Here is a 72089-nt window from a genome sequence, read left to right as displayed (position 1 = left end):
GGAGGCCCACGATAATGACATTCTATGTCATTGCAAAACCAACTGCTACAACCGGCAGTAACAACTTAATGAACATTTGCCAGTTTTTGTGGGGGCTACTGTTTTATACTTAACGACTAAAAAAAAAAACAATAAAAAAAGTTTGCAAAAACAGAAATTAAAAAAAAAAAAAAACAATAAAAACGGATGCAACAAATTTGGTCATATGAATGAATAAAATTAGTGGCGTGTTGACTCATGTAATAACTATTTGATGGTGATGGCGATGATACGAGATAGTTGTTTGAGGAGGGTATAAATATGGTGGTATTGTAGAAGAAATGGCCGGTAGGGAGAAAAGACTCAATCTTTTTGGAAAAAGATAGGAATTCTTAGACAAAAAAAAAAAAAACTTGTTACTGATAATCTTATAAAAGAAGACCCACTGATCTTTTATAAACGAAGACCCATTGATCTTCCATGAAAGAAGCCGAACTTTCCTCCTAAGGAAGCAGATCAACTGGTCTTCATATTAAAAAATACCAACTCATCTTCTATTAAAGAAGTCCAAGTGGTCTTTTGTAAAAGAACACTCACTTATCTTCTGGGAACGAAGATCGGCTTGGGAAAAAAACCTTGAGGTCGTCTATGGGGAAGGTAACCTGATATTATTTTAAAGAAGACCTTGCGGTTTTCTTTTAAAGAAGATTTTTGATCTTCTTTTAAAGAAAATTTTCGATCTTCTTTTAAAGAAGATTTTCGATCTTCTTTTAAAGAAGATTTTCGATCTTCTACAGAAGCATACCTTATTTTAATTCAGGGAAAAAGATACGTTGGTCTTCCATAATAGAAGGCACACTGGACTTCCGTGAAAGAACGCCCATATTAAGCATACGTTTTGGTCTTCTAGGAAAAAACCTTGTAGTCTTCTAAGGAAGAAAACGTACGTATCTTCTATGAGAGAAGACCAAATGGTCTTCTATAAAAGAAGACCCTATAATAGAAGATCTTTTTTTAAAAAGGACCTGCTGGTCTTCTTTAGCAGAAGCCTTAATCGTCTTCTAAGGAAGAAGACGTACGTATCTTCTATGAGAGAAGACCAAATGATCTTCGATAAAAGAAGACCCTGGGGTTTTCTATAATAGAAGATCTTTTTTAAATAGGACCTGTTGGTCTTCTTTAGCAGAAGCCTTTATCGTCTTCTATGGAAGAAAATCTTATGGTCTTCTAGGGAGTAACAACTCGTGGCTTTATTTTGGAAGAAGATACACTGGTCCTCTTTGGAAAAAACCCACTGTTCATCTTTGGAAGAAGATCCAGAGGTTCTGTTTGGAAGGAGACGCACTGGTCGTCTTTGGAAGAAAACCCACTGGTCTACTATGGGAGAATAAATTAGGTTTTCTGTGGAAGAGAACCCACTAGTCTTCAAGGGAAGAATAATCATTGTCTTCTATGAAAGAAGATCTTGTGGTCTTCTAGAGTGAAACACCTCGTGGCTTTATTTTGAAAGAAGACACACCCGTCCTCTTTGGAAACACCACTGTTCATCTTCGGAAGAAGATACAGAGGTCCTCTTTGGAAGGAGACGCACTGGTCGTCTTTGGAAGAAGACCCACTGATCTTCTATGGGAGAATAACTTGAGTTGTCTATGAAAGAAAATCCACTGGTCTTCAAAGGAAGAATACCTTGGGACTTCTACCAAATAAGACTTTTGGTCTTCTATAGGAAATTACCTTATGGTCTTCTGCCAACAAACAGCTCGAGGTCGACTTTTGGAAGCAAAAAACACACTGCTACTCTTTGAAACAAGACCCACTTGTCCTCTTTAGAATAATACCTTAGGTATTCTATGGAAGAAGATCCACCACTAGCTTTCTAGAGAAGAATACCTTGGGTCTTCTATGAATATAGAACTTGTGGCCTTCTAGGAAGATATACCTCGTGGTCTGATCTTGTGGTCTCCTCGGAAAAAGACTTGGTGTTCATATATTGAAGAAGACTCTCTTGCCATCTTTGGAAGAATATCTTCTATAGAAGAAGACCTTGTGGATTTCCAGGAAGAAAGGCCTCGTGTCTACTTCTTGAAGAAGACACACTGGTTCTCTTTGCAAGAAGAGTCATTGGTCCTCCTTAGAAAAAGATCCACTGGTCCTCTTTGGAAAAATACCTCAGGTCTTCTATGAAAGCAGACCCAATAGTCTTCTATCTCGTGGTTTTCTAGGGAAAATCCCTTGTGGCCTTCTAGAAAGAAAGACCTCGTGGTCATCTACGGAAGAATATCCACCGGTCTTATTTGAAGAAAGGCGCATTGGTTTTCTATGGGGGAATATCTTATGGTCTTTTGGGAAGAAAATCTTGGGTCTTTCTATGAAAGAAGGAGTTAAGGTCGTATAGGAAAGAAGACCCTGTGGTCTTCTAGAGAAGAATACCTTGGGTTTTTTTTTTTTTTTGGAAGATGAAATTGTGATCTTCTAGGAGAGAAGACTTTGTGATCTTCTAGAAAAAAAAACATAGTGGTCTAAGGAAAAATTTCTTCTTTGAAGAAAGGCGCATTGGTTTTCTGTGGGGGAATATCTTATGGTATTTTGGGAAGAAAATCTTGGGTCTTTCTATGGAAGAAGACGTTAAGGTCGTATAGGAAAGAATACCCTGCGGTCTTCTAGAGAAGAATACCTTGGATTTTCTTTGGAAGATGAACTTGTGGTCTTCTAGGGGAGAAGACTTTGTGGTCTTCTAGAAAAAAAAAAAAAACATTGTGGAAGAGGAAGAATACCTTCTGAGAGGAAAAATACCTTTCGTTCTTTTAAGATCGAAATGTTCTGTGTGTGTGTTTTTTACAACTTTTTTCAAACAAACCCCACATCTAATTGTACCCCGATTACTAACGCTCTTACTCACAACATCCGTTGGCTGGGCTATGCTTTTTATATTCTCACGTGCTTGTGTGGTAATATTTATTATTGTTGGGGCTTAATTGTTAGTCACTTTTGGTGAGCGACAGCAGTGAGTTCACACCACAAACAAGCATTGTTGCCCCGGTGCAGTTTCATTGTGTAATTTTATGAATGAATTCTTTTTTTACTCACCCAACAAAATTTCGACGTTGTTGTTTGTTATAGTACGTTTGTAATATAGACATAAATACACTTGTGACCTGTGTAGTCAAACCTGTACGTCTTGCCTCCGCTCTCTGTCATATTTTGCAGTTGACAATGAATCGTTGATTTTTGCCCCAGCTTCCAAGGTTGGAACAATTTTATAAGACAATGTATTGTTGTGTACATACGTACAAATGTAGATAAGTTTTGTTTTATGTGAAAAAATGCATGATAAAATTATATGTTGACTTAATTATATTGTGTGTAGGTTGGTTAGGTTGTAGTGCTTGGCATAAATTAAAAGAAAGACAATTTTCTTTAAATTTAAACCCGAACTTGATATATAATGGGGAAGTAGTGATTATGGGGTGGGGGATTGAAGTCTTAACTCAGGATTTAAATTTAGAAAATATATTCCTGTTAAATGTTGGAGGAGAGGTAGTTATACCCTACATTGGTAAGGGTAAGGTAAGGTAAGGGGTATTACGTCTTTGTGCATTTGTTTGTAACATGAAGAAGGAATCGATATAGACCCATAATTAAAGGGTGATTTTTTTGAGGTTAGGATTTTCATGCATTAGTATTTGACAGATCACGTGGGATTTCAGACATGGTGTCAAAGAGAAAGATGCTCAGTATGCTTTGACATTTCATCATGAATAGACTTACTAACGAGCAACGCTTGCAAATCATTGAATTTTATTACCAAAATCAGTGTTCGGTTCGAAATGTGTTTCGCGCTTTACGTCCGATTTATGGTCTACATAATCGACCAAGTGAGCAAACAATTAAAGCGATTGTGACCAAGTTTCGCACTCAGTTTATTTTATTGGACATTAAACCAACCACACGAATGCGTACAGTGCGTACAGAAGAGAATATTGCGTCTGTTTCTGAGAGTGTTGCTGAAGACCGTGAAATGTCGATTCGTCGACGTTCAACGGCAATTGGGTTTGTGTTATTCGACCACATGGAAGATTTTACGCAAAGATCTTGGTGTAAAACCGTATAAAATACAGCTCGTGCAAGAACTGAAGCCGAACGATCTGCCACAACGTCGAATTTTCAGTGAATGGGCCCTAGAAAAGTTGGCGGAAAATCCGCTTTTTTATCGACAAATTTTGTTCAGCGATGAGGCTCATTTCTGGTTGAATGGCTACGTAAATAAGCAAAATTGCCGCAATTGGAGTGAAGAGCCACCAGAAGTCGTTCAAGAACTGCCCATGCATCCCGAAAAATGCACTGTTTGGTGTGGTTTGTACGCTGGTGGAATCATTGGACCGTATTTTTTCAAAGATGCTGTTGGACGCAACGTTACGGTGAATGGCGATCGCTATCGTTTGATGCTAACAAACTTTTTGTTGCCAAAAATGGAAGAACTGAACTTGGTTGACATGTGGTTTCAACAAGATGTCGCTACATGCCACACAGCTCGCGATTCTTTGGCCATTTTGAGGGAAAACTTCGGAGAACAATTCATCTCAAGAAATGGACCGGTAAGTTGGCCACCAAGATCATGCGATTTGACGCCTTTAGACTATTTTTTGTGGGGCTACGTCAAGTCTAAAGTCTACAGAAATAAGCCAGCAACTCTTCCAGCTTTGGAAGACAACATTTCCGAAGAAATTCGGGCTATTCCGGCCGAAATGCTCGAAAAATTTGCCCAAAATTGGACTTTCCGAATGGACCACCTAAGACGCAGCCGCGGTCAACATTTAAATGAAATTATCTTCAAAAAGTAAATGTCATGGACCAATCTAACGTTTCAAATAAAGAACCGATGAGATTTTGCAAATTTTATGCGTTTTTTTTTTAAAAAGTTATCAAGCTCTTAACAAATCACTCTTTACTTTTGACGAATCATTTTCTGCATCGATTTATGCATGCCAGTCCGTCCATGTATTCTTGTGGACAAATTGCAGGTCGCATTTATTATTCGAATGAGATGTAATTTTGAAATTTGTGATAATCGGATTAGCCCTCATAGATCCCACAAAGTATATATATTTTTAATCAGCATAAAATTCTATGTCGATTTAGCGGTGTCCGTCCGCCCATCCGTCTGTGGAAATCACTCTAGCTTCCGAACGAAATGAAGTAGATTGATAAAATTTTACTCAAATGTATATTATTTCTGCCGGACTTTTGGTATTGAAAATGGGCTAAGTAGGTCCACGTTTTGGTATAGCCCCCATATAACGATATTCGATATTCGGTATTTTGATGATTTTAACGACATTATTCACCGGAATTGGTTCAAATTTGGTATTTGAAGTTCGAAATAGATACTACAGCCTAAGACAGAAAATTGTCTGTGCGGGTCCACGTCTTCGTATAGCCCCCATATAACAGTACCACCCGATATTCGGTACTTTGTTGATTTTAGCGACACTATTCACCGGAATTGTTTTAAATTTGGTATTTGATGTTCGTAACGGATGCTAAAGCCTCAGACAAAAAATTGTCTGCTCAGGTCCACGCCTTCGTATAGCCCCCATATAACAGTACCTCCCGATATTCGGTACTTTTTTTGATTTTAGCGACACTATTCGCCGGAATTGTTTTAAATTTGGCATTTGATATTCGTAACGGATGCTACAGCCTAAGACAAAAAATTGTCTGTTCAGGTCCACGTCTTCGTATAGCCCCCATATAACAGTACCTCCCGATATTCGGTACTTTTTTGATTTTAGCGACACTATTCATCGGAATTGTTTCAAATTTGGTATTTGATGTTCATAACGGATGCTACAGCCTAAGACAGAAAATTGCCTGTGCGGGTCGACGTCTTCGTATAGCCCCCATATAACGGTACCTCCCGATATTCGGTATTTTGATGATTTTAGCTATATTATTCACCGATTTTGTTAAGTTTCGCATTTTAAAATTGTATTGGCTTATGACAAAAATTACCTATGCAGGCTTTTTTCCTTACTGGTTTTTCTAATAGTATCATGACTTTGAGAATTAATTAATATAATACGTGTCTATGTAGCTTAAATAAACATGTACAAAATATTATAGTGGATCCATTTTGAAAAGCCAGTAAAAAAGTGGTTTGATTTTCAGAGGTATATTCTCATACTACTTAGTTTTTTATCTGTGCAAATGCAAGCAGGAATCCTGTTAGAACCCATTGAACGACTAATTTTTATACACATTCCCAAACCACTCATAACATTTACAATTATATTGACAATTGGCTTCGTCTCTGGCTGCGAGCTTCTCAAACAAAACGTGTGTAGATATGTTCATTTTATGTGGTGTTGTTCAAGCATTTAGTGTGTCAATGTCAATTGGCAAGGGAAAAACAAAACACTACAAAAATAACAACACACAGAAAAAAACTTAATTCACAACAATAATAACAAACAGAAAAAAAATAATAAATAATTTTCAACATAACAACTCAAGTGATCTCCAGTCTAAGCCAAAATCGGTTAGATCCAGTAAAATCTAATTTCTCAACTGATATTACTGGTTAAATTAGATAAACTGGATAAACCAGATCGTGGCGCACAAAAAATAGCATGTATGTATAGTTCTTCAAGAAGGGTGTCAATCGGATTCCGCACTTTAAAAAAGCCGAAAACCCATACCCTGTAGAAAAATGATAACCTTATACCATTAGCATTAGTTATAATGATAACTACATACTCTCTGCATTACCAGTAGGCCAAAAGTAATGACAAACTAACATTGTCTATCGTTATTTATTTTTCCAAGCAATTTATAAATGCGACACATAGAATGTACGCCCGACTACAAAACATAAGGTTGCCGGTCCAAATCTCCGCGTCGACAAAAATTCAGAAAATATGAAAAATTTTTCAGATGCGGACCTGCATACGCAACTTTTGTCAAAAGCCTACACATAAGCCTATTTACTGGCATAGGCTGTAGTATCCATTATGAACTTCAAATACAAAATTCGAAATAATTCCGGTAAATAATGTCGCTATAATCATCAAAATACCGTATATCCGAGGTACCGTTATATGGGGGCTATACGAAAACGTGGACCTGCACAGACAATTTTCTGTTACAGGCTGTAGTATTCATTACGATATTCAAATACTAAATTCGAAGTAATTCCGGTAAATAATGTCGCTAAAATCATCAAAGTACCGAATATCAGGGGGTACCGTTATATGAGGGCTATACCAAAACGTGGACCTGTACGGACAATTTTCTGTTACAGGCTGTAGTATTCATTACGCACTTCAAATGCAAAATTTGAAGAAATTCCGGTAAATAATGTCGCTAAAATCATCAAAGTACCGAATATCAGGGGGTACCGTTATATGGGGGCTATATGAAGACGTGGACCTGCACAGACAATTTTCTGTCATAGGCTGTAGTATTCATTACGAACTTCAAATACTAAATTTAAAATAGTTCCGGTAAAAATTGTCGCTAAAATCATCAAAATACCGCATATCGGGAGCTACCGTTATATGGGGGCTATACGAAGATGTGGACCTACATGGCCCATTTTCAATACCAAAAGACAAAATAAACATTTGGGTAAATTTTTATCAATCTACTTCATTTCGTTCGGAAGCTAAAGTGATTTCCACAGACGGAAGGACATTGTTAAATCGACATAGAATTTTATGCTGATCAAGAATATATATATTTTGTGGGGTCTAAATGTATATTTCGAGGTGTTACAACGGAATGATAAACTTAATATGAATTGGCTGAAGCGACAGATTTGGAATCCTGGAATTTGAAGAAAAGACTTCTGTCGGAGTGTAGAATTGGGATATTAAGATAGTTTTCGAAATTTGTACTAATCTACCTGGAAAATTCTGAATGGTACCAAAATTTGGTATGGCGTTAATCATGCTTCAAATCAGAAATTTGTCACTAGGGTGTAGGATTGAGATTTGGGGTTGATTTTAGAAATACGTACTAATAAGTATTAAATGGTACTAAATTTGATATATGGAAAAGGAACTGAGTTGGAAGTCTAAACTTTGGCACTAGGATCAGCTCTTGGCTGATTTGGTAGATACTTGGCGGCCGATTTGGAAATACGTTCCAAAAAGTACCAAATAGTATCCACTTTAGTATTTGGGGAAAGAATATAGCTGGAAATCTAAAGTTTGGAGTGAGCTGCTTTGATGTTGAGTAGGATAGATAAACTTAATGGTTTTCGAAATTTTAACAATACGTGTAGCATGGAAATAGTGGTATTTTATTTTATACGAAGGAGCGGGCATTAGCTAGTAAAGCGGGCCTTAGTCCAAACGAAACGGCGGAAACAAGAATCTTGTAATTTTGCACTTGAGCCAGTCATATTGCGCAGGCTTGTGATAAGACTGGGATTATTGAAATTCGTACTAAATGGGTGCAAAAAGTACTAAAATCTTTGTATTGGACAAACGGAACGAGCCAGAATTCTAAAATCGTGAAGGAGAGTCACTGATGCAGTGTAGGATGGGTATTTTAAAAGGGTTTTTGGAAATATGAACTTTTAGGTTACGAAAAGTTCTAAAATGGTACTAAACTTCAAAAATGTAAATAAGGGAAGTAAGTTCAATATATAAAGGTGGTTTTGGAAATGTATACTAAGTGTGCGAAATGTACTAGATGGTACTAAATTTGGGGACAGTTTGGATTAGGATGAACGGATGAAGCTGGAATTTGGAAATTTTGTATTGTGATCCCTGTTGGTGGTAAGTTTGTGTTTGGTTTGTAAAAATGCATAAAAAATACTAAATAGTACTATATTTGATATTGGGTGAGCAATAAGTTTTTAAAATGTGAAATTTTGTATTAGGATCGCTGTTCATAAAATAAATATGTACTTTAATTGAGGTCCGTTACGATAAATTCCGAATTTAACTAGAGCCATGTTAGCTTAACAGAGCTACATAAAAATTGTTTTTTCCTTAATATTTTTGATTTTTAATTACTTATCGTATAAAAACGCTAACAAAACGCATTATATAATCATAATTAAATTATATTCCACAGATTGTAAGGCAACATACACCCATTAACTCGTAGCACAATACTATGTGCCAGGACAAGTTGACACCAAACTGTGCCTTCCAGGACAATTCTGCCGGTACAATATGGGTATCTACGGAAAGCTTATGAAGTCTACTATCCATTGGCATTAACAAAATTATAGGCAGGTCCGGCCAGTTCCGAGGTATATGGTCATTTCTGGAGGTATCCTTGGAACAGGATAACTTCATTGGTCAATATGCCTTCCAGGACAATTCTGCCGGCACAATATGGGTACCTACGGAAAGCTTATGAAGTCTACTATCCATTGGCATTAAGAAAATTATAGGAAGGTCCGGCCAGTTCCAGTCATTTCTGGAGGTACCCTTGGGACAGGATAACTCCGTTGGCCAATATGCCTTCCAGGACAATTCTACCGGCACAATATGGGTACCTACGGAAAGCTTATGAAGTATACTATCCATTGGTATTGACAAAATTATAGGAAGGTCCGGCCAGTTCCGAGGTATATGGTCATTTCTGGAAGTATCCTTGGAACAGGATATCTCCATTGGTCAATATGCCTTCCAGGACAATTCTACCGGCACAATATGGGTACCTACGGAAAGCTTATGAAGTCTACTATCCATTGGTATTAACAAAATTATAGGAAGGTCCGCCCAGTTCTTATTGAGAAACACATGGTCTTCTACAAGATCAACAAATGGTATTCCCTAAAAAATACCGATTTTTTTTATGGAAGACGAAATGTTTTCCCTTTGGGGAAGAACATAACATAGTCATTTATACGAAGACAATATGGTCTTCTATATAACTGAAAAGGCCGAAACTTCTTCTTGCTGATCAAATGCCCCTTTAAACGAAGACCAACTAGTCTTCATAGGAAAGACAGTGATATGAGAATATCAATTGGCTTTTAACACAAATAAATTTTTCTCCCATAACGTATTTATAAAATTTGTGATTAATTAAGCGGAAAGTAGAGCAAATGCTTAAAAGCTTCAGCGAACAATTAGCTGCCACCTACGTAGAAAACGCAAATATTAAAGTAGAAAAAAAAATCAATTGTCTCGTTTTGTACCCTACATCTCTATGAAAACGTATTAATTGTGAAATTAAGTTAATTACATATAAAAAATAAAAATAATATTTTTTGGGTTTTTACGTAAGAGGAAATCTTTCTAATTGTTTATAGGATGCGATGCTGCCTGTCTTGGAAATTTTGAACGTTATATTCCCGAATTAAATATAGTTTCAAATTTTGGCTGCACTTGGGGCTAGAAAGATTTCGCAAGCACAAATGTCAGCATACGTCGGTCCTGATTTCTCTCTTGTGCCTCCAAAATTTAGCTACTCTAAATGTTTTCCGTGTAGTAATTGTTATATACATACATATGCATGTTAAAATTTAGCAAGGAAATTCGAATTTTAGAAGCCCTCATTAATTTGAATATAATGAGTCTTAATCTCCTCCTCTGATTTCGATACATGCCCAAAATGTCCAAGACTTCCTCTCCCATGAAGTAGGGTATCAAAAATGCCGTTGCTTCCAACTTAATGCGGCGTTTCCTCTCTTTGTTTTGTTAGATTCATACATGTATTCGGACTATTAATTTGTTAATGACAATATAACAAGAATGGCGTTATAAAACAACACAACAATGCAAAGCTAACTAACCAGAAACAGACAGACAGTCAGACAGACGGCCAACCAAACAATTTGCGGAAACGTAACGCTTTATGAAAGTGCCATAATTTAGTTGTACATCTTTTTGTTCAGCAGCAGATTTAACAAAGCATAACAAAATCGATTAAATTTTAACAATTTGTTGGCTGATGAATTGCGGATGGGTTTCGGCTATTCATAGACGAGACGAAAAATTAAGCAAAAATTAATTGAATTAAGTATGTGACAATGTTGTTGTGCGAACAGTCGTTCAAACTACCAGCCAGCCAGCCAGCCAGCCAGCCAGCCAACCATCAAACCTCATCCCACTATCATCTTCATCATCTAAATTGTAATGTGAGCAAACACACGTTCAACATCAATTTTCAAACTTTGTTTACCGTTACCACTGATTGTTGTTGTCGTTGTTGCTGTTTTTGGTTGTCTCAAACGCCCCACATATGGGGTATGGGTGTCACTGTATTCCAAAAAAAAAAAAAAAAAAAAAAAAAAAAAACAATTAAATGAAATCATTTCAATTAATTTGTTCTGCATTGAATTTAACAGTTCGTCAGCTGTTAATATTGTTAATAGAGAACGACAAGATGAAGAAGAAGAACAACAATGTCATAGGAAGAGACACGTTCTGGAAATGTGAATATACGGTTAGTAGAGTGGGCCAATATGTAAGGAAGACCAATATTTTTATAAACTATTCAATTAAAATATTTTTAAACTATTTAAATTGAATACGTTTTAGATAGGAAAAACTAAAAAATGCTCGTGGGTTTTTAAAAATATTTTTGATTATTTTGTCAGCTCGTGGATTTTTAAAAATCTTTTTAAAATGCTATAAATACCCGTGGATTTTTTAAAAATAATTTTAAAAAACTATAAATACGTCGATTTTTTAAAAATATTTTTAAAGGGCTATAAACGCTCGTCGTTATTTTAAAAATATTTTTAAAATATGCTCGTGAATTTTTGAAATATATTTTTAAAGGCTATGCATACTCGTCGATTTTATAAAAATATTTTGGCATGACTGTAAACACTCTTGGGTTTATTAAAAATATTTTTAAAGCTTATATATGCTCGTGGATTTTAAATAAATATTTTGGCTTGACTGTAAACTCTGGGGGATTAAAAAAATACCTTTGAAAAATTATAAACACTCGTGGATTAAAAAAAAAAAAAAAAAACTTTTGAAAAATTATAACCACTCGTGGACTTTAAAAAATACTTTTGAAAAATTATAAACACTCGTGGACATTAAACCAAATATTTGTTGAAGACTATAAATACTCATTGATTTTTTTAAATTTCTTTAAAGACTATAAATACTCGTGGATTTTAAGATGGATGTTTAGATATTTGTAAAAGACTATAGATACTTTTGTTTCTTTTTAATATTTTTTAAAAGCTATAACCATCGTTGATTTTAAAAAAAAAAAACATTTTTGAAAGATTATCAAAGCTCGTTGATTTTTTAAAAATATTTTAAGAAGACTACAAAATCTCGAATTTTTTTAAATATTTTGAGAAACAATCCACACTCTTGATTCTTTTAAAATATATTTTGAGAAGACTATAAATGGTCGAGTATTTTTAAAAATATTTTTGAAAGAAAATCCACACTCGTGGACTTTAAAAAATATTTTAAGAAGACTATAACTTTCCGAATTAAAAAAAATATTTTTGAGAGACAATCCACACTCTGCGATTTTTGAAAAATATTTTGAGAAAACTAAAAATACTCGTGGATTATTTTAAAATATTTTGAGAAGACTTTCAGCACTCGTAGATTTTTTAAAAATACTTTGAGAAGACTTTTAACACCGGTGGATTTTTTAAAAATATTTTTAGAAAACTATAAATGGTCATAGATTATGTTAAAATTGTTTTGAAAAGACTTTCAACACTGGTGGATTTTTTAAAAATATTTTGAGAAGACTATAAATTGTAAAAAGCTATAGATAATTTTGTTTCTTTTTAATATTTTTTAAAAGCTATAACCAATCGTTGATTTTTTAAAAGAACATTTTTGAAAGATTATCAAATCTCGTTGATTTTTTAAAAATATTTTAAGAAGACTACAAAATCTCGAATTTTTTTTAAATATTTTGAGAAGACAATCCACACTCTTGATTTTTTAATTTATTTTGAGAACATTATAAATGGTCGTGATTTTTTTAAAAATATTTTGAGAAGACTACAAATTCTCGATTTTTTTAAAAATATTATTTAAAGAAAATCCACACTCGTGGACTTTTTAAAAATATTTTAAGAAGACTATAACTTCTCGAATTTAAGAAAATATATATTTTTGAGAGACAATCTACACTCGGCGATTTTTGAAAAGTATTTTGCGAAGACTAAAAATACTCGTGGATTATTTTAGAATATTTTGAGAAGACTTTCAGCACTCGTGGATTTTTTAAAAATATTTTGAGAAGACTTTTAGCACTCGTGGATTTTTTAAAAATATTTTGAGAAGACTTTTAGCACTCGTGGATTTTTTAAAAATATTTTGAGAAGACTATAAATGGTCATAGAGTTTTTTTAAAATATTTTGAGAAGACTTTTAGCACTCGTGGATTTTTTAAAAATATTTTGAGAAGACTATAAATGGTCATAGAGTTTTTTTTAAAATATTTTGAGAAGACTATAAATAGTCATGGATTTTTTTAAAAATATTTTGAGAAGACTTTCAACACTCGTGGATTTTTTATAAATATTTTGAGAAGACTATAAATGGTTATGGATTTTTTTAAAAATATTTTGAGAAGACTATCAACACTCGTGGATTTTTTTAAGAATATTTTGAGAAGGCAACAAATGTCCGTGGATTTTTTAAAAATATTTTGAGAAGACTATAAATGGTCATGGATTTTTTTTAAATATTTTGGGACGGCTATAAATGGTCCTGTATTTAAAAAAAAAATATTTTGAAAGGACCATAAATGGTAATGGATTTTTTTTTAAATAATCTGAGACGGCTATAAATGGTCCTGTATTTTTAAAAAATATTTTGAGACGACTACATATGTTCGTGGAGTTTTATAAAATATTTCTGAATGCCTATAAAATTCGTGAATATTTTAAAAATATTTTAAGGAGACTATTAATTTTCGGAGATCTTTTAAAAATATATTTTGAGAAGGCTATAAATGCTGGTGGATTTTTAAAAAATATTGTGAAAGGCTCGTGGATTTTCTTTAAAAATACTTTTGAATGAATAAAAATGCCCCTGAATTAAAACAAAATGAAAGACTATAAAAATTGTGTTTTTTTAATATTCTTTTAAAGACTATAAATGTTCGTAGAATTATTAGAAATATTTTAAAGTAAATAAACATTCGTTTATTTTTCTCTATACCCTCCACCATATACAGTATGGATGGTATATTAAGTTCGACAATCCGTTTGTAACTCATAGAAAAAAATAATAATTTTAGACCCTACAAAGTATATATATTCTTGATCAGCGTAAAATTCTAAGACGACTTAGCAATGTCGGAGCGTCCGTCCGTCTTAGTCAAAACAAATTAAGGTATGAAGTTTAAAATTTGCACAGATCAGTCTTTTGTCTGCAGGCAGGTCAATTTTAGAGATGGGCTACATCGGTCCACGATATTCGGTAGCTTCATGATTCTAGCCACATATTCCAATGAAATTGTTCGAAAATTCATACAAGAAGTTCCTTGTAAGTATTTTATCCCTTAGAAGAGAATTGTCTATATATGTGCACGATATCGTATAGCCCCCATATAAAGGCACACCCCGATATACGGTATTTTCCACATATTTAACTTACCCGAGAAATTGCAGATTTTGGTGTTAATCTGAAACAAACAAAAAATGCATAAATTAAATTTGTAGTATACATAAAGGAACAACAATGACATTAAAACAAGTTAAAAAAACAGTAAGTTCGGCCGGGCCGAACTTTGAATACCCTCCACCAAATGGAACGAATTTGCAAATCTTTAAAAAATAAAATCCTTAAAACATTCTGTTGAAATTTTAAAAATACCAAATAAAGCCTTTATATTGGGATCTATACGACGTGGGCCTACATAGGCATTGTTTGTCATAAGCCATTACCATATTCAAATTCGAAACTTGAAATAAACGGTAGCTAAAAACATCAAAATATCGTATATAGGGAGGTACCATTATATCGGAGCTGAGCGAAGACATGGACCTGCATAGACAATTTTCTGTCACAGGCTGTAGCATTCATTACGAACTTCAAATACCACATCTCAAACAATTTCGGTGGGTATTGTACCTAAAATCGTTAAAATACCGCATATGGGGAGGTACTGATATATGGGGACTATAGGAAGACCTGGACCTGCATAGACAATTTTCTCTCACAGACTGTAGTTTCCATAACGAACTCCAAACACGTAATTGCAAACAATTCTGGAGAATAATGACGCTAAAATCATCAAAATATCGTACATTGGGAGGGACTGTTATATGGGGGCTATACGAAGACGTGGACCTGCACAGAAAATATCCTGTCATATGCTGTAGTATTCATTACAAACTGCAAATACCAAATTTTAAACAATTCCGGTTACTAATCTCGCTAAAATCATGAAAATACCGAATATCGGGAGGTACCGTTATATGGGGGCTATACGAAGACGCGGACTTGCACAGACAAGTTCCTGTCTTAGGATGTAGTATCTGTTACGAACTTCAAATACCAAATTTGAAACAATTCCGGTGAATGATGTCGCTAAAATCATGAAAATACCGAATATCGGGAGGTACCGTTATATGGGGGCTATACGAAGACGCGGACTTGCACAGACAAGTTTCTGTCTTAGGATGTAGTAGCTATTTCGAATTTCAAATACCAAATTTGAAACAATTCCGGTGAATGATGTCGCTAAAATCATGAAAATACCGAATATCGGGAGGTACCGTTATATGGGGGCTATACGAAGACGTGGACTTGCACAGACAAGTTTCTGTCTTAGGATGTAGTAGCTATTTCGAACTTCAAATGCCAAATTTGAAACAATTCCGGTTAATAATATCGCTAAAATCATGAAAATACCGAATATCGGGAGGTACCGTTATATGGGTGCTATACGAAGACGTGGACCTGCACAGACAATTTTCTGTCTTAGGCTGTAATATTCATTACGAACTGCAAATACCAAATTTTAAACAATTCCGGTTAATAATCTCGCTAAAATCATCAAAATACCGTATATCGGGAGGTACCGTTATATGGAGGCTATACGAAGACGTGGACTTGCACAGACAATTTTCTGTCTTAGGATGTAGTATCTATTTCGAACATCAAATATCAAATTTGAAATAATTCCGGTGGATAATGTCGCTAAAATCATCAAAATACCGAAAAGCGGAAGGTTATATGGGTTCTATACGAAGACGTGGACCTGCACACACAATTTTCTGTCTTAGGATGTAGTATCTATTTCGAACTTCAAATACCAAATTTGAAACAATTCCGGTGAATAATATCGCTAAAATCATCAAAATACCGAATATCGGGAGGTACCGTTATATGGGGGCTATATGAAAACGTGGACCTACATGGCCCATTTACCAACTTAACCTGCCTACAGGAAAAATAAGCATGTGTACAACATTTTAGCCATCTATCTCAATTCATTCGAAAGATAGCGTGATTACAACAGACAGACGGACAGACAGACAGACAGACAGGGCTAAATCGACTTAGAATTTTACGCTGATCAAGAATATAATTTGTTGGGTCTGACATGAGTATTTCGAGGAGTTACATAAACGGAATGACAAAGTTAATATACCCTCCATAGTATGGTGGAGGGTATAAACATTTTAAGGAAACGTCATAAACTCTTCCATTTGCCCCGAATAAAAAAAATCCCTCTTCCACGATCATTATTTCCAATCACAAGATTCCCCTATCAAATTACATATTGATGTGATCACGGGAAAAGCTTCTTCTTCTAATACCTATTTTTATTGTTGTTATTGTTGGTTGCTTTTCATCGTAAACAAAACTATGAACAATTAGCGTCATTGCCATAAAACGCACACGCGCCACTTATAAACCCACCAAACATAGTAAACAAAATGTTTTCAATTTTAAGGCCATTATTTGTATCACTGGCCCCCATTCTTTGCATTACGATTGTGTGAATAATACGCAAGATATTGCAAAAAATCAATTGGAACCCCTCTTTCAAACAATTACCCCCCCCCTTACCATGTGGCCTATGCGCCACAAGCAATTGGAATTCCATACATTTTCCATTTCCTCGAACTCTACACGTCTCTTCTACCTTGCTTTCACCAAACTGATTGTTTTGATAAAAAAAAAAAAAAAAAAAAAAAAAACAATAATAGGTGGATACAAAGTATGCGAAATCTCCAGAAAATATTTGTTTTATTCTATTGGCCGTGGAGGCACGTGTGTTCAAAGAAACCCCCCCCCAACACTTTGTGAGACGCAGTGGAGGTAAACTAGAAAACTAGCAGAGATTTGTTATTGTCTGATTATTCGATGATAATGACACACACATACTCACATGTGAAAGCGCAACAAATATGTTTGTTGTGTGTCGTAATGTTTGTGGAACTCAAAAACAAAATAAATAATTTTCTGGAAAAGTGGGTCAAATCTATCTTCGTTGTGGCTGTCATATGGGCCAATTGTTGCTAACGAAAAGTGGAGGCAAAATTTAATTGATATAAGATATTGACATTTGGTTTTTAAGTTCGACTGAACTATTTTTTAAAGTGTTGAAGGTATTATAAGTTAGAACACCTTCAATCGGTTGAAGATCTTTTTATAACCTCCACCGTAAAAAGGTAAATTACATTTTGCTATACCCTTTGCAAAACTTTCTTCGAATAATGTCATACAGTCCGCAAAAATGTAAACATTGGTCTGATGCTGATGGCTTTAAAAAACACAACACAAAAGTGTTGGTCCATTTTACCGGCTATATATTATCCGACGGCCATCCTTTTTTCTAATATCATGCGAAATACCGTTTCGATAGATCTTTAATTATGACCTTTATAGCGACTACAAAATCAGGAAAAATTTCAAATCTTGTTGCATTTTAACCCCTAAATATTTTTGCGAACATTTTGAAAAACAATAGGTTTATATTCGGATCCTAACCCTACCACCATATGAAAAATTTCGTGAAGTTCGGACGATTTGATTTCGTCCTGATTATAATAAACCCAAGTCAAAAGTCAGGCGGAGCCGACTATATGATACCCTACACCACTATGCGTATTTAGAACAGCTCCCGTAACAAAAAAGTTTATATAATTTTTACATTTTTTTTAAACTTTTTGTTGTAGCAAAAATTTTGTTGTTGCAAAAAAAAAAATTTTAACTTTATTGTAAGAAAACAAAAAATGTCGGATATAGCATCAAATTTTAGAAAAAGTTTTGATTTGTTCGCATCTGTCACCTTTTGAATGAATTATGGCCTTCAAACGGCCATTGAAACCGTCACATGCTGCCCGAATGTTGCTCTGCGGTATTTTTGTCCATTTGCGCCGAATCGCTTGCTTGAGGTGATCGACACTTTGGTATTTTTTAGTGCCAACCTTGCTTTCCAAAATACACCAGACACGATAGTCCGGATTAGTATCCGGAGATTTTGGTGGCCATTGTGCGCTGGAAATAAAGCGAGGAACCTCATTTTGCAACCATTCCTGGGTGGCGCGTTCTGAATGCGATGGTGCTGAGTTCTGTTGGAATGTCCAAGGTATGCCGCCAAAATGTTTGCGTGCCCAAGGCTTTCATACACCCTCAAGAATATTTTCGCGATAATATTCGTCATTTATTCTGATGCCATGGTAGATTAATACGAGAGACAGAGTGACCATACGCTGTTATGGCGACCCACACCATCAACATGGCTGGCGCTTGAGTTCTGGTGTCCAACCGAAGGTGCACATTTTCAGCTGACCCCTTTGGCAAGTAAACAAGATAATTTTGTTCGTACACAAACTGCTGGACGACGAATGTTTTCTCATCGGAGAAAACCAAATTCGGTAGTTCAACCCTCTCGGCCAAGCGAAGCAACTCTTTAGCTCTTTTGAGTCAATTTTCTTTCTGTTGCGGTGTAAGTTCTTGCACTTTTTGGAATTTCAATGTCTTTATCCCGAGCTCATTTTTCAATATTTGCCGAATGGAATATTGCGATATGTTCAGCTAACGAGCCATTTTTCGGCCACTGCGACCCGGGTTTCGATCAAGTCGCTTCTGTACTTTTCGAACCATTTCTGCTGATGTTGATGTTTTCTTCCTTGACGTCGGGCTACACTACCAGTATTACGGTAACGAGCGATGGTACGAGACACAAAAGATTTATTCACATTTAAATGCTGGAGTGCTCTAACGATAGCCACTTGTGGTTTTCCAGTCAAATATAAAGAAATCACACTATCACGCTTGAATTCCATCACGAATAACTTTTTTCCCGGAAAATTCTCACCAAAATGCTTTTGTACGCTTGTAAACAATGTAATGAGCTGACACTGCAATAATTGTAACAGCTGTCGGACGAGTGGCTAGAAATGACAGCAGTCTGAATTTGTTTGCCGTTTTTTCATCTCACCCTGTATTTGGGGGCTATACGATATCAATTCTCTTCTAGGGGACAAAGTACTCATAAGGAATTTCTTGTGAGAATTTTCAGACAGTTCCATTGAAAAATGTGGCTAAAATCATCAAAATACGGAATATCGGGGGGTACCGTTATATGGGACTATACGATATCGTGGACCTATAAAGATTATTCTCTTTCAGGTGGCAAAGTACTCATAAGGAACTCTTTGTGTAGAATTTTAGACAATTCCATTGACAAATGTGACTATAATCATCAAAATACCGAATATCGGGGGGTACCGTTAATTGGTGGCTATACGATATCGTGGACATCCCCATCTTTGAACTTGACCTGTCTGCGGACAAAAGACAGATTTGTGCAAAATTTTAGATTCCTATCTTAATTCGTTTTGACTGTAGCGTGATTACAACAGACGGATGATTTTATCCACATTTTTCAATGGAATTGTCTGGAATTCCACAAAGGGAGTCCCTTGTGGGCATTTTACCCCCTCAAAAAGAATTGTCTATATAGGTCCACGATATCGTATATCCCCCATATAACTGTTAACTGTACTATTGGTATTTTGATGATTTTATCCACATTTTTCAACGGAATTGTCTGAAATTCTACACAAGGGGTTCTTTTGTAAGCACTTTATAGTTCTAGGGAGTTCTCTATATAGGTCCAAAATATCGTATAAACCCCATATAACGGTATCCCCCGATATTCTGTATTTTGATGATTTTAGCCACATTTTCCAATGGAATGTTCTGAAAATCCGTACTAGGAGTTCCTTGTGAGTACATAATTCATTGAAAGAGAATTATCTATATAGGTCTACGATATCATATAGTCCACATATAACAGAAACCCCCGATATTCGGTATTTTGATGATTTTAGCCACTTTTTCCAATGGAATTATCTGAAAATCCATACAAGGAGTTCCTTGTGAGTACTTTATCCCTGGACATAGATTTGTCTATATAGGTCCACGATATCGTTTATCCCCCCATATATCGGCACCTTCCGAGATTTTAACAGAATGTTTAATAGATTTTATTTTTATTTTTTGAAAATGTCCTAAATCGTTCCAAATGGTGGAGGGTATTCAAAGTTCGGCCCGGCCAAACTTACTGCTTTTTTACTTGTTTTTTTTTTTTGTTTTTAATGTTTTTTTTTTTAATTTTTAATATTTTATAATGCATATCAAAAAATGCACGTGACATCCAAAGGTCTTTGGTACTTTGATTTAGTCATTAATTAATTATTGCTTGGTATTATTTAGGCAGATCGATAAAGAACACTGTTTTTGTAAACTTCAAAAAAAAAAAAAAAAAACAAAAAGTTGCTGTCGCATTTCGAGCAATTTGCGTAAATAAAATTCTTTTACCTATATCTTATCGGTTGCAGTTGGCATGGCATGGAGGTGGTTGAGCGTTTGAGGGTCCGAAATAGCAGAACAGTTGGTTGTTGTTCTATTTTTGGTGGCACGTGTATGCCGTAGATGTGTGACGTATTTATGTCAATTTTGAGAATTTGTTATTGATATCGTAAAAACAGTGTGAGGGGAAATTTCTATTCCCCCTTTCCCCCAAAAAACAAAAAAAAAACGAAAACATATTCCATACATGGAAGATAAATAAAACAACATACCATAAAGTAGGAAGTTCTTGTATGAGATGAAAACAATCACAAAAACAAAAAAAAAAAAAAAAAAAAACACAACAATATAAAACAAGCGTTAAGTGATCAACAGTTCCAGGAATCCATAAAACAGATCACATTGTACAAATATGCGATAAAAACAAAGAATTGTACAAGAAGTGATCAACATTCTGCTACATGAATGCAATAAATGTTAAGTATTTGTTATCACAAATGAATGGAAGAAAAAAAAATAGGAAATGTATATACAAACATATTTCAAAACACTGCAAATTCATTACGGAATTTAACCATGGAAAATTTAACATAATGGGGAAAAGATACAAAATATTTGACGTTCTTCAAGAGAATAAGACGTTTTTCCAAGGGCTATCCGAGTTACAATAATAGATTTTTTAAAGAATTTTTTTCATGGACCAATGTTGTAATAATCCCAACATTTTTGTTAAGGGCTAGCTATAATTGTGGATTTTTAAGAATATTTGTAGAAGGACTATTACTCTTAGGGTAATATTTTTTCAAGTGCCAACCAAGCCATACTCCTGTGTGTTTAGCGAGGATTTCGGGGACCAACGGAGGTATAACCGTGATTTAAAACAAGATATGATTATTCAATTACAATTTTGAGGATTATGACCTTCTTTCGGTAATAACCCCCATAATCCCCAGAAAGTAGCGGACATAATCCCCATTATATTGGGGAAGATACCAGAAGGAGTGGGGGAGATACCAGAAGGAGTGGACCGATATATTCCATCTTCACACCAGACAATGGGTTAGTAAAAATATTGTGATTTGTATAATTTTTACATCACATTTTATAAGAGCTATAATTATTTGAAATGTTGACCCTTTCTAGGGAAGGTATTTGATGGAGTGGACCGATATTGTACATCTCCGAACTCGATCTTAGTTTGACAATGATATTACGATGTACCAAGTTCGGATTAAATCGGATACTCCCTTCTAGAGTTATAGTGCGCACCAACCAGACAGACAGACAGACGGGCGGACCGACATCGCTAGATCGACGCTAAATGTCCTGAAACGGATTTGGTCCAAAGAGTACTAGGGTCTGAAACCTTTATTTCGATCAGGCCCGTTTGGTATCAAATTATATAACCCTCTGAATCCATATAGCTAAGGATATTAAAAAAAGAACTTTAAAAAATGCCGCTGCCATTTTAAAATTTTAGAAATCAGGTGTTACAGTCACATAGGGCTAAACGAAAAGGTGGACCTCTGCTGCAATTATTTGCCGGAGAAGGTAATACCCCTTGCGAACTCCATGTTCCGAATTTAAGATAGTTCTGGTGAAAAGTGTGGCAAATATCAACTATCGGATACTCCCTTCTAGAGTTATAGTGCGCAGAAGCCTGACAGACAGACGGGCGGACCGACATCGCTAGATCGACGCTAAATGTCCTGAAACGGATTTTGTCCAAAGAGCACCAGGGTCTAAAACCCTTATTTCGATGAGGCCCGTTTGGTATCAAATTATATAACCCTCTGTATCCATACAGCTAAGGGTATTAAAAAAAAAACTCTAAAAAATGCCGCTGTCATTTTAAAATTTTAGAAATCAGGTGTTACAGTCACATAGGGCTAAACGAAAAGGTGGACGTCTGATGCAATTATTTGCCGGAGAAGGTAATACCCATTGCGAACTCCATGTTTCGAATGGTGAAAAGTGTGGCAAATATCAACAAAATTTCGCACATAGGGAGGTACAGTTATATGGGCCCTATACGCAGATGTGGACCTGTACAGGGTTGTCCATATTCGACGGACCCATCTGGCAACGCCATAACTTTTGACAAAGATGTCACATCGCTTAATGACATACCGCGTTTGAAGCGTCAGTCCAAGCAGAAATAGTTGAATTTTACATTCAACAGAAGAAGTCAATTGTGAAAACTCAACGTGATTTTAAAAAATGTGAGAAGTGGGCCTTCTAAGAACACCATTAAGCGTTTATACGAAAAATTTTCGACTGGTAAGGCTCTTTCTAATCCGAAGAGGCCACATAAAAGTCGACCAAGGCGATCGGCCGAGAATATCGCAGCCGTACGAGCCAGTGTTAAGAGGTCCCCAAGAACATCCCAAAAACGCCGTTCTCAGCAATTGGGCATGGCTCGGTCCACTTTACAACGGATTATTCGCATTGATTTGCATTTGTTTCCGTACAAAATTCAATTGAAGCAAAGAATGTTGCCTGCGGACAAGCCTCGTCGATTGGAATGGGCCCAAAGAGTCATGGGTCCGTCGAATATGGGCAATCCTGTATAGGCAATTTTCTGTCATAGGACATAGTACCCATTACAAACTTCAAACACCAAATGTGAAACAATTCCTGTGAAAAGTGTGGCACAAATCAATCACAAAATACCGAATACTTGGGGGGTACTATTATATGGGGTCTAAACGAAAACTTGGTCTTCTTTAAGCAATTATCTGTCAGCGAAGGTGGCGCCATTTACGAACTCCAGATACCAAATTTGAAAAAAATGTTGTTACAAAATCTAGCCACAATCTTTAAGATACCGAATATTGAGAGGTACCATTAAACGGGGCCTATACGAAGATATGGACCTGTGTGAGCAATTTAGCGCCATAGAAGGTAGTATCCAATGCGAACTCTAAATACTAAATTTGAAACAATTCCAGGGAAAAGTGTGACACAAATCGCCAAAAATACCGAATATCAAGAGGGACAGTTATATGGGGGCTAAACGAAAACATGGAGCCCTATAGCCATTTATCTGTCAATACCGAATATTGGATGTACAGTTATATTGGGATTATACCAAAACTTGGACATATTAAAATAAAGTCACTGCTTTGCAAGCAGTTGCTGGTCCAAAACGTACTTACTAATCTCATAATTTGGTAGTAGGTTTTTTTTTTAGCTGGGAATAATCCTTATATTATAAAAAAAACATCCAGCTTCACTGTGAAATGCCTGTAAAAGGTTTTTAATGTAAAAATTAAAACCAGTAAAGAATGTCTTAAAGTCGGCCGGGGCCGACTTTATGATACCCTACACCACTTTGCTAATTAAGTAGAGCTGCGCATAACAATTAAAAGTTTTTATGGGAGAATTCAATCATACACGCAATGGTTATAATTATAATTTAAACTTCAAGAACTAAATATGCCGAAGCATTTGTATCTTTTAAATTCGGACTTGTATTGCCCATTTGGTGTACAATTAATTTGAAATCGGATAAAAATATATATGTGAGCTATATCCAAATCGGAACCGATCTCGATAAAATTTGGCAAAGATATTTCTGAGCTGTATTTGATATATTTCCCTGAGTATCGTGGGTATGCAGTGCATATTACGGCTGTGGGTAACAAATATGACAAATCGGATGAACTGTATTTATGGGAGCTATAGCTATATCTAAACCGATCTTCACCAAATTTGACATACTTGCTTCTAGACTCAATTCGGTCGTAATTGCCAAATTTCATCCAATTAGACCAAATATTAGACATTTGGTGCACAATCAAATGTAAATCGGACGAAGTTATATATGGGAGCTATATCCAAATCTGAACCGATCTCGATAAAATTTAGCAAATGTATTTCTGAGCTGTATTTGATATATTTCCCCAAATATTGTTGTTACAGAGTGCATATTACGGCTGCGGAGGACAAAAATAGCAAATCCATGTATTTTTGTAAACAAAAACGGACGGACGGACGGACATGCATAAATCGACTCAGAATGTGATTCTATGCATATCGTCAAAAGGAACTATGGGTCTATCTCGTTTCCTTTGGCCTGTTACAAACAAATGCACAAAGACATAATACCCTGACCACCTTGTGGTGTAGGGTATAATAAAATCAGAAAGTAACATTCTATGCTTTAGAAAGTCCTCCACCAACGGAGGTCGTACTATCGAATGAAAAACAATTTCAACAATTCATAGTTAACCTTGAAAATTGAATGTTGATATCTAATCAACAAGTGCAAAATAAGTTAAAGGCGTTTAATTTTATTCGGAACGAATTCTGAATACTCTATTTTGCAAGGAAAGCTACAACTTCTGCTTTCAAACTACTCAATAAGGAAGATTTTCAATACAACAACAAAATTACTGTGAATTTTCTATTAAAAATTAAGTGAATTCAATTCTTCTTCTTTTCAGGGATGGTATTTATTTAAAATCATTTTAAGTAACAATAATTTTAAATCCTCTAGTATTTTTCAATCGCTTGAATAATCCGGACATAATGGATTCAAACATTTATTCCTATCAAAAAATTTACATAAAATATAGTATGTCCCATTATAATAATTTTCTCAAGTTCCAAATCGAATAACAAACCCAATATACTCCCACTCCACTATGGGGGAGGGGGGCATAGTAAAACGTCAATGTTTTTGTTTTGTTTTTCACCTGACAAAAAAAAAAACCTTTATCAAATGCCGCTAACACAATATTTATTTTCTTTTCTTTTGTCAAAATTCAATACCCCAAATGTATTTGATTAGGAAATGCGTCATACGCATTATTTAGGTTCTGTTTGAAAACATTTATTTTACACTTAATCAAATATCGTATTTATTTTGTTGTCATTTTTTTTATTAAATTCCTGTTATTATTTTGTTGTTGTTGTTTTGTTTTCTATTGATATTAACTCTATCAACAAATTTGTTTACCGTTTCCGAAAGGATGAATGTGGCGCAATTGCATCATTTACGACACAAAATCTTAAGGTGTTATTTTTTTTTCGACAGAACTGAAACAAGTGTTTCGGAACCAACACAAATGTGTTTTAATTTTTCAACAATTATTTGTCCAAAACGAAACAGATGTTTAAATATTACGCCTGTTTTAGCTGCACAGGAAATATATGGTTGATTTGAAGGGCTATGTTAGGGATGTTGTTAAAAACATAAAAAGATCCCATGTCTTTAAAAATATGCTTAAAAAATCAACGAGCATTTTTAGCCTTTCGAAAATATTTTTTTTTTAATTTGTGATTTACAGTTTTCCAAAAAAAAAAAAAAAAATAAATAAATAAATAAACAGGCAAAATCCCATTATTGTTGTTTTTATAAAAACAACGTTTGTTTATGAGTGGAGAACGATGGTAATGTTTACCAGGGGGTAAGGCAGGGAATACCTAGGTTTCGGAAAGAGCCACCAATCCTCATCAGTTCCCTTGTTTCTTATCTGGGATATTCTCCCCAGAAGTTATTTAAAAAAATAACTTCTATGACAAAAAACATTTTTTACCCAAGTGACGAGATCGTAAGCTCAATAGAAGAGGAACAAAAGAATTACATAAAACTAAAATTCTTTTGGAAAATCTTCTAAATCTTACAACCGCACTTATAAACATTTACATCTTTCTCCACTTGTTATGCTTTCGTTCAATCTGAACGAAGTAACATAACCATGTAAGTTGGTTTTGTCTGTTACAACAAAAACCCCTTCGTCGACCGTGCCTGTGTCTGTTAATAGAACAGTGTTTGGCTTGCTTGTTTGGGATACCATAGTATTTTGTTGTTGCAAAATCGTCAGGCAAAATCCCATTATTGTTGTTTTTATAAAAACAACAATAAACAACAAAATACTATGGTATCCCAAACAAGCAAGCCAAACACTGTTCTATTAACAGACACAGGCACGGTCGACGAAGGGGTTTTTGTTGTAACAGACAAAACCAACTTACATGGTTATGTTACTTCGTTCAGATTGAACGAAAGCATAACAAGTGGAGAAAGATGTAAATGTTTATAAGTGCGGTTGTAAGATTTAGAAGATTTTCCAAAAGAATTTTAGTTTTATGTAATTCTTTTGTTCCTCTTCTATTGAGCTTACGATCTCGTCACTTGGGTAAAAAATGTTTTTTGTCATAGAAGTTATTTTTTAAAATAACTTCTGGGGAGAATATCCCAGACAAGAAACAAGGGAACTGATGAGGATTGGTGGCTCTTTCCGAAACCTAGGTATTCCCTGCCTTACCCCCTGGTAAACATTACCATCGTTCTCCACTCAAAAACAAACGTTGTTTTTATAAAAACAACAATAATGGGATTTTGCCTGACGATTTTGCAACAACAAAATACTATGGTATCCCAAACAAGCAAGCCAAACACTGTTCTAAATAAATAAATAAAATATAAAATAAAGATCCACGAGCATTTCTTTCCTCTCATTTTTTTAAATATGTGATTTATAGTTTTTCGAAAATATTTTTAAAAATCGACGATCATTTTTAGCCTTTCAAAAATATATTTTTTAAATATGTGATTTAAAAATTCACGACTATATTTAGCTTTTCAAAAAAAAAAAAAAAAAAAATAAAATATATATATATATATATATATATATATATATATATATATATATATATACATATTTTTTTTTTGAAATATATGACTTATAGTTTTTCAAAAATATTTTTTTAAAAATCCACGATAATTTTTAGACTTTCAGAAATACTTTTCTTAACATATGAACATATCGCAATATTCCATTCGGCAAATATTGAAAAATAAGCTCGGGGTAAAGCCATTAAAATTCTAAAAAGTGCAAGAACTGACACCGCAACAGAAAGAAAATAGACTCAAAAGGGCTAAGGGAGTTGCTTCGCTTGGTCGACAGTGTTGACACGCAAACATTTTGGCCGCAGACCTTGGACATTCCATAAGGATCGCACTCAGCACCATCGCACACAGCACGCGCCACCCAAGAATGGTCACAAAATGAGGTTCCACGCGTCACTGGTAGCGTAGCCCTACGTCAAGGAAGTGGACGGAAGAAAACAACAACATCAGCAGAAATCGTTCGAAAAATAAAGAAGCGACTTGATCGAACACCGCGTCGCAGTGGCCGAAAAATGGCTCGTAAGCTTAACGTATCGTAATATTCCATTGGGCAAATATTGAAAAATGAGCTCGGGTTTAAGCCATTGAAATTCCAAAAAGTGCAAGAACTTACACCGCAACGGAACGGCTTTGTCGGAAGTGGTAAACTTTCGAATATGGTTTTCTCCGATAAGAAAACATTTGTTGTCCAGCAGTTTGTAAACAACCATAATGATCGTCTTTACTTGCCAAAGAGGTCAGCTGAAAATAAGCACTTTCGTTTGGCCACCAGAACTCAAGCGCCGGCCATGGTGATGGTGTGTGCCACCATAACAGCCGATGGTCGCTCTTCGCTCGTATTAATCGACCGTGGCATCAGAATAAATGCCGAATATTATCGTGAAAATATTCTGCTGGGTGTATTAAAGCCTTGGGCACGCAAACATTTTGGCCGCAGACCTTGGACATTCCAACAGAACTCAGCACCATCGCACTCAGCACGAGCCACCCAAGAATGGTTACAAAATGAGGTTCCTTGCTTAATTAAAATTAATTAATCCGTTGGACTATTGTATTTTTGAAAGCAAGGTTGACACTAAAAAATACCAAAGTGTCGATCACCTCAAGCAAGCGCTTCGACGGGAATTTGCCAAAATACCGCAGAGCAACATTCGGGCAGCGTGTGACGGTTTCATTGGCCTTTGGAGGCCATAATTTGTGTCAAAGGTGGCCAATTTGACCAAATCTAAACTTATTCTAAAATCTGATGCTATTTCCGAATTTTTTGCTTTCATTCAATAAAATAAAAAAAAAAAATTAAAATTGTGGCGTTTGACTATGTTAGTCTTTCAAAAATAATTCTACAAATACACGAATAATAGTAATCTTTCGAAGGTATTTTTAAAAAAATTCACGAGTCTTTCAAAATATTTTGGATTAAAATATTTTTAATCCACGAGCATTGACAGTCTTTCAAGAATACTTTTTTGCTAAGTTTATTGAAAAAAAGGTTTTTTATCAACCAAAATTCTAAAAATCCTTAATTCCCTATAAGACGACGAGACTATATATCTAACTGATTGCTTTTTTAATTTTTTTTTTTTTAAAATGTTCTTATCGCTCCTTCTATATTTTTCACACACACTTCTTGTGGTCACTATATGTCATTTGTGTTTTTTTTTTTTTTTTTTTTTTTTTTTTTTTTTTTGTTAATTGTTTTCCAAATGTACTATACTTCTTGTACCCTCTGCTGATTTTTTATTTCACCTGTCATCATATTTCCGTCATCACGTACTACAATAATTTTTCCAACACATCATGTCAGGAAAGCCCTATTATTTATTTGCTTTAACCATTGCAACAAATTTCAGATTTTTAATTGCATCATCTGTTGACACAGCTGGAAGGATACGAATGGACAAGATGCTGCTGCATGTAACGGCAGTCAGATTCACAAAAATGTCCAGAATCTGTAATTCATTACAATTTCCGAGAATTTACCGCATACGTTTTTCTTCGCATCGCCATCACCACCACCTCAACGAAAATAAAAACAATTAATGTTAAATACGCAAAATAAAATATGAATTATTGTCAACTTTTCTTCGTAATATTTTTATTGTTGTTGTTTGATGTTGGTGGTCGCCAAAAGAACTCAGCCAAAAAAAAAAAGAAGTAAGAAAAGCGTAAATAAAGAATATAAAAGTGGCTATAAATGTACAAATGATTCAATTAAATAACCATAATAAATTCTCATTTAACTCACGGCGTACGAAATTGAATGGAGGTATGTAGGTTGGTAAGGGAGGGGGGAATAGGGTGGACTACAGCTGTGAGCTCAAGAATGCAAGTGAAAATAAACAATAACAGAGTGCTGTGGTTGTTGCTGCTGCTGTTAAATTATTTGTTTACTTCGCCGAATTTCGAAGATACAAAGTCCAATGTTGTTTTGACAATCAACTGAAACAAAATGAGTAAACAATTGTGGGGAAGTTTTTCCTCAATTCTGACTCATTTTAATAACGAAAATAACCCGCTATGGGAGGTCCTATTTAACACCTATGGGGGGAATTCTTCCTATATGTTGGCTGTGTATGAAATATATGTCGAAAGGCTGATTTTTCTTAGCGTAAGCCTAAAAAGAATTGCTATGCTTAAACAAATTACAGAAGGAGTGGGTTAAAATGGACCATATCGGTCCACTCCATCAAGTATCTCCCCCACAAAGGGTCTACATTTTGAATAATTATAACTCTTATGAAATGTGATGTAGAGGCTGATTATCTTCACATTACAACACATCACAATATTTTTATGAGTCCAAGATCTGGTATGAATATAGAGCATATCAGTCCTTCTGGTACCTCCCCCACAAAGTGTCAAAATTTTTAATATCAATGAAGTTCATAAAACGCGAAATTAACTTCCGATTCCATTCAGACTTGACACATCTGCGTATTTCTATCAACACAAGATCTGTTATAAAGATGGTAGAGATCGGATCATTCCTTCTGGTACATCCCACACAAAGGGTCAAAATTTTTAATAATCAAAACGATTATAAAATCCGAAATAATCGTCCGGTTCTCTTCATATTTCACACATATCATTATCTGCAAGATCTGCTATAAATGCATCGGTGCGCTCTTTTTGGCACCACCCCACAAAGGGCCAACTTTTGAATATCCCAAGATCTGCTATGAAGAGGATATCAGTCCACTCCTTCAGGTACCTGCCCCACAAATGGTCAAAATTTTAAATAACCATGAAGCCCATAAAAAGCCAAATTAACATCCGATTCCATTTATTCCTTGGCACATCTGCGCATTTCTATCAACACAGGATCTGTTATAAAGATGGTAGAGATCGGACCATTCCCTCTGGTACCTCCTCCACATAGTTCATGATTTTGAAAAACAAAACACTCAAAGAAAGCATCCAACTGCTGACACAAGATCTGTTGTAAAGATATAATATCTGCGAACCCCTTGTGGTACCTCGCCCACAACGAGTCACAATTTTCAAAACCTTTATCTGTCATAACTTGCGAAACAACTCAGCGATTCTTTATAATTTGGTATATCTCAATTTTTCTCTCAACCAGGAACCTGAGATGAATATTGAATTTGTGATTCTGCATAAAACTGAAATTAAGTGTTCGGTTTTCTTCTGATTTTGTCCAAACCAATATTTCTATCTGCATCAGATAAAGTATGAAAATGGAATAATTCGATCGACTTTATCTGGCTACATCCTCACGAACATTTTATCATTTTCTAAAAATTATCACATACCTCGCATAAAGTGAAGGAAATAAACAAATATAGTCCAAATCGGAAAAGTTATGTATATCATATTTATTTAGGTCCGATACGCAATGGATAATATTGGTCCATTTTTTCAGAACCTACTCTGGAGAGGGTCAGCAATGGCATCAAACAGCCCCAGCAACAGGAGACGCGCCAGTAGATAATTCAAAAACAAACATGCTAGAATTAAATCAAGCTCCGGCACCGGTTCAAACTGCTGAAATACCCCATGAACCGGGTGAAAAATTAAAAAAGAAAATCATAAGACAGACATCCATAGATAAGGCCAAAAAAGCAGAGGCCAGTGAAGCTGCTAAAACAGAGACCCAACCCACAACCACTGTTGATGTTTCTGTTCCAGTTCCTGCCGTAGATTCCGTAACAGACGGAAAATCTGAGACTGAAATTACCAGCCCTCAGACGGAAGATGTTACCAATGCCAGTGAAGAATGTTCCGGTTCGACCACAGATGTCTCGAATGAGAAGCCAACCTATACCGAAGTAGAAACCCTTGAAAAACCCATTGCCTATGTCACCGATGATGAGGAGAACGAAGCAGAGCCCGAGGAAGCCCAAAAGGTTGAAGAGGAAGAGAAACCCCTCAAATCGTGCATTAACAAAAAAGAATACAACATTGGCGATGATGTCCTGTATGGGCAGCGTTATCGTCGCAACACACAAATACGCTGGCGACGAGGACGAGTTAAGGAGAAAATCACCAGCATATCCTATTTGATTGATATCGATGGCATTGAGGTCTCGTCGCACATTAACTATTTGAAAAAGTACACCGGTCGCAAGGTCCAGTTCGGTGGCAAGGAATATTTGGAAATCGACTATGAACAATTGGCCGAGGACGAGGAACGGGTGGTTAGAAGACCTGCTACAGATTACCATTGGCTAGAGGACCTCTTAAACTCTATTACAGTTTAAAGACCTTTTAGGGTTCTTCTTTGGAGAATATGACCTTTACTTGATTTTCGTAATTAGAAGAAGATTTAATCGTTCGTGTGTCATTATAAAGTTGTTAGATACAAAACCTTGAAATAGCGCCTCATTTGCTCTATTACTCTTAAAAAAATATCTCTTCAACCCATAAGAAGCACCTTACAATGAAAAACCTAAATCATTCGAATTCCACACTATATTCTCAGGCTAATGCAAACCCGTGTCGTCTTATCAAATGTGATATTATTGGTAGTGGTAGTTTATTTCTTTGAATGGTGAAATAAATACCATGACTTGCCAGAATTTCCCAAACGAAAACATAAAATTATTAGATGTGTTTGTGGTTCATACACATAGGCCTACTGCGATGAGGGGGAAATTCAAAAATAAAAACTTATGAGCAAACAGTCCGACAGTCTGATTTTGATAAGATTTTTTGCTTTTAAATATTATATGGATTATAAAAATTTCAAAACTGCCGTTCCATTATCGTGTGCGGCAATATGAGTCAGGGTTAAAAAAACGTATTTTTTTTACAGGAAATTAAGTTTGTGGGGTAAAGGGTATCCCCACACAATTCTTTGAAAAATTTTGATTGATTAGATAAATTGAGAAAAATATATGTATATTTAACCCTATTTCCCATGTGCCATTTTTTCGTGATAAGGGTGGGGGGGTTGGTTTTTCAATTTTTTTTTTTTTTCAAAAAAATATTTTTCTCATAAAAAACACAATGTTTGATCTTCATTTTGCTTCATTTTTGCGTCCGAATTTCCGGGAGAAAATTCACGTGGGAAAGATCGAAGCATATTAAATTTTATTTATATAGTGATAGTTTTCTGAAATCGTATTAGATTTTAGAATGCAATCACCAATTAATTAAACATTCAATAAATTCAAAATCTTCCACAGTCACATCAAAACAATTTACATATTTTCGATACTTTGTCATAATCAATTAATAAAATAAATTCATTAGCACCGCTTAATACCCAAAACGAGCCCCCAAAATTTAAATTTATTTATTTTTTGTTTTTTGCTTTTTTTTTTTTTTTTTTTGAAATGTTGCAACACTATTTCCAATTTTCCATCATCATGTGAACAGAATAAAGTCACGCACCTCATGATAACTAACACAATGCGTTTTTATGAAAAAAAAAAACAACAACAGCATAACAGAAAAAACAATATTGAAATACCGGCACGTTTTCAAAATTCATTCATTCATAGTTGACTGTGAAAAATGACAGGCTTTGATGATAGTGCGACAATGGAATTTAATCGAAAATCTTTATCTTGAAATGTTTTTAAAAATTTTAATTTATCGTCAAACCGTTGCAAACTGGGAATGGGTTATTCCATAAAAGCGGTAAACGTTTGGAGAGGGTTTCGCGAAGGAAAAAAAAAAAATTAAAATACCGAATGTGTGGGGGAAACGTTATAGGAGACCTATTCAAAGATGTAGATCTGCCTTGACAATTTTCGTTGATACGAAATATGTAACAATTCCGATGAATAATGTCGCTTAAATCATCAAACTACCGAATATAGAAAGGTACCGTGATACGTGGCCTATACGAAGTCACATACGGAACTTCAAATATAAAATTTGAAACAATTCCGGTGAATAGTGTATCTAAAATCAAAAAAATACCGAATATAGGGACGTACCGAAATATGGGGGCTATAGAAATACATGAACCTGCATTTCTAACAGAGACTGTAGTACCTATTAGGAACTTCAAATACGATATATGAAACAATTCCGATGAATAATGTTGCTAAAATCATGAAAATATCGGATATAGCGTTATATGGAGGCTATACAAAGACGTAGACCTACATAGCCAATTTTCCGTAGCAGACTGTAGTACCCATTACGAACTATCATTACGAAACATTTGAAGCGATTCCAATCAACGGTGTCGTGTTAAAACACAAAGCGAAATGCTTCTCGCCTAAGAAGACTGGGTAATGGTCTACTCTTCATGGATTGCGTGTAAACTGTCTTTAATCCTCAAAGCCTATTAGATAAGAGATTTTCTACCCACAAAGTGGTGTGAAAGTCCTGCTGTTTATGGAAGACCAATTAAGAGGTTTTTTTTTTATCCATAAAAGACCTCGGCGGCGTTTTCTAGCCACATAGACCATTTAAAAGGTTTTCTATCTGCAGATTTTCTTCAACTACAGGAGATTTATAGCGACAGATGGCACGACAATTTGTAACAATTTTTATAGTACGTTTACGTTCTAAAGGATTTAGTAAATCCAACCGGTTTAAATTGTCAATTCCATTTCAAAAAAAAAAAAAAAAAAAAAAAAAAAAAAAAAAAAAAAAAAAAACAGTAAAGAAAGTTTTAAAGTCGGCCCCGCCCTACTTTATGATACCCCACACCACTTTGCGAATTTAGTAGAGCTCCGCATAACAATCCAAAGTTTTTATGGGAATATTCATTCATACACGCTATGATTATAATTATAATTTAAAGTTCAAATAACTAAATATGCCGTAGCATTTGTATCTTTTAAATTCGGACTTGTATTGCCCATTTGGTGCACAATTAATTTGAAATCGGATAATGATATATATGGGAGCTATATCCAAATCTGAATCGATCTCCATAAAATTTGGTAAAGATATTTCTGAGCTTTATTTGATATATTTCCCTGAATATAGTTGTTACGGAGTGCATATTAAGGCTGTGGGTAACAAATATAACAAATCGGATGAACATTATATATGGGAGCTATAGCTATATATGAACCGATCTTCACCAAATTTGACATACTAGCTTCTACTTTCAATTCGGTCGTAAGTGCCAAATTCCATCCCATTTGGGCAAATATTAGACGTTTGGTGCACAATAAAAGGTAAATCGGACGAAGTTATATATGGGAGCTATATCCAAATATGAACCGATCTCGATAAAATTTAGCAAATGTATTTCTGAGCTGTATTTGATATATTTCCCCAAGTTTTGTTGTTACAGAGTGCATATTACGGCTGCGGGGGGACAAAAATAACAAATCGGATGAACAATATATATGGGAGCTATAGCTATATTTAAACCGATTTCGATCAAATTTGCCATACTTATTTTCGGGCCTATTTTGGTTGTATGTGCAAAGTTCCATACTATTCGGGGAGATATTACACGTTCGGTGCACAATAAAAGCAAATCGGACGAAGATATATGTGGGAGCTATATCTAAATTTTTACCAATTATTTTCAATTTCAATGGGGTTCGTCCATGGGCCAAACAAATGTTGTTTAGAAAATTTCATCTCAATCGGATGATAAATGCGACCTGTATTTTGTTCATAAGAATACATGGACAGACGGACGGACGGAGGGACAGACGGGCAGATGGACTGACATGCATAAATCAACTCAGAAAGTGATTCTATGGAGATCCTCAAAAGGAACTATTGGTCTATCTTGCTTTCTTCTCCATGTTACAAACAAATGCACCTTGTGGTGTAGGGTATAAAAAAAATGTTAACTAGGACAAAGCTCAAACCTAAATATACCTTGAGCATTGGAAACTTATAAAAATATTTTCTAGACTTGTTGAACGGGTGGAACCATCTACTATCCTTTTAAAAACTTGGAAAGACATTTAGGCCAAAAAAAAGGCTCTTATCTTTAAAGAAGACCTATTCAAAAACATTTTTAGTCATAGAAGGTACTTGAAATGCTTTTCTGGCCATCGAAGACTCATGGAGGCCTTGAAGACTTGGGAATGATCTTTAACCCATAGGAAATCTATAAAAAGTCTTCTTACCATCGAGGAGCTCTAAAAAGATCTTCTATACATTAAAGACCCGAAACAAGAGGTCTTTTGGTTAGGTGTAGGAGAGGGTTTTTGGAAATTCGAACTTGAAGATTATGAAAAGTTCTAAAATGATACTAAACTTCTAAAATGGTACTATTTATGGATATATGTACCAAAGGGTTTTTCGAAATTCGAACTTTAAGGTAATGAAAAGTTCTAAAATTGTACTAAACTCCTAAAATGATACCATTGGTACTATGTCAACGGTAAGAGTAAGTTTGGAACGTAAGTTTTTTATATGAAGGTGGATTTTTAAATGTGCGAGCTGCACAAACAGGTACTAAATTTGTGAATAATTTGGTCTAGGGTGAAGGTATGACGCTGGAATTTTTAAATTTGTGATAATGAGGTGGTAAAAGTACTAAATGATACTATATTTGGTACAATTTGGTATTGGTTGAACAAATAGTGCTTTAAATCTGAAGTTTGGTATTGGCTTCAAAGTCCATGTATAGCCTGGACATATGGAGGTTGTTTCGGAAATTTGTACCATAATTGTATGAAAAGTACTAAATGTTACTAAATTTGGTATCGGTTGAAGGGATCGAGACAAAATTCTGAAATTTTATGTTTAGATTACTAATGGTATATGTGGCAGTGGTTGGGAAATGCGTCTTATATTTGTACGAAAAGTACTAAATTGTACTAAATATGGTATTGAGTGAAGCGATAAGGCTGGAATCCTCAAATTTGATAAGAAGGTCTCTGTTGGTATCTGGAATGGAGATATGAAGGTGGTTTTTAAAACGAAATAGTACAAAATTTGTTACTGGGTTAAGAGATAGAACTGAAATCCTGAATTTTGATGTAGATGACACTAAGTTTTCTGTGCTTAAAATATGGAGGTGGTTTTGGAAATGCGCACTATAATTTTTCGAAAAGTACTAAGAGGTACTAAATTGGTCATTGTGTGAGGGCATATAGCTGGAATCTCGAATTTTAAATCTGAGGTTTCTGTTGGAATTTGAGATTGAGATATGGAGGAGGATTTGGAAATGTAAACTATAGTGATACGAAGAATACTAAATAGTACAAAATTGGGTATTAGGATATGGATGTCACTGTTGGTGTCTGTGGTTGAGAGAAGAAGCTGGTTTTAGATATGCGTGCTATAATTGGAATAAATGGTACGATATTTTATAATGGGGGGAGGGGGATGGGAAACCCTGAAATTTGATACTGAGGTCACCGTAGGTATCTGAGATGGATATATGGAGGTTGTTTTGAAAATGCGTTCTTTAACTAAACGAAAAGAACTAAATTCTACTAAATTTGGCCTTTGTTGAAGGGATTGAGATAAAATTCTGAAATTTTATATTCAGATTACTGATGTCACTGTTGGTGTCCGGTATATCTTTGATATTGATATTTTTGTAATGTGTACTAAAATTCTTCGAAGAGTACTAAACAGTACTAAATTTAATATTGGGTGAAGAAATAGAGCTGGAATCCCAAAAATCTGGTGGTGGTTTTGCAAATGCATACAATAATTGTTCGAAAAATACTAAACGGTACTAATTTTGGATTACTCTTTGTGTCTAGGATGGAGAGATGTAAATTGTTTTGGATTTGCGCACTAAATGTTACTAAATTTGGTATCGGGTCACTGCTGGTTTCTACGGCTTTCATGTGGTGATCTTGAAATGATATTCGATGTTGGTTTATTGTGCAATGGTTTTATTAATTAAAGATTTTGGCCATTTTTCGGTTTAAATGATAAACTTTTCCCTATTTTTCTTTCCGAAAAAAAGAAAAAAATAAATAATATATAAAAACTTGAAAGTCGGAAAATTTAGTACCATGTACGAATTTTTGTTTGAAAATGTTTGTCAATCTAAACAAAGTGTGTATTTGTGTTTCAAAAGGACCTACGACGAACTGTTGTCTTTCGAAAGTTCGTTTGTGTACCTCGGAAGGACCTTTTGTTAATTGAAGATTTTTGGAGGCTCTTTTATGCATCGAAAGCTGCTAAAAGATCCAACGGGTACAAGAAATTTTCGATTAACAGACGACCTGGAAAAGGTGTTCTGGGTATAGGAGGCTTCTTCGTCGTGTTTCCATATAGAACACCTCTTAAATATCTTCTCTGCTTTGAAGATCTCCAAAAAGTCTTATATATATAGAAAAACGCTAAAATATCTTTTGTGTGTTGAATATAAGTATGCTACCAATTACCACTGAACCGTAAATTTACAAATCTACACATGCCGAAAAAAAAATTTAAATGAAAAAAGAAAATACCAAAAAAAAAAAAAACGATAACAAAATTATGATTAAATCATAAACAAATTACCAAGTCCAATTCACGTGAGCGGGCCAGACCCATAGATCACACGCTTATGCCATGGAACGATCACACGATTCATAAAGTATAAATGATTGTGGACTTTTTGCTAAAGAGAGAGGGAGAGAGGGGTTGCGGGGTACGTAATCTATACGCAAGTAAAGCACACACAATGTTCCCCACAATAGGGGAAAGCACCCAAGTTCTTCGGGTTGAAAAAAACAACAACAATAACCACACAACAGTGGGAGATAGCGATCGAGTAAATAGTAAAGAAATGGGGAAAAAATAATAATGGCAACAACAATAATCACATGAGATTTTAGATTAGCATTGAACCTCATGACGAAAAAACAACGCAGAGAGACGTTATCACGCGTTTCCATTTTTCTTGGACAGGGCATTAGTGGTATTTTTTGTTTTTTTTTTTTTTTTTTTGTGGAAATTAAAAGCAAAAAATTAAGAGAAAATGATAACATCCATTCATCCTCTTCAATGGCGCCCAACGTTGACAGTTCGTCATCCTCAACTATCAGCATAAACGTCATCATTCACAGCATCACTGCTATCATCTTAGTTTGCGAATGAAAACATATGGATTTGGAACACGTCACTTGATGCGTAAATAAATAAATACAGATCTGATTAAAACACAAGCCAAACGAGTGTTAATTATCAAATTGTGCTGAGTCATTGTCCTCATTCTTTGCTGCTGAGGGAAAATAAAAACCAGATATATAAAGATAATCATCATTTTTTTTATAAGTGATTCACTTCTTTGCCGACTGGGATTTTTTCTACTGTAATGCTAAGCTAGAAGCAAATGTTTGGTTATGAAAATTTCACAATTCTGGGGAAAAGTAGGGAAAGCTAAAATAATTAATTATTAAGGCCAGTCCTCATATTCATAGACCAATTTATAGGGTATTAGATTTTTTAGTACTTAAATGGCATAATTTGTTCAGTTTGGCCAGACATCGTTCTAAATCTTCGGACCTGCAAGGATTTCTATACTATTCAATTTTTTCCTTTTTCGGAAATTATAATATAACAAGTAAAAAACATTAAGTTCGGCCGGGCCATACTTTAAATACCCTCCACCTTAGGGTAAAGAAAACATTAGAAGAAATGAGGCAAAGACCATTAAAATTCCGAATATCGGGAGGTGCCATTATATGGGGGCTATACCAAATCGTGGAGCTACACATGCAATGTTTCACTAAAGGAGCTAGACCTAGACCTAGAAATAACAAATTTTCAGAAAAATCCGTGAAAAAATGTGGCAAAAATCATCAAATTAGCGAGTATCGGGAGGTACCATTATACGGGGCCATACCAAAACGTGGACCTATAATTTCAATGACTCGCCGCACGAACTGGGACCAATTATGATCTACAACTACCAATTTTCAGAGAAATTCGTGAAAAAATGTGGCAAAAACCATCAAAATACCGAATATCGGGAGGTACCGTTATATGGGGGCTACACCAAATCGTGGACCCATACATGCAATGTTTCGCCACCGGAGCTGGAACCCATTATGACCACAAAATACAAATTTTTAGACAAATCAGTGAAAAAAAAATGTGGCAAAAATTATCAAAATACCGAATATCGGGAGGTACCTTTATATGGGGCCTATACCAAAACGTGGACCTGTTAAGACCTACAAATACCAATTTTCAAACAAATCAGTAAAAAAATGTGGCATAAATCATCAAAATACCGAATATCGGGAGGTACCGTTATATGGAGACTATACCAGAACGTGGACCGATATATCTCATTTTCAATACCAACCATCGTAGACACAATACAAATTGCTCTGCTAAATTTTGGCGCTCTACGTCAAATAATGTTTGCTGTATCGTGATTTCAACAGACAGACGGAACTTCGTTAAATCGACTTAGAATTTTATGCTGATTATGAATATATATACTTTATGGGGTCTACGACGAATATTTAAGAATGTTATAAACGGAATGACAAAGTTAATATGCCACCCTTTCCAAGGTGGAGGGTATAAAAATGTTTACCTTCAAAATCTTTCATTTTGGTGTTTATCGAGATGGATATTGGTAAAACCTGTTCACAATGGACCAACATCCAAGTTTTCTGTCCAAAATTATTTCAACGTCTACAAATGTAAATGCTAGAAAGCAAGCAAGTAACCTCAATATCAAATAGCAACAATGACAATACCTAATTACAATCTACATCTATCCATCCTAGACAACAACAGTGATCCATAATTAGTACCAGTAGGTACTTTTCGTACAATTATAATACACATTTGCAAAACCACCTCCAGATACCAACGTAGGCCTTAATATTAAATTTCAGGATTCTAGCTCCATTCACCGAATTTAGCAACATTTGTACCGAGTTTAGTAACATTTAGTGTTTTTCGAACTATTATATACCAAGTTTAGCGACACATATTACCTTTCGAATAATTGTAGCACGCATTTCCAAACCAACTTCATATCTCGATTCCAGCTATCAACAGGAACTACAATATCGAATTTGAGGATTCCAGCTCTATCCCTTCACACAATATTACTACAAATCTGGGAAGCATTTCACAGATACCATTGAATACCAGATACCATCAAATTTCAGAATATTATCTATATCCCTTCACCCAATACAAAATTAAGAACTTTTACCACAATTATGGCACACTTTTCCAAAACCACCTCCACATCTCAATTTCAGATACTTACAGGGACCTCAATACCAAACTTAAGGGTTCCAGCCCTATCCCTTCACCCAATACCAAATTTAGTTTTTTTCTAACAATTATAGCATCAGATCTCAATACCAGATACCAATAGGGGCCTCGGTATCAAATTTCACGATTTCATCTCTATTTTTTTCACCCAATACCAAATTTAGTACTTTTCATACAAATATAGGACACATTTCCAAACCACCCCCAAATCTCAAAAATACAGAAGACATCAGTAATCTAAATATAAAATTTCAGAAAATTATCTTCATTCTTTCACCCAATACCAAATCTGGTACCATTCAGTACTTTCGTACAGTAATAGTAAACACTTCCGAAACCTCCTCCACATGTTCAGGCAACACATGAACCCTAATACAAACATTCAGATTTCAAGCACTTAACGTTCAACCAATACCAAATTGTACTAAATACAGTACTATTTAGTATATTTCGTGCACTTGTAGTACACATGTTTAAAACCACCTCTTTATCACAAACCTACCTCCAACAGGGACCCCAGGTACAAAATTTCGAAATTCCAGCTTCTTCTGTTCAACCTAATCTGAAACTGTTCTTAATTTAGTACCATTTAGTGCAGTTCGCACCCTTAGTACACATTTCTAAAACTAGCTCCTTACATCGATCTCAGTTCCAAGGATCGAATCTCAACCAATTTTCAACTTTTTAGCTTTATCAGTTCAAATAATACAAAAAAAAAACAAGTAGGAAAGCTGTAAGTTCGGCCGGGCCGAACGTTTAATAACCTCCACCATTTGGAACGAATTTGGTAATTTTCAAAAAAATAAAATCCGTTAAAAACTCTAACAAAATTTTAAAAATACCGAATGAAGCCATTATATTGGGGTCTATAGGACGACATGGACCTGCATAGGCAACTTTTGTCATAAGCCAATACAATATTCAAATGCGAAACATAAAAAAAATCGGTTATAATGTCTATATAATCAAAATACCGCATATCGGGAGGTACCGTTATATGGGAGCTATACGAAGATGTGGACCTGCACAGACAACTTTATATCATAGGCTGCAATATCTACTACGAACCTCAAATACTAAATTTGAAACAATTTCGGTGAATAATGTCGCTAAAATCATCAAAAACCGAATATCGGGAGGTGCCGATATATGGGGGCTATACGAAGGCTGAAGTATCCATTACGAACTTCAAATACCGAATTTGAAACATTTCCGGTGAATAATGTCGCTTAAAATAATCAAAATGCCGAATATCGGGAGGTGCCATTATATGGGAGCTATACTAAGACGTGGACCTGCACAGACAATTTTCCGTCATAGGCTCTACTATCCATTACGAACTTCAAATACCGAATTTGAAACATTTCCGGTGAATAATGTCGATAAAATCACCAAAATACCGAAAAAAGGGAGGTATATGGGGGCTATACCAAGACGTGGCCCTACATGACCCATTTTCAATACCAAAAGTCCTGTAGACATAATATACGTTTTAGCAAAATTTTATAAGCCTACTTCATTCCGTTCGGAAGCTAGAGTGATTTCCACAGACGGTCAGACGGGCGGATAAATCGACATAGAATTTTATGCTAATAAAGAATATATATACACTGTGTGTCTTAAAATGTATATTTCGAGGAGTTACAAACGGAGTGACTAACTTAATATACCCTCCATACTATGTATGGTGGAGGCTATATCAAAAAGCTCTTAGAATAACTCCTAGTTAATAATTTCCTCAATAAAATACCACAAAAAGGAGATTTCATCTATAGAAGAATATCAAAAATACCTTTTATACCCTCCACCATAGCATGGAGGGTATATTAAGTTTGTCATTCCGTTTGTAACACCTCGAAATATACATTTTAGACCCCACAAAGTATATATATTCTTGATCAGCATAAAATTCTATGTCGATTTATCAATGTCCGCCCGTCTGTCCGTCTGTGGAAATCACTCTTGCTTTCGAACGAAATGAAGTAAGTTGATAAAAATTTACTCAAATGTGTATTATGTCTGCAGGACTTTTGGTATTGAAAATGGGCTATGTAGGTCCACGTCTTCGTATAGCCCCCATATAACTGTGCCCCTCGATATTCGGTTTTTTGATGATTTTAGCGACATTATTTACCGGAATGGTTTCAAATTTGGTATTTGAAGTTCGTAATGAGTACTACAGCCTCAGACAGAAAATGAGGTCTTCGTATAGCCCCCATATAACTGTACCCCCCGTGTAAATTATTTCAAATTTTGTATTTGAAGTTCGTAGTGGATACTACAGCCCATGCCAGAAAATTGTCTGTGCAGGTCCACGTAATGTACCTCCCTATATTCGGTATTTTATTTATTTTAGCTACATTAAAAAAAACAGATTTTTTTCAAGTTAAGCATTTGAATATTATAATAGCTTATGACAAAAGTTGCCTATGCAGGTCCACGTCGTCGTATATTTTGCAAAAAAATAAATTCCATTAACAATTCTGTTAAAATCTTAAAAATACCGAATGTAGCCATATATTAGGGTATGGCTACATTCGGTATTTTTAAGATTTTAACAGAATTGTTAATGGAATTTATTTTTTTGCAAATTGCCAAATTTGTACCAAATGGTGGATGGTATTCAAAGTTCAGCACGGCCGAACTTACAACTTTTTTACTTGTTCTCTAGATACAATGTCCCCTATCACAAGATCTTTAGAATGGTCTTCTTTGATGACATTTTCATTTCAAATTGCATCAGCATTCCACACTTTTCGATTTAGCATAGCAAATGTTTCTATTAATTATTTTACTATTCTTTTTTTATAATTTTAGACTAATGCCGTTGTACGTAGTGGCATTGCTGTTGCTGTTGTTGTAAGAAGAGTAGGTAATAAATATATAATATGATATTATGACATACACGCGCGTGTTTATTTATTTGCTTTTTGTTTGTTTTTTTTTTTTGCGTCCCATTTCTTTTCCTGTCTGGCCATGGTTGTAATAGACAACTGAACGAAGCAGAACAACACCTACAGCAGACGTTAGACATTGACAAAACGCAATAATATGTAATTCAAGTGCAGCGTGTGTCTCACATAATTCTACTATATACATACGTAACTTAGAACATGAGTTTGTTGAATAAACAAAAGATAGGCGGCTGTGATGGGACGATGTTAGGGAACGACTTAAAAGTGCGCTACAAAGTAGCTTGTATGCATGAAAAGAACACTTTTTTAGAGGTTGTTTTTAAACAGAAGGCCTTCAGAATAACTCATAAAGACGAAGGTTCTGCTAGAACGATTATATCGAATCAGAATAATAAAAAAGGGTCTTCTAAAGACAAAAAGCCCTTTAGAAGATTCTTCTTTTGATAAAAAGCTTTCCAAAAGTCTACAGTATAAGAAAATCCATCTAAATTTTCTTTTACGAGCAGAACACAATTCTGAAGGTCGTCTGTTCATGGGAGATTATTTAAATTAGCTTCTATCTATATATACTTTTAAACTTCTATAAACAGAAAAGGAGAAAGTAGTCTTCTTCCTTCCTTATGGTCTCTTGAAAGAATTCTTTAAAATCCACTTGTTTTTGGTCCTTTGAAAACATTTTTTATTTTTTATTTTATTTATTTATTTTTTTTTTTTTTTGTTAATTTGACAAAAAATGTTATTACCCTACTTTGGTTAATCTTTTGGAAAAATCTGGGTAAAACACGTCATTTCACCTGTGAAAAAGCTCCATTGAAAAAAAATAACACTCCTTTCTGGTTCTTTAAAAAAAGTCGTAAAAAGTTCATTAAAAACCCTCTGTTTTTTTTTTTTTTTTTTTTTTTTGAAAAAAATAAAAATTCACGTTCGTTGTTTCTTTAAAATCCTCATTTTTTGTCAATGGAAATGTTCTATGAAAATATAAAATTTTTGGTCCTATAAAAGCATTCTTGAGAAATGCAGGTAAACATTCTTGAAAAATGTAATTTTTTATAAAAAAAATCACGTTTTATTCCTTAAAAATATTTTTTTTAATATACGTGTTTTAAAAAAAAATCTTTAAAAATCCAAACTTTATGGTCATTTACAGTTTCTGATACTTTAAAAAAAAATCCAAAAAAAAAAAATTCCCATTTTTAGAACCCAGAAGAAAACTACGATCATTTTGGGTTTTTTGAAAAAAAAATCCACATTTGTTGGTCCTTTAAAAACATTTTTGAAAAATGCAAATTTCTACAAAAAGGCAACTTTATTTTCTTTAAAAAAATTTTTTTTAGAAAATTTTTCCATATAAAAACGTATTTAAAAACACAATTTTTTTGTTATTTTTTTAAACTGTTTTTGGAAAAAGATATCAAATTCCACGTTTGTTGGATAATTGAATAATTGAAAATGCAACTTTGTTGGTCTTCGAAAATATTCCACCAAAATGTTACTCTTTCCGACGCTTTGATTTTTTTTTTTTTAAGTTCACTTTTTTGGTTCTATGAAAAAATTCTTAGAAAATCTACTTACAAGATTTGTTGGCCCTTTAAAAATATATTCTGTCTAAATCTCCCTTTTTGCCTATATGAAAAAAATCGGCAAACTACTAGTACTCTCAAAAATGATGATAAAAAATTCATATTTGTGGAAATTTTAAAAAATTATATAAAATCCACATTATTTTACCCTTTAAAAAAAAAAACAAAAACATTCTAAAAATCCAGCAAGGACTAACAGAGCTAGTCCTTGGAAAATATCCTTGGAAAAAATCGTTGAATAAAATTTAATAAAAATTTCATGTTTAAAAGACCTATTAGTTTTTGAAACAAAAAAATTTGGACTTTGAAAAAAAAACCGTAAAAGTCCTTTGAATAAAAGTCATGTTTCTTGGATTCTGAGGAAGTTGTGTTTAAAGGATAAAAAAGGACAATTGTTAACGAATGTTTTAAAAGTCCAACAAATTTTTGGTTTTCAAACATGTTTCTCAATAACCAAAGATTGTGGACTTTTATTTTTTTTTTTTTCTTTCGGAGAACCAAAAGGCGTGAATTTTTAAGCCAAGAGATGCTTATTTGTACACGGAAGTCCTTCTATTGGAAAATTCCAAAAAAAAAAAAAACAATATTGTTGGTCCTTTGAGAATGTTCCTAAAAATACCAATTCTATTGCTGCTTTTAGAATATTCTATAAAACATCACGTTTTCTTGGTTCTTTGAAAACAAAAAAATATTTAAAACTCCACGATTTTGGTTCTTTCACAAAATTCTTGAAAAATCCATGTCGATTGGTTCTTTGACAAAATTTATCAAAAATCTGTGTCTATTGGTTCTTTGAAAAATATCCTTAAGAAACTCCACGTTTTTATCCTAGATGGTACTTTGAAAAAAATTAGAAATCCACATTTCTAGAAAAAATAATAATTTTAAAACATTTTTTTAAAATGTCCTTTGGTCCCTTGAAATAATTATATGTTTTAAGACTAATTTGTCCTTGAAAAACATTTTTTTAGAAATCCACGTTTATTCCAAATGGTTCTTGAATATATTTTTAAAAACCCAATCTTTAAGACTAGGTGGTCGTAGAAATCATGTCATTCTGAAAGAAACTTCTACAAATGACTAGGTTGGTCCTTGAAAAAATTATTCTGAAAAAAATCTACTATTGATGACTAGCAAAAAAATTTTCTAAAAATCTACTACTGATGACTAGGTTGGTGCTTCGAAAAATATTCTGAAAAAATAATTTTTAATTCTTTTTAAATTTTGTTGAATGAAAGCAAGAAATGTCAGAAATAGGCATCAAATTTTAGAATAAGTTTAGATTTGTTCAATTGGCCAATGAAACCGTCACAAACCGTGCTCGAATGTTGCTCTGCGGTATTTTGGTCGATTTCCGGAGAACGCTTGCTTGAGGTGATCGACACTTTGGTTTTTTTAGTGCCAACTTTGCTGTCCAAAATACTCCAGACACAATAGTCCAACGGATTGATATCCGGAGATTTTGGTGGCCATTATGCGCTGGAAATGAGAGGAATTTCATTTTGTAACCATTCTTGGTTGGCGCGTGCTAAGTGCGATGGTGCTGAGTTCTGTTGGAATGTGCAAGGACTGCAGCCAAAATGATTGCGTGCCCAAGGCTGTAATACACCCTCCAGAATATTTTCGCTATTATATTCGGCATTTATTCTGATGCCACTGTCGATTAATACGAGCGGTGAGCGACCATCAGCTGTTATGGCGGCCCACACCATCACCATAGCCGGCGCTTAAGTTTTGGTGGCCAACCGAAGGTACACATTTTCAGCTGACCTCTTTGGTAAGTACACACGATCATCTTCTTTGTTTACAAACTGCTGGACAACGAATGTTTTCTCATCGGAGAATACAAAATTCGGCAGTTCACCACTATCGGCCAAGCAAAGCAACTCTTTAGCGCTTTTGAGTCTATTTTCTTTTGGGTGCGCTGTAAGTTCTTGCACTTTTTGGAATTTCAATGGCTTTACCCCGAGCTTATATTTCAATATTTGCGATATGTTCAGCTCACGAGCCATTTTTCGGCCACTGCAACGATCAAGTCGCTTCTTTACTTTTCGAACCATTTCTGCTGATGTTGCTGTTTTCATCCGCCCACTTCCTTGACGTCGGGCTACACAACCAGTATCACTGTAACGAGCGATGGTACGAGACACAAAAGATTTATTCACATTAAAATGTTGGAACGTGCTTTTCCAGCCAAATATATAGAAATCTCACTATCACGCTTGAATTCCATCACGAATAACTTTTTTTTCTGGAAAATTCTCATCAAAATGCTTTTGTACGCTATTAAACAATATAATGTGGTGTCACTGGAATAAATTTAACAGCTGTCGGACGAGTGCCTTAGAAATGACAGCAGTCTGAAGTTGGTTGCAGTTTTTTCATCTCATCCTGTACTTGTAAGGCCCTAACGGTCCTTGAATATTGTTTAAAATCCATTATTTTGCTCTTAATAGTCCTTAGAAAAATATTCTAGAAAATCGACTTTTATAGATTCAAAAATGCTTTTTAAACTCACTTTAACAGCCCTCGGAAAAATATTCTTAACAAATCCCCGTTTATAGCTTAGATGGTCCTTGAGCAAATATTCTGAATAAAATCTATTTAAGATGACTCAGTTGGTTCTTGAAAAAATATGTTTAGCCATTTTCATCATCATATCCAAGAAGGTCCATAAATTAATATTTTTAAAAATCCATTTTTATGGCCTTAGTGATCCTTGAAATGTTTTTTTTTTTTTTTTTTTTTTTTTTTTTTTTTTTTTAAATCCACGTTTAGTGTAGTTGATATTTGAACAAATATTTAAAAAAAGAATGTTGCTCCAATGAGGTAATTTGAAAAGATCAAAATCTATCTCCGGACCTTTCACACAGATGTCCCTAGAGAGAAGACTCGTATGGGCCAAAGTCCCCTAAAAGACATGTTTTGAGCAAGAGACCTTTTAAAAGCATTCTCCATAGAAAAATAGCTTTTCCATTTTCCCAACCTACTCCCCACCATTGTAGGGTATCCATCCCCACTTTATGTCCCATCATTGCAGTCTGGGTGGTACTCACTCCTCAGCGTTTTTTATGCAACAAACTGCGCACAATGTATCAATTTCGCTATTGTTATTGTTGCAAGCATTGTTTACTCTGGACAAATAGGCGATAAGAAGAGAGGCAAAAAACGTTCTTAAAAAGCGTAGTATTTTATTCTGGTAAATATATTTCATATCTACTCTTCCCGACTTTGTGTCCACAATGAAAATGCCGCCAATATTGAACTTGAAACAAAAAAAAAAGAAGCCGAAGCAGCAACAACAATAAGACACATTAAATGTATTTGTAGCCGGTAAAAACAATACCCGCCAATTTCACAATTCACGGGAATGGTGATTTGTTCTGAAGGGTGTATACGGGGGGAGGACGGTGGAGAAGATGCAGACTGTCGGTCACGTGCATGTGACGAATGCAAATAGTGACTCTGAATGCAGGCGGGCCGCAATGCCAGCCTGTGCAGTGATAACGAGTTTAACGTGTGCATTATTTTTTTTTTTTTTTATTTAATTATTATTAATTTTTTTTTTTGTCTTTCCACTGGAAAACAATTAATGCCAACAATCAAGTGCCCGCCGTCGACGAACAATTCTGAGTTCATGTGAAATTATTATTGTTATTTACAGGCATTTAATAAAAGTATTAACAATTTTTTATTAGCGACGCATCTACTTGAGAGTAGACGCAAAAAAGATTTATGGAATTAATTATATATTGCACATTTTTTTTTTTTTTTTTTTTTTTCTGAAAGCTTCTACTTTTTTATGGATCGAGACTTTGAGTTGCGTGATAGACAGACATGTGCGTATTTAGAAAATATAATTATATAGAGACTTGGAAATATTCGTTTGCTGCACCGCTGAGGAGGTTTTGTTATATGTCAGGAGTCGCAAAAACAGTTTTATAGTTTTCTGTTATGGAGGATCTAGTGTTCTGCTTAAAAACATCTTCTGAAGACTTACTGTGCATAAATGAAATGTTAACGATGTTTTCTATGTAAAGGATTTTTGGACTTTATAATGACCTAATTAAGAGTGTAGAACTGAACGGGATCCTGTTCAACAGAAAACTTTTTAGAGGGGTTCTATACATTGGAGATTCCCCCAAGGGGATATTCTGAGAAATTTTCTTTAGAAAATAAACGGCAAACATTTCTTTAAAAAATCCATGTTTATTGACCACTAAAGATCAGCAAAAATTTCTTTTTAAAAACTCCACGTTTAAAACCTCTAATAACCAGTTTTATAGAAGTCTAAGAATCTGGGGAAATTTCTTAAAAAAATCCACGTTTATAAGAATTATAAGAATCTGGGGAAATTTCTTAAAAAATCCACGTTTATAGACGTCTAAGAAACTAGGAAAATTTCTTAAAAAATCCACGTTTATAGACGTCTAAGAATCTGGGAAATTTTCTTTAAAAAAATCCACGTTCATAGACGTCTCAGAATCTGGGGAAATTTCTTAAAAAAAATCCACGTTTATAGACGTCTAAGAATCTGGGAAAAATTCTTAAAAACATCCACGTTTATAGACGTCTAAGAATCTGGGTAAATTTCTTAAAAAATCCACGTTTATAGACGTCTAAGAATTTGGGAAAATTTCTTAAAAAAATCCACGTTTATAGACGTCTAAGAATCTGGGGAAATTTCTTTAAAAAATCCACGTTTATAGACGTCTAAGAATCTGGGGAAATTTCTTAAAAAAATCCACGTCTAAGAATCTGGGGAAATTTCTTAAAAAAATCCACGTCTAAGAATCTGGGGAAATTTCTTTAAAAAATCCACGTTTATAGACGTCTAAGAATCTGGGGAAATTTCTTAAAAAAATCCACGTTTATAGACGTCTAAGAATCTGGGGAAATTTCTTAAAAAAATCCACGTCTAAGAATCTGGGGAAATTTCTTAAAAAAATCCACGTCTAAGAATCTGGGGAAATTTCTTTAAAAAATCCACGTTTATAGACGTCTAAGAATCTGGGGAAATTTCTTAAAAAAATCCACGTCTAAGAATCTGGGGAAATTTCTTAAAAAAATCCACGTCTAAGAATCTGGGGAAATTTCTTAAAAAAATCCACGTCTAAGAATCTGGGGAAATTTCTTAAAAAAATCCACGTCTAAGAATCAGGGGAAATTTCTTAAAAAAATCCACGTCTAAGAATCTGGGGAAATTTCTTAAAAAAAATCCACGTCTCAGAATCTGGGGAAATTTCTTAAAAAAATCCACGTCTAAGAATCTGGGGAAATTTCTTAAAAAAATCCACGTCTAAGAATCTGGGGAAATTTCTTAAAAAAATCCACGTCTAAGAATCTGGGGAAATTTCTTAAAAATCCACGTCTAAGAATCTGGGGAAATTTCTTAAAAAATCCACGTCTAAGAATCTGGGGAAATTTCTTAAAAAAATCCACGTCTAAGAATCTGGGGAAATTTCTTAAAAAAATCCACGTCTAAGAATCTGGGGAAATTTCTTAAAAAAATCCACGTCTAAGAATCTGTGAAAATTTCTTTAAAAAATCCACGTTTATAGAATTATAAGAATCTGGGAAAATTTCTTTAAAAAATCCACGTTTATAAGAATTATAAGAATCTGGGAAAATTTCTTTAAAAAAACCACGTTTATAAGAATTTAAGAATCTGGGAAAATTTCTTTAAAAAATCCACGTTTATAGACGTCTAAGAATCTGGGAAAATTTCTTAAAAAAATCCACGTTTATAGACGTCTAAGAATCTGGCAAAAATTTCTTAAAAAATCCACGTTTATAGACGTCTATGAATCTGGGATAATTTCTTAAAAAAATCCACGTTTATAGACGTCTAAGAATCTGGGAAAATTTCTTTGAAAAACGTTCATAAGAATTATATGAATCTGGGAAAAATTCTTTAAAAAATCCACGTTTATAGACGTCTAAGAATCTGGGAAAATTTCTTAAAAAAATCCACGTTTATAAGAATTATAAGAATCTGGGAAATTTTCTTAAAAAAAAATCCACGTTTATAAGAATTATAAGAATCTGGGAAAATTTCTTTAAAAAATCCACGTTTATAAGAATTATAAGAATCTGGGAAAATTTTCTTAAAAAAATCCACGTTTATAAGAATTATAAGAATCTGGGAAAATTTCTTAAAAAAATCCACGTTTATAGACGTCTAAGAATCTGGGGAAAGTTCTTAAAAAAATCTACGTTTATAGACGTCTAAGAGTCTGGGAAAATTTCTTTAAAAAATCCACATTTATAAGAATTATAAGAATCTGGGAAAATTTCTTTAAAAAATCCACATTTATAAGAATTATAAGAATCTGGGAAAATTTCTTAAAAAAATCCACATTTATAAGAATTATAAGAATCTGGGAAAATTTCTTTAAAAAATCCACATTTATAAGAATTATAAGAATCTGGGAAAATTTCTTAAAAAAATCCACATTTATAAGAATTATAAGAATCTGGGAAAATTTCTTAAAAAAAACCCACGTTTATAGGCGTCTAAGAATCTGGGAAAATTTCTTAAAAAAATCCACGTTTATAGACGTCTAAGAATCTGGGAAAATTTCTTAAAAAAATCCACGTTTATAAGAATTATAAGAATCTGGGAAAATTTCTTTAGAAAAACCACGTTTATAGACGTTTAAAAATTTGAGAAAAATTTCTTTAAAAAATCCACGTTTATAGAGGTCTAAGGATCGGGGAAAATTTCTTTAAAAAATCCACGTTTATAGACGTCTAAGAATCTTGGAAAATTTTTTTAAAAAAATCCACGTTTATAGACGTCTAATCTGGGAAAATTACTTAAAAAAATCCACGTTTATAGACGTCTAAGAATCTGGAAAAATTACTTTAAAAAATCCACGTTTATAGACGTCTAAGAATCTTGGAAAATTTTTTTAAAAAAATCCACGTTTATAGACGTCTAATCTGGGAAAATTACTTAAAAAAATCCACGTTTATAGACGTCTAAGAATCTGGGAAAATTTCTTTAAAAAATCCACGTTTATAGACGTCTAAGAATCTGGGAAAATTTCTTTAAAAAATCCACGTTTATAAGAATTATAAGAATCTGGGAAAATTTCTTTAAAAAATCCACGTTTATAAGAATTATAAGAATCTGGGAAAATTTCTTTAAAAAATCCACGTTTATAAGAATTATAAGAATCTGGGAAAATTTCTTTAAAAAATCCACGTTTGTAAACTTCTAATCAAAATTTTGATGTGGGAAATGTACCAGAAGCAATGGGCCGATATATCCAATCCTCAGTAAGTAATCAATCGTGTTTAAAAGTAATCAGATGTTCATTTCGCTTTTTATGAGCTTTGTGGTGCCACTCCTTCTGGTGGAGGCCCCCTTGTGGGGAAGGTACCAGAAGGAGTGGACCAATATCTACCATCTTTCCAACATATCTGGTGTTAATAAGAATACTGGGATATGTGAAATTTGTTGGCACACTATCGGATTGTCCTTCCTTGTTCTATAATGTAAATTATTTTCTGTGACAATTTTGACCAAAAAGAGTGGACCAACGTTGGCCATCTCCGAATTTGATCTAAGTTTGACAATAATATTACGGTGTATCAAGTTTTGATCATATCGGATACTCATTTCGAGAGTTATCGTGTCCACCAACCAGCCAGACAGACGGACGGACAACTCTAGATCGACTCCAAATGTCCTGAAACAGATTTGTACCAAAAATACCAAAAAGGGTCTAAATCCGTTATTTCAATGAGACACTTTTTTACCGTATCAAATGATATATACCCATGATACAAGCCATATGGCTGAGAGTGTAAAAATATCTCTTATTTATTGGAGACAATCTGAAGGAGGTATTGTATTATTTCATTCAAAGGCGGCCTTCTGAAGATCTTCCCTAAATGTAACAAATTTTCTCTTAAGGTCTTCTCACGATTAAATTCCTTATTAAAGTGTACTCTGGATAGAATCCCTTGTAAAGGCATTCTGTCGATAAAACTCCTTCTAAAAAGGCTCCTAATTTACAAAAACCCCTTTCTAAGGTACTGCATTGATCGACTTCCTCCTGGAGCTATTCCTCTATATGAGGCCGCCTTCAAGTGATGGAACCTATTTTGAAAAATTTTTCTTAACACAAACCTTTATCTGGGCCTTCTATTCATAAAGACCCTTCGAAGTTTCTTCGGGTAAACAATTTATCAAGTATACTCTATTAAATGAAGGCCTTCTGGGGACCTTCTATTAATAGAAGCCATTCTAAAGATATTCTATTGATAAAAAAACCCTTTTAACCTTTATTATTTTGGTAAAATTTCTTTAAGAGGTATTATATTGAAGCAGGTCCTATTGAAGGGCAGATGCTATTCCCAAAGTCTTTTAATCATAAAAGTTTCTTCTAAGGTTCTTTTTTTTTTAAATTCCCTATGAGGATCTTCTGTTAAGAATTACTTCTAAGGATCCACTTCCTGAAAACTTTTATTAATCGACTCCTTTTTAAATATTTATTATACTTCGCAACACAAATAAAAACAAGTAAAAAAGCTGTAAGTTCGGCCGGTCCGAACTTTTAATACCCTCCACCATTTGGTACAAATTTGGCAATTTCCAAAAACAAAAAAAAAAATAAATAAATAAAACAAAATAAAAAAAATCCGTTAAAAATTCTCTTAAAATCTTAAAAATACCGAATGTCTATACGACGACGTAGACCTGCATAGGCAACTTTTGTCATAAGTTATTACAATATTTAAATGCGAAACTTGAAGAAAAATCTGTTTATAATGTAGCTTAAATCATCAAAATAGCGAATAGAGGGGGTACCGTTATATGGGAGCTATACGAAGACGTGGACCTGCACAGACAATTTTCTGGCATGGGCTGAAGTATCTATTACGAACTTCAAATGCGAAATTTGAAACAATCCCGGTAAATAATGTCGCTAAAATCATCAAAATACCGAATATCGGGGGTACGGTATATGGGGGCTATACGAAGACGTGGACCTACATGGTCCATCTTCTGCAGTATCTATTATCTATTTCTGCTGCAGTATCTATTACGAACTTCAAATACCAAATTTCAAACGATTCCGGTAAATAATGTCGCTAAAATCATCAAAATACCGAATATCGGGGGGTACCGTTATATGGGGGCTATACGAAGACGTGGACCTGCACAGATAATTTTCTGTCTTAGGCTGTAGTTTCCATTACGAACTTCAAATGCCAAATTTGAAACAATTCCGGTGAATGATGTCGCTAAAATCATCAAAATACCGAATATCGGGAGGTACCGTTATATGGGGGCTATATGATAACTTGAACCTACATGGCCCATTTACGTACTTAACCTGCCTACTGGCAAAATATACATGTGTGCAAAATTTTAGCCTTCTATCTCAATTTGTTCGAAAGATGGCGTGATTACAACAGACGGACAGACAGACGGACATGGCTAAATCGTCTTAGAATTTTACGCTGATCAAGAATATATATACTTTGTTGGGTCTGACGTGAGTATTTCGAGGAGTTACAAACGGAATGACAAAATTAATATACCCTCCATAGTATGGTGGAGGGTATAATTAAGGGAAAATCCAGTATACCATGAAAGGAAACAACTCTAGTTTAGTACAAACTATGGAATTTTTGAAATTTTCTTCAGCGGTAGGTATTTGTACCCTGATTCTGGTAAAGTATTTTTTTCTTGGGGACGGACCTGGATACCGGGATATATTACCCAAAATTCCGGGTGCAAGACTTGGGTTAGATCTTCCAAACCGATATGGACAAAACATGTATAATTTGAAAGCTAATGAAAATACATATCCGGCTCGGGAGTTGTATCAAAATATTTGATTTTTGGAAGCGTTTTTATTTTCTTCTTTGCTTTAACCAGACATATGGGTCTTTAAAACCGTAAAACCATGAAATGGGTCGTTTTTCTGCTTTGGGTTTTTTTCAAAAAATCCGGGTTCAAAAATCAAATATTCTGATACAATTCACGAACTTGGTTATTAAGTCCGGGTCTTGGACCCAGAATTCGGGATCAAATATCGGGGCATTCGGGTGCGTCCCCAAGTAAAAACAACTTTCTGAAATCAGGGTACTGATACCTATGTCTGGAAAATATTTCGAAAATTCGAGCGTTTTTATTGAACTATAGATAAGCCGAGGCATGACCATGAAGATAAATTTTAAAATATAAAAGCAAATACACAAACCACTTGTATTTTGTGTTGGTGCGCAAGGGGTTAATTGAAAAATAGTTTTTTTTTTTTTTAATAAGTATTAAAATAATAACAATTCTCCTAAATTAATTTAACAGGAAAATGACACTATGCTAGCTGCGTCATTGAGACGGGTCTTAAATGAAAGTTCTCGAGGAATGCTTTCTGGCTATATATGCCTTATATCCCAACTGATTTCAGATAATCGAATTTTCCAATTTTCTAACCAAAATGGCGGTTTCGGTAGGGAAACTGCATGGAAAATGCTGAATTGCACAAAAACTATGCTAGCTGCGTCATTGAGGCGGGGCTTAAATGAAAGGTCTCGAGGAGTAGTTTTTGGATATATATGTCTTATTTTCCCAACTGATTTCAGATAACCGAATTTTTCCGAATTTTTAAATGGAAGGTCTCGAGGAGTACTTTCTGGCGATATATGCCTTATATTCCCACCTGATTTCAGATGACGCAGCTAGCATAGTTTTTGTGCAATTCAGCATTTTATATGCAGTTTCCCTACCGCCAACACCACTCTGGTTATTCGTTCTCGTCGGGAAATTGTGTGATTTTCCTGTTAAATTAATTTAATAAAATTAAAAAAAATTAATACTTATTAAAAATACGTTGATTTATCCAAAAAATGGTAAAAATCATTAATATTAAAAAAAGAACTATTTTTCAATTAACCCTTTGCGCACCAAAATAAAATACAAGTAGTTTGCGTCTTTGCTTTTATATTTTAAAATTTATCTTCACGGGTATAGCCGAAGCGACAAGTCCGCCCCATCTTTCACGAAGTTTTCAGATAAGGATTCCTTAGAATCTCTACATTTTAGGTATAGTGGGTTAATGTTAAGGTATGAAATATTTTAGATAAAATTTCATTGTGAATATGTGCATTAAAAAATACATTAATTTCGGTTTATAAAAACCGATTTCCCTGTAAATTTCCTTAAAATTTCACTGTCTAACAGCTATCTTGGTTGTGGAAAATTCCAATTCTGTACAATTTGCTTGGAAATCAAAATTGTTGTCTAAATTTGTATCAGCCATTTCTTTAAAACAAACTCAACCAGAAACCCACTTAAAATACTTAATTTCTGCAAATTAGTTCAATTTAAACAAAAATTAATTTTCAAAACACAACAACAGGAATTGCAAAATATTACGTTTCCATTGTTATTGATAATTTTCCTGCATGCGCATGCAAACAGCCATATCTGATATCCTTTCTGGGAACTCAGCACTGGTGGTCAATCACCCATAAGTCTACCACTCATTAGCTTCACCACCACCATCACCACGCGAAGCTTTTCAGAACTAGAAGAAGCCATAAACAGAAATCATATCAAAACAAGTAAAAATATATAATGACGATGATTCTGTTTTGTCCTCGAAACGACATTGACTTGCTGGGATCTTCTTCTTCTTCTTGTTCTGTGGAAGTTGTGTTTAGGTTCTTTCCCATTCAAAATAACAACATAACACGCGCCACAACAAATCGGCGATTTTTGAGAATTGCAGTATCATGGCAAATGCAGGAGGTATTTGGGGGGGGGGAATATTGAATAATTGTCAATGGCCTTGAAAACAGTGCTAAAAATACCAGGCTATTCAATTCATAATAACGGAAACGAGGTAGGTGTTTAAAGTTATGTGTCGACAGTCACAAACTGGAAAAAAATATTGGTGTCGATACGCCTGTCCCTGTGTTTTTATAAAATAAGTCCGGATCGCATTTGTTGCACGATAGAGATGAAATTGTTCACAAATTATTTGTTTGACCCTAATGATCTCAAAATTTAGATATTGCTTCCATATACAGGGTGAGATAAAAAAACTGGGACAAAATCGAAAGCCATTTTTTTTTTTAATTTATTGAATAAAAACAAAGAATGTCGGAAATAGCCTCAAATTTAAGAATACGTTTAGATTTGTTCGAATTGGTCACATTTGACACGAATTATGGCCTTCAAACGGCCAATGAAACCGTCACACGCTTCCCGAATGTAGCTCTGCGGTATATTGGCCCATTCCCGGCGATGCGCTTGCTTAAGGTGATCGACACTTTAGTATTTTTAGTGCCAACGTTGATTTCCAAAATAATCCAGACACAATAGTCCAACGAATCGGTATCCGAAGATTTTGGTGGCCATTGTGCGCTGGAAATAAAGCGAGAAACCTCATTTTATAACCATTCTTGGGTAGCGCGTGCTAAGTGCGATGGTGCTGACTCCTGTTGGTCCAAGGTCTGCGACCAAAATATTTGCGTGACCAAGGCTTTAATACACCCTCTAGATATTTTCGTGATAATATTCGGCATTTATTCTGATGCCACGGTCGACTAATACGAGCGGAGAGCGACCATCGGAGGTTTTGGCGGCCCACACCATCAGCTGACCTCTTTGGCAGGTAAACACGATCATTTTGTTTGTTTACAAACTGCTGGACAACGAATGTTTTCTCATGGGAGAAAACCAAATTCGGCAGTTCACCACGTTCGGCCAAGCGAAGCAACACTTTAGCTATTTTGAGTCTATTTTCTTTCGGTTGCGGTGTAAGTTCTTGCACTTTTTGAAATCTCAATGGCTTTACCCCGAGCTCATTTTACAATATTTGCCGAATGGAATATTGCGATATGTTCAGCCCAAGAGCTATTTTTCGGCCACTGCGCCGTAGGTTCGGTCAAATCGCTTCTTTATTTTTCGAACCGTTTCTGCTGATGTTGCTGTTTTCTTCCGTTCACTTTCTTGACGTCGGGTTACGCTACCAGTATCACGTTAACGAGCGATGGCACGAGGCATAAAAGATTTATTCACATTTAAATGCTGGAGTGCTCTAACGATAGCCGCTTGTGGTTTTCCAGCCAAATATAATGAAACCACACTATCACGCTTGAATTCCATTACGAATATTTTTTTTCTGGAAAATTCTCAGCAAAATGCTTTTGTACGATTGTAAACAATAGAATGAGCTTTCACTGGAATAATTTTAACAGCTGTCGGACGAGTGGCTTAGAAATGACAGCAGTCTGAAGTTGGTTGCAGTTTTTTCATCTCACCCTGTAGTACTAAATTTTGTATTGGGTGAAGGTACAATTCTAATAACTCTTGGTGTCTAGGATTGAGATGTGGCACGGTTATTAGCACTAAAAATATCCAAAATGCACTAGAGGTTACTAAAAATGGTATTGAGTTACGGGTTGAAACTGAAATTATGAAATTCGATATTGTCGTCACTGCTAGATTCTAGGGTTTTATATGGAGATGATGAAATTGTACTGAACAGGAAAATTGGATATGGTCCGAGTTTGTATTGGTTTTACTTTTATACTCCTTGGTTAACTTTAAAATACAGGAATTTGGCGCAGAAGGTAAACATTTTCTTACATATACCCTACACCACAAGGTGGTCAGGGTATTATATCTTTGTGGATTTGTTTGTAACAGGCAAAAGGAAACGAGATAGACCCATAGTTCCTTTTGATGATCTGTATAGAATCACATTCTGAGTCGATTTATGCATGTACGTCCGTCCGTCTGTCCATGTATTTTTGTAAACAAAGTAAAGTTCGCATTTATTGCCCTATCCTGATGACATTTTGCACAGATCATTTGTTTGGCCCAAGGACGAACCCTATTGAAATTGGAGATAATCGGTCAAAATTTAGATAAAGCTCCCATATATATCTTCGTCCGATTTTCCTTTTATTGTGCACCAAACGTGTAATATCAGCCCGAATAGTATGGAATTTTGCGCATACAACCATATTAGGCCTGAAAATAAGTATGCCGAATTTGATCGAAATCGGTTCAGATATAGCTATAGCTCCCATATATATTGTTCATCCGATTTGTTATTTTTGTCCTCCGCAGCCGTAATATGCACTCTGCAACAACAATATTTGGGGAAATATATCAAATACAGCTCAGAAATACATTTGCTAAATTTTATCGAGATCGTTTCAGATTTGGATATAGCTCCCATATATAACTTCGTCCGATTTACCTTTTATTGTGCACCAAACGTCTAATATTTTCCCAAATTGGATGAAAATTGGCACTTACGACCGAACTGAGTCTAGAAGCTAGTATGTCAAATTTGGTGAAGATCGGTTCAGATATAGCTATAGCTCCCATATATATTGTTCATCCGATTTGTCATATTTGTTAGCCACAGCCATAATATGCACTCCGTAACAACGATATTCAGGGAAATATATGAAATACAGCTCAGAAATATCTTTGCCAAATTTTATCGAGATCGGTTCAGATTTGGATATAGCTCCCATATATATTTTTATCCGATTTCAAATTAATTGTGCACCAATTGGGCAATACAATTCCGAATTTAAAAGATACAAATGCTTCGGCATATTTAGTCCTTTGAACTTTAAATTATAGTTATATTCATAGCGTGTATGATTGAATTCTCCAATAAAAACTTTTAATGGTTATGTGGACCTCTACTAAATCAGCAAAGTGGTGTAGGGTATCATAAAGTCGGTCCCGCCCGACTTTAAGATTTTCTTTATTGGTTTTCTTTTCGAAAAAGGATGAACTTCAATACCATACCGAATATGTGGAGGTACAGTTATATGGGGACTATACCAAAGGTATAAAACAAACATCATTTTTAGTTCCACAATAATATTTAAAAAAAAAAGAAAATTTTAAAAGAAAGTTTGTTGCAAGACCCCTCTTGTTATTGCAATTATTTCTATCTATGTAAAACGCGCAAAAAATACCCACCCCTCCCCTCGATAACTCTCCCGCCCACTAAACATGTGATAGTTGTTTGTTATGATTTTCCCGCCCCTCTCGAATACTATCTAATCTAAAATTCAAATATTTACCAAAACAATTATCGCGCAACAAATTTCTCGTGGCCTCACTCGACCACAACGTCATAATTTCATTATCTGTGTGAGTGTGTGTGTGTTTTCTTATTTTCTTTTATTTTGTTATTAAATTTCACGGTCATTGCTCGCAGTCAGGGCCATATCAGTGTGGTAAAAACGAAAAAAAAAACTAAACTAAAGATTATTGCAAATATGTGCATAGATAGATAGTTCCTTACCCCTCGAATGCTTCTGGGCAACAAGTTCAGTATGTTTTTATACCCTACAACACTATGTGTTGGGGGTATTATAAGTTTGATTGGCCCAAAAATTATGTAACACCTCGAAATATTGGTTTCCCACATAGGAAAGTATATATGGATCTTCCTAGCTCGCCGAGCTGAGTCGATCTAGCTATGTATGTCCGTCCGTCCGTCTGTCCGTCTGTCCATGTTAATTTGTAATCACTCTACAGGTCGCAATTATGGCCCGATCTTCACGAAATTTAGAATGGAGGTGGGACTGGGGTCAGAATAGAACCCTATTTCTTTTGGAGATGATTGCGTGATATTTAGGGGTTGAAATGGACCAAATACTGAAAAAATGTCGGATTTTGCAGTAGTTATACAGGTCGCAATTGTAGACCAATCGACGCGGAATTTCGCATGTAGCTAGAGTTTAGGGCGGGGAAGAAGCCTACCAATTTGGGTGGTCATCGGATAATATTTAGCGGGTAAAATAGACCATATCTTTTGTGTTGAAAAAATTCAAAAATTTTCATTAAACCGCGAATATTTTAAATCCCGGCGAAATCACAAAGCCATGACAAGGTTACTTCTGATCTTTACATTGATGTTAACATCCAACAAAACGGATATATAGCAAAATATGTGCGATATATATGTCTATCAAAGAAGATATGCTTGAAAAATCTCTTATATGTCGAGAACGGCTGATCTGATTTCGACAGTTCTCATTAATTCAGAATGGCCTCTTGGCAGGAAAGAAAAAACTTCTAAAAAATCGCATAAAAATATCTCTCTAAAGATGAAAATATTGATTTTCTAAAATTTTCTCACATTTTTTCAATTTTGTCATATTTTTGGCATATTTTCATTTTGAATTAAACATTTGGTAATATTTCTGCAGCTAACAAAACTAAGTAGTTAGGATATCAGGATATCATATACGGATCACATTTATGGCCCGATCCTTACAAAATTTTGCATGGGGATAAGATGAGGGTCAGAAATGAAGCCTACTCTTTTTGGAGATGATCGCCATATATTTAGGGGTTGAATGGACCAAAAAACTGCAAAATTGTCGGCAGGTCGTAATTATCGCCCGATCCTCACGCACATTTGAATGGGGGTTACCGGACATTGCAAAAGCCAAGCAGTTTTGGATGGCCATCCAAAAATATTCAATGTGTGAAATAGTTTGCCAACTTTTGTAGACAAAATACGAAAATGCCCATTCCAGTGAATTTTTGGAGAATTGACAAATACAGAAAAGACGCACTTCTGACTATTTCGTTAACGCTGATTTCGTTGAAGAATATAGTCAAATGCCTGTTTCTCATATAGATGCGTTTCAGTCAAAAACCAATAATAAATGTTAATCTTTTGCCACTTCTGGGATATTATAGGTCTTGGGGAAATATTTGTTCCAGATCTAGGAAGACCATTTACGTGCAACATCTACCAATAAATTGGAAATGAGCAAATTAGTTTAAGTTGCTATTATTCGAAAATTAGAGAACGAAACCTGATGGTTTTCTATTATTATTTGTCACAATATCTTGTGGAATTCTTTCGAGTATCTCGCCTATATAAACTGTATCGTTTATTATAGTGTTGTAGGGTATTCAACGGTCGGCCCGCTCGACTGTAGCCTTTGCTTACTTGTTATGATTATTTTCGTTTTCAAATTTTAAACTTGTTGAAAGATAAACTAGCCGAAAAAGAATCAACAACAACAACAACAACAAAACAACGTTTAATGAACCTCGCATACTGAACATTGAACATGGGGTCAGGGATGGGTTTTGTGGAACATAGGTAAGTTGTTAAGTCTCCATATTTAGATTAGCTTGGCATTTAAAAATTGTATGCTTGCTTCCCAAGTAGTTTTTGTGATTTACACCTTTGCTAAATTGCCCATCCCTGGACCAGGTGAATTTATTGGTTAAATATTTATTTTGCATGGCAGAAAAAAAGCTAAACAACAATCCTAATCGCTCTCTGTCGCCGCCATCCACCTATCTATCTTCTGTTTGGTCACCGCCATCGTCGTGTGTGTGCATATGACATTTTAGAAAATTAAATGCAAAAAACAATAATACTCACAAAAAGTATATAAAAATTAAAATAAACATGAAGATTTGCACACAAAACGAAAAAAATGAAGAAAGAGCAAAAAACACCTATCACTTCGCTACACGTGCCCCATTATTATTATTGGTGGCATTTGCAGCAGCGCGTGTATATCGGACCTTAAAAAAGCACTTAAACTGTAAACAAACATAAAAATGATCTAAAAAAGATTTGCGCTTTTAATTGTGAATGCCAACCGAATAGCCCGCCAACCAGCCAGCCAACAGACGGACGGACGGACGCACAGACCAGACCAGCTATGACGACGACGTCGTCATCGGTGGCTTAAATGTCAACTGACGAAATGAAAAGTGGGCTAAAGTGAATTGAATGAAATTTGTTTTTAGTTCAAAATACTACAGCAGCTACAATTACGACGAGTGACGCCGACTATGACAGTGACGGCGTTGACAATGGCTGGCGACAATCGTTAAAATGCAAAATGCGCACACGTGGAAGTGATAAAACGGTTTTAAGGCCACACGGAAATAGTTGTGGTTTTTTTTCTATTTTTTCATTTCAATCCAAAAGATGATGTGCGATAGAAAAAAGTAAAAAGATTTATGATGCAATAAAGTGAATATTCTAGTTTTGCATAAAACTATGCGACAAAAATAACTTTAATATTTTTACAGGAAAAAATTTCCAATAATTGAAGGAAAATTATAGAGCTAACATGCTGCATTAACATATTTCTTTCCGAGGTTTAATCATACCCTACACCACATAGTGGTAAGGGCATTATGTATTTATGCATTTTTTTGTAACATGGAGAAGGAAGTGAGTTACTTTTGAAGATCTTCATAGAATCACTTTCTAAGTTGATTTATGCATGTCAGTCCGTCCGTCCATCTATCTATCCGTGTATTTTTGTGAACAAAATGCAGGTGGCATTTATTATCCGACTGAGATGAAATTTTCCAAACAATATTTGTTTGGCCCAAGGACAAACCCTATTGAAATTGGTGAGAATCGTTTCAAATTTAGATGCAGCTCCCATATATATCTTCAACTGATTTCGGGTTAATTGGGCACCAAATGGCCACTATCAGTCCAAATTGCCTGCATTGGCACATCCGAACAAATTCAGTCTAGAAAAAAGTACATCAAATTTGGTGAAAATCGTTTCAGATATAGCTATAGCTCCCATATACACTGGTGGCCAAAACTAACGCAACTTAAATCGCAAATACAATAAATGTCCTGTAACTTTTACAAAAATAAAAAAATCGTAATTATTTTTCCAGTTTTAAATGAGGGGTTTAATTCACTTTTAAGAAACTAAAAATAAAAATACAAAAATAATTTGGAACGAAAAATAATATGGGGAAAACTAAAATGACCCAATTTTTGCTTGGTCAAAACTAAAGCAACTTTTGATTTTTTCTTTTAAAATAATTAAATTTTGGCTAGTAGTCGATAGCATAACCATTATTTTTGATAGCAGCTTCACACCTACGAGACATTGAATCTATAACACGCTCAATTTGATCCTTGGGTGTGCTTTCCCAGGCACCCCGAATTCTTTAGAAAATGTTGTGCTTATTTATTTCCGAATCTCGCTTGATCTTCCTATCTACGATACTCCAAAGGTTTTCTATGGAGTTTAGGTCAAGTGATTGTGTCGGCCATAACAAAACATCAATTTTTGACTCCCGCAATCAATATTTGACAAGTTTTGATACAAGTTTGGGATCATTGTCATGCTGAAACACCCAAATCAGCCGAATATTTTACTCAGCGTAAGGGAACAACGTGATGTCCAACACATCTTTGGAAACAAACCGATCCACAACTTCCTTTATTTTATGGGTAGGCCCAAGTCCATAGAAAGAAAAACAGCGCCACGCCATTTTTGACCATCCCTCATGCTTTACTGTACCTTTGCAACACTGCGGCTTGAGTCCTTCATTTGTTGGTCTTCTCACCGTAAAATTTTTCACGCCTGAGCCTCTAATATTAAACGTAGACTGATCCCAGAAATAATGTTTTTTCCATTGAGCTTGATTCCACTTAATATTATCGTTTTCGAAAGCCTTTTTAATTTTTATACCCTACAACACTATGTGTTGGGGGTATTATAAGTTTGATTGGGCCAGAATTTATGTAACACCTCGAAATATTGGTTTCCCATATAGGAAAGTATATATGGATCTTCCTAGCTCGCCGAGCTGAGTCGATCTAGCTATGTATGTCCGTCCGTCTCTCTGTCCGTCTATCCGTCTGTCCATGTTAATTTGTAATCACTCTACAGGTCACAATTATGGTCCGATCTTCACGAAGTTTAAAATGGAGGTGGGGTTAGGGTCAGAATAGAAGCCTATTTCTTTTGGAGGTGATCGCCAAATGTTTAGGGGTTGAAATAGACCAAATACTGAAAAAATATCGGATTTTGCAGTAGCTATACAGGTCGCAATTTTAGACCAATCGACGCGGAATTTCGTATGTAGCTAGAGTTTAGGGCGGGGAAGAAGCCTACCAATTAGGGTGGTCATCGGATAATATTTAGCGGGTAAAATATACCATATCTTTTGTGTTGAAAAAATTCAACATTTTTCATTAAACCGCGAAAATTTTAAATCCCGGCGAAATCACGAAGCCATGACAAGGTTACTTCTGACCTTTACAATGATGTTAACTTCCAACAAATCGGATATATAGCAACATATGTGCGATATATATGTCTATCAAAGAAGATATGCTTGAAAGATCTCTTATATGTCGAGAACGGCTGAACTGATTTCAACAGTTCTCATTAATTCAGAATGGCCTCTTGGCAGGAAAAAACAACGTCAAAAAATCAATCTCTCTAAAGATGAAAATATTGATTTTGTAAAATTTTCTCATATTTTTTCAATTTTGTCATATTTTTGGCATATTTTCATTTTGAATTAAACATTTGGTAATATTTCTACAGCTAACAAAACTAAGTAGTTAGGATATCAGGATATCATATACAGATCGCATTTATGGCCCGATCCTTACGAAATTTTGCATGGGGATAAGATGAGGGTCAGAATAGAAGCCTACTCTTTTTGGAGATGATCGCCATATATTTAGGGGTTGAAATGGACCAAAAAACTGCAAAATTGTCAGCAGGTCGTAATGATCACCCGACCCTCACGCACAACTTTTGTAGACAAAATACGAAAATGTCCATTCCAGTGACTTTTTGGAGAAATCACAAATACAGGAAAGACGCGCTTCTGACTATTTCGTTAACGCTGATTTCGTTGAAGAATATAGTCAAAGGTCTGTATCTCATATAGATGCGTTTCAGTCAAAAACCAATAATAAATGTTAATCTTTTGCCACATCTGAGAGATTATACGTCTTTGGGAAATATTGGTTCCAGATCTAGGAAGACCATTTAAGTGCAACATCTTCCAATAAATTGGAAATTAGCAAATTAGTTTAAGTTGCTATTATTCGAAAATTAGAGAACAAAACCTGATGGTTTTCTTTTATAATTTGTCACAATATCTTGTGGAATTCTTTCGAGTGTCTCGCCTATATAAACTGTATCATTTATTATAGTGTTGTTACTTGTTTCAGATATAAATGGCTTTTTTGATGTCTTATGGGCATGCAGACCAGCTGCCACTAATCGTCTACGCACTGATCTCGAGCTTATATCCAATGATTGCTCTCTCACCAATCCAGTTGAACTCTTAAATATTTGTTTTTTTATTTCTTTCACAATTTGTGGATCAGTACGGGCTGAAGTTTTTCACGGCCTTCATCCGTTATGGACTGTTACTGCTGATCCAGTTTCAAAAAACCGACTTAGTATACAGAAATAATTATGAAATCACATAAATATTTATGAAATATTTCTCGGAAATCATTTTCTGTGATATGTTGTTTTGATTATCACTGATAAATTGCTGTTTTATTCAGGTACTGTATTTGCTTCTAGCCATTTTTAAAAATTTTTTGGGCAGTACTTGAAAAACAAAAAGAAAAACACATACTGTTATAAAAAACTTCTCAAAAAGGATTTATGACAAGCGAAATTTTCGAAGGAAGCAAAAAGCGATAAATATCACAGTAAAAACAACTGAAATTGCAACGGTTGTATGAATGTACAACAGAGTTGCTTTTGTTTTGTCCAAGCCAAAATCGGGTTAATTGACTTTACCAAACATTATTTTTTATATAAAAATGAATTTTGGTTTTATGTTTTAGGTTTTTAAAAAGAGGATAAAGTACCTTATTTAAAAAGAAAAACATTCTCATTTTTTTAATTTTTGGAAAAGTTACAGGACATTCATTCTCCTTGTAATTTCAGTTGCTTTAGTTTTGGCCACCAGTGCATATGTTTCATCCAATTTGGTGTTAAAGTCCGGCACATGCGTAATATGCACTCCAGAAGAATGATATTTGATACCGGACATCAGATTCTACGCGAAAATATCTCTGTCAAATTGTATCCAGATCGGTCCAAATTAGCATATAACTCCCATATATATCTTAATCCGATATCAGGTTTAGTGTGCACTAAATGGCTAATATCATCCCAAACGGACTGAATTTTGGCAATTACGACTGAACTCATCCTATAAACTAGTACTTCAAATTAGGTGAAAATCGGTTCAGAAATAGATATAGCTGCCATATATATGTCTCAACCGATTTGGTGTTTAAAGTCCCTCGCAAGCGTAATATGCATTGCACAACAATGATCGTATCAAACATCAGATATCAGATACAGCTCTGAAATAAGTGTATCAAATTTTGTCAAGATTGGTTGAGATTTGCATATAGCTCCCATATATTCTCAACCGATTTCGTGTTAATTGTGCACCAAATAGCCAATATAAGTCCAAATGACCTGAATTTTGGCATATCCGACCGAATTTGGGGGTACCAGAAGGAGTGCGCCGATACATGTCATCTTCACCTGAGATCTAGAGTTAGTAGAAATAATGGGATGTGTGAAATATGAAGAGAACCGAATGTTTATTTCAGATTTTTCAATCGTGTTGGTTATTCAAAACTTTGACCCTTTGTAGGAGAGGTACCAGCAGAAATGAGTCTGAATGGAATCGGATGTTTATTTCGAGTTTTAAAAGCTTCATGGGGATTAGACCTTTTGTGGAGGAAGTACAGGGTTGCCCATATTCGACGGACCCATCAGAGATGTCACATCGCTTAATGACATACCGCGTTTGAAGCGTCAGTACAAGCAGATTTTTACCATGAACCAATCACGCCACGCGAGCGCTCTGAAATAGTTGAAATTTACATTCAACAGAAGAAGTCAATTGTAAAAAAAAAATGTGAGAAATGCGCCTTCTAAGAACACCATTAAGCGTTTATACGAAAAAATGTCGACTGGTAAGGCTCTTTCTAATCCGAAGAGGCCATATAAAAGTCGACCAAGGCGATCGGCCGAGAATATCGCTGCCGTACGAGCTAGTGTTGAGAGGGCCCCAAGAACATCCCAAAAACGTCGTTCTCAGCAGTTGGGCATGGCTCGGTCCACTTTACAACGGATTATTCGCATTGATTTGCATTTGTTCCCGTACAAAATTCAATTGACGCAAAGAATGTTGCCTGCAGACAAGCCTCGTCGATTGGAATGGGCCCAAAAAAACATGGGTCCGTCGAATATGGGCAACCCTGTACTAGAAGGAGTGAACCGATATTGCCCATCTCTGAACTCGATCTAAGTTTGACAATAATATGATTATGTACCAAGGTTGGACAAAATCGGATACTCCCTTCGAGAATTATCGTGGGTACCAGCCAGACAGACAGACGGACGGACAGACACCTCTACATCGACTTCAAATATTCTGAAATGGATTTGGTACAAAGAGACCTAGAATGCTTGAAGCACGTTTTGGTCGTATCCAACGATTTATCCCCTGTAGGTATAATCAACGATTGTGAAACCGATGGTCCTTCAAAAAATCTACCTATAACCTCCTTAAAAATCAACCATTACATTACCAATGATCCTTCAAGACACTACTTTAAAGATATGGTCTTTTAAAATCTACCTAAAAATCTACGATTATTGAACTCATAGACTTTGCCAAAAATATACTTTGTACTTCATACTTTTCGGAACATACTCTAAAAGGCATCTGAAAAGTCGAAGAATTTAATTCTGATAGTCACACAAAAAATCCAGCATGGTAGGACAGAGGATCCAAAAAAAAAAATCGGTCATTCAAAAAATCCACGATTGTAGCAACGGTTTCAAAAATTTAGCCTTATTTTAAATTACTGCAGCCCTATAGGGTTGCCCATATTCGACGGACCTTTGGGCCCTTTGGGCCCATTCCAATCGACGAGGCTTGTCCGCAGGCAACATTCTTTGCGTCAATTGAATTTTGTACGGGAACAAATGCAAATCAATGCGAATAATCCGTTGTAAAGTGGACCGAGCCATGCCCAACAGCTGAGAACGGCGTTTTTGGGATGTTCTTGGGGACCTCTCAACACTGGCTCGTACGGCAGCGATATTCTCGGCCGATCGCCTTGGTCGACTTTTATATGGCCTCTTCGGATTAGAAAGAGCCTTACCAGTCGAAAATTGTTCGTATAAACGCTTAATGGTGTTCTTAGAAGGCACACTTCTCTCATTTTTTAAAAGCACGTTGAGTTTTCACAATTGGCTGTCAAAAGTTATGGCGTTGCCAGATGGGTCCGTCGAATATGGACAACCCTGTAGTTTCAGTTTCAATGTTTATCAAACCAAATTTCCGACGTTCAACATGTCTGTACATAGTTTGAAGTTTTTTGCCGACACGTCTGTCAAACTTCGGTGAATTAGTTCACTATTTTCTCTTTTATTTATTTAGCCCTGATTGGTATAAAGTGGAATGGAGCACAACTCCCAAAAGTCGATCAAACTTAATTCTAGTCTATTCTAGAGAACACAACTCCACCGTCTAAGGTATACGACACCTTAGCAGGTTTTCATTCCCCTAGCCATATTTTCAAACTAATATAGTTCTTAGGATAAACATTGTCATTTGTCATAGTATTTACCCAGACAATGTTTGAATAAACCAATTTGTTTACTGAACTAATTTTCATGGAATTAATAAACCCATTTCCGGTCGAAAACACAACATAAAATACTCAATTACTTAAATTCTCTATGAACAAAAACAAAATATTGAGCGAACATTAAAAGTTTAGTCAAATAAAAAAAACCCCGCAACAACAACAACAACGAAACGCAAAAAACTGAAACTGAAATAAAACTAGACGAAAACAAATAATAAAATGTCAAGTGGTTCGAAGGCAAGTGTGCCGCCTACTTTCTGTCGAACGCAGTCACCCCTGATTTTGTGGTCAAAAATTTTTTGTGACATTTGACGGTCGGTCTCCAACAAATAGCAAAACATAGAAGCGCGTCAATGAAAATCCAAAACAAATAATTCGATTTGATAAGTTTTGAAAATATGAATGTATGTACTGGCAAACGAGTACTTTGAAAAAAAAGGAAGTCAAGAGGGATGATTGACGTACCAGCTTGATATGTAGAAATGTGCATGGATTTTTGTCTATATTTTCAGTTTGTCAGTAATCAATAAAATTATACCACAAAATCGAGTCGAACAAATGATGTATGTTAGTTTGATTGTACATACATATGTACGTACATTTCTTTATGCGGACAAGTAACAATTTGCCCCGTCGTCTGGCGCCATCAAGTAATTTACAATCCAACTTCGATGATATGCCAACGAAATAAATAATAAAACATAACAAATCATTATAAATTCTAGAGAATTATGAAATTCTGTTTTTTCTATTTTCTGTGTAAAGTGAAGTGGTGTGGTGGTGACTTCAAGGGTGGACAGTTTTTATTGCAGGGAAAAAACACAAATTTGGTAAAGCGAAAATGAAAATGAGACAATTTGCAATACGAAACCAGTAAAGAAAGGCTTAAAGTCGGGCGGGGCCAACTTTATTATACCCTACACCACTTTGCTAATTTAGTAGAGCTGCGCATAACAATTAAAAGTTTTTATGGGAGAATTCAATCATACGCGCTATGATTATAATTATAATTTAAAGTTCAAAGGACTAAATATGGCGAAGCATTTGTATCTTTTAGATTCGGACTTGTATTGCCCATTTGGTGCACAATTAATTTGAAATCGGATAAAAATATATATGGAAGCTATATCCAAATCGGAACCGATCTCGATAAAATTTGGTAAAGATATTTCTGAGCTATATTTGATATATTTCCCTGAATATCGTTGTTACGCAGTGCATATTACGGCTGCGGAGGACAAAAATAACAAATCGGATGAACAATATATATGAGAGCTATAGCTATATCTGAACCGATTTCGATCAAATTTGGCATACTTATTTTGAGGTCCAATCTGATCGTACGTGCAAAATTCCATACTATTCGGACTGTTAATACACGTTTGGTGCACAATAAAAGGCAAATCGGAGGAAGATATATATGGGAGCTATAGCTATATCTGAACCGATCTTCACCAAATTTGACATACTAGCTTCTAGACTCAATTCGGTCGTAAGTGCCAAATTTCATCCAATTTGGACAAATATTAGACGTTTGGTGCACAATCCAAGGTAAATCGGACGAAGTTATATATGGGAGCTATATCCAAATCGGAAGCGATCTCGATAAAATTTAGGAAATGTATTTCTGAGCTGTATTTGATATATTTCCCCAAATATTGTTGTTATAGAGTGCATATTACGGCTGCGAAGGACAAAAAAAAACAAATCGGATGAACAATATATATGAGAGCTATAGCTATATCTGAACCGATTTCGATCAAATTTGGCATACTTATTTTGAGGTCCAATCTGATCGTACGTGCAAAACTCCATACTAATCGGACTGATACTACACGTTTGGTGCACAATAAAAGGCAAATCGGAGGAAGATATATATGGGAGCTATATCTAAATTTTGATCGATTATCTCCAATTTCAATAGGGTTCGTCCTTGGTCCAAAAAAAAGATTTGTGCAAAATTTCATCTGGATAGGGCAATAAATGCGAACTGTAATTTGTTTACAAAAATACGTGGACAGACGGACGGACGGACATGCATAAATCGACTCAGAATGTGATTCTATGCAGATCATCAAAAGGAACTATCGGTCTATCTCGTTTCCTTTTGCCTGTAACAAACAAATGCCCAAAGACATAATACCCTGACCGCCTTGTGGTGTAGAGTA

The sequence above is a fragment of the Musca domestica genome, unplaced genomic scaffold (genome assembly GCF_030504385.1).
Source record: "Musca domestica strain aabys unplaced genomic scaffold, Musca_domestica.polishedcontigs.V.1.1 138, whole genome shotgun sequence".
NCBI classification, from domain to species: domain Eukaryota; kingdom Metazoa; phylum Arthropoda; class Insecta; order Diptera; family Muscidae; genus Musca; species Musca domestica.
This window is presented reverse-complemented; position numbering follows the sequence as displayed.